Source organism: Myotis daubentonii, chromosome 15, assembly GCF_963259705.1.
Source record: "Myotis daubentonii chromosome 15, mMyoDau2.1, whole genome shotgun sequence".
Taxonomy (NCBI): Eukaryota; Metazoa; Chordata; class Mammalia; order Chiroptera; family Vespertilionidae; genus Myotis; species Myotis daubentonii.
Window position 1 is genome coordinate 19,217,548 of NC_081854.1, and position 71,415 is coordinate 19,288,962.

The 71,415-nt window shown below is 47.1% G+C and overlaps 1 protein-coding gene and 1 non-coding gene across 3 annotated transcripts; both read right to left on the minus strand.

The window, feature by feature from the left end:
* Positions 1-5,727: 5,727 nt before the first annotated feature.
* Positions 5,728-18,569, minus strand: LOC132216847 (cytochrome P450 2S1). 2 transcript variants are annotated; one of them, XM_059666463.1, is made up of 9 exons: positions 18,189-18,564; positions 16,889-17,054; positions 14,915-15,064; positions 14,400-14,560; positions 14,073-14,252; positions 12,242-12,383; positions 9,085-9,272; positions 7,193-7,334; positions 5,728-7,109 (listed from the first exon to the last, which is right to left on the minus strand). In XM_059666463.1, exons 1-9 carry the CDS (start codon positions 18,360-18,362, stop codon positions 6,928-6,930), a joined length of 1,485 nt encoding a protein of 494 aa, XP_059522446.1. In that variant the 5' UTR covers positions 18,363-18,564; the 3' UTR covers positions 5,728-6,927. The 2 variants fall into 2 exon arrangements, with proteins under 2 accessions (XP_059522446.1, XP_059522447.1); XM_059666464.1 differs by lacking the exon at positions 5,728-7,109 and having other exon boundaries at positions 7,195-7,334; positions 9,085-9,348; positions 18,189-18,569.
* An 18,385-nt stretch (positions 18,570-36,954) lies between these two features.
* Positions 36,955-37,084, minus strand: LOC132217683 (small nucleolar RNA SNORA24). Its single transcript, XR_009448959.1, has one exon. It is a non-coding gene; the product is annotated as a small nucleolar RNA SNORA24 (small nucleolar RNA).
* Positions 37,085-71,415: the final 34,331 nt, after the last annotated feature.

Sequence of the window (71,415 nt, forward strand, 5' to 3'; positions counted from 1 at the left end):
GGCTCAAGTAGTGACAGGCAGCATGAACCCATTGATCGTCCGGTTACAGAACTATTTGCTGAGCACTTACCATGTGCTTGCAATTTACTTTCTTTGTTTTTTTGTATGTATTTTTAATCCTCGCCCAGTGGCTATTTTTCCATTGATTTTTAGAGAGAGTGGAATGGAGCGGGGGGTGGGGGGTGGGGGGTAGACATAGAGAGAAAAACATCCATGTAAGAGACATATTGATTGGTTGCCTCCCGCACATGCCCCAACTGGGCCAGGGATGGAGCCTGCAACTGAGGTACATGCCCTTGACTGGAACTGAACCCTCAACTCTCCAGTCTGTGGGCTGACACTCTCCCCACTGAGCCAAACCAGCGAGGGCACAATTTACTTTCAAATGCCTTAAAAAATGTGATGGATAAGAGGATAGAAATGTTTCCTGTGCCAGGGGCTGGGGATTCCACAGTGAGCTCATATCTCAGGAGGAAGAGAAACAACAACCAGATAAGCACTTATCAGGATGCAACACGGGCAGTGAAAAATAGCAGAGGAGGGTGAGGATTAACAACAACAACAAGTTATGCCAGGATTTTCTTTCTTCTTTTTGGTTAATCCTCTGGAGTAGCGGTCGCCAACTGGTGATCCGTGAGTTCCAAAAGGTTGGCGACCACTGCTCTGGAGGATATTTTTTCCATTGGTTTTTACAGAGAGTGGAAGGGAGTGGGAGAGACAGGGAGAGAAACATCAATGTGAGAGTGACACATCGATTGGTTGCCTCCCACCAGTGCCCCGACCAGGGCCGAGGATGGAGCCTGCAACCTAGGTACGTGCCCTTGACCGGAATAGAACCCAGACCCTTCAGTCTACAGGCAGAAACTCTATCCACTGAGCCAAACCAGCCAGGGCTCTATGAGGATTTTTGACTGTGTGTGTGTGGAGGGTGGGGTGGCGGCACACTTAACCCCTGTATTGTTCAAGAGTCAAGTGTATAACACATTTTCTATATCCATTCATAGATCAACGTTTAGGTTGCTCTATGTCTTGGCTATTGTGAATAATGCTGCCATGAATGTGGGGGTCCAGATATCTCTTTGAGATACTGATTTCTTTTCCTTTAGGTATATACCCAGAAGTGGGATTCTGGGTCATATGGTAATTCTATATTTAATTGTTTTGAAGAAATTCTTACTGTTTTTCATAGTGGCTGTACCCATTTAGACCCCCAGCAACAAAGCACCAGGCTTCCCAACTGGTTGGCTCTGAGTAGGGAAGAGACACCTGATTCAATTTTTAAAAAATATATATGTATTTATTGATTTCACAGAGGAAGGGAGAGGGAGCATGTGTTCTGATCGGGAATCGAACCATGACCTTCTGGTTTATATGTCAACGCTCAATCACTGAGCCATGCCAGCTGGGCTTGATTTGGTTTTAAAGGGTCCCTCTGCCAAGGCCAGTAAATGAAAGGTTGACAGAAAACTTTCTACCAGAGAGGTCAGGACCTGGACACACTACAAGGACCATTGCTTAGTGTGATGTCATGCTCCAAGAATGGGTCAGCACCTCCAGTAAGAAGCTCTTGACAGAATGAGCCAGAATCTGACTTAATTCCCAGTTTATAGGGGCCTCCTGGGAATGGAAGGATATCTTGAGTAGCACCACAAAAATGCCATCAGGCAAATCTAGGATATGAAAAGTTGTACAGCCTTGGTCAGTGTGGCTCGGTTGGTTGGAGCATCGTCCTGTGCACCAAAAGGTTGTGGGTTCAACTCCTGGTCAGGGCACATACCCAGGTTGTGGGTTCCTTCCTCGGTCAGGACATGTGTGGGAAGCAACCAACTGATGTTTCATTCTCACATCAATGTTTTTTTTTTCTCTCCCTCTCTTTCCCTCTCCCTCTTTTTTCTTCTTTTTCTAAAATTAAAAATAAATAAATAAATAAAAGGAAAAATTGTAAAGGACACATTTCTTCAAGAAATAAGTGGTGCCTGGCAGGTGTGGCTTACTAAAAGTGGTTGAGCGTTGAGCTGTGAATCAGGGGGTTAGGGTTCGATTCCTGGCTAGGGCACATGCCTGGGTTTTAGGCTCAATTCCCAGTCGAGGGCATGCAGGAGGCAGCTGATCAATGATTCTCTTTCATCATTGATGTTTCTATCTCTCTCTTCCTCTCCCTTCCTCTCTGAAACAAACAAACAAAAAAAGTGGCACACAAAATGTTAGAGAATGGTTGAAGATTTCAAAGATGTAAGATGGTACAAAGGCACTGTATGGTGAGGCTTTGGGTCCTTGTTTGAACAAACCCAGTTATAAATTATGTTTATGAGACTGTCAGGGAAACATGAACACTGACACTGAAGAGCTGCTAATAGTGAGAGGTGTCAAAATAGGTATTGCGGTTGTAACTTTTTCTTTTTTTGTAGAAAAGCAAGTAAGAATTTATTGATGGCAGCAAAATCATACTTAGGGCAGTGTAATGAGGAAGGGCATGGAAGAAGCAACAGGAGAGCCTAGGCTGGGCTGCTTTGGCTGGGAAGTCAGAGAAAAGGGGGCCTTGGAGACAGGGTCAGGGGGTTTTGGGATCCAACTCCAGCAGGTCCAGGGGTCCCCAAAGGTGTGGGTGGAGCTGGCGAAGAAGGAATGACATGGAGGCAGCGTTCAGATGATCAGCATAGCGAGGTTCTCTCTAGCCAGATTCTCCAGCCAGGTTCTAGCCAGGTTCTGTCCAGGTTCTCCAGCCAGGTTCTGTCCAGGATCTTTTGCCATGTTCTCTCACTAGGTTCTGTCTCTAGGTTCTGTGTCCTGTTGTCTTGTTACATCTGTATTTATACCAGTTGATTCCTATAATCTCTATTCCAAAGGTTAGGGCGTTTCTTATCTCCATTCCAGGAAGTAAAGATTATGTAGCTTAAGCGTGATTGTTCGTAGTTAAAGTGATTAACTACCTGCCAGACACTTAGCGAAGGGATTTTATTCCCTCCCTAACTTCAGGGAAAAATCCCTACCTGGGGAAACAACCTTTCTCAGAGAGGTGACCTTGGTTTAAACACATAGCGTCAAGAAGGGGAGCAAACACATCAAGAACAGTATGCCATATACGCCAGGTCCCCCGAGACATATGCTGTGCAGATGTTTCTTCCCTGGAGCAACTGTGTTAAGCAGCAAGGATGGACTGGCTTCCGGCAAGGGGGTTAGCCCTGGAAGAGGTGCTGCTGCCCATTGCTCCCCTGGTGACAAGCCTTACCTCAGTGAGGTCCCTTAGTGGATGGGGATACGTGGCTGTGGGGGAAGGAGAGAGGGAAGAGAATGGCAACCAGGGCATGTGTCCTGAGGGAGAGTGCCTGTGGTTGTAACTTTTGAAAAGCAAATTTTAAAGGGGGGTGGGGGTGGGATATTGTTTTAAAAAGTTAAGCCTCTTTGTTGCAGATGAAATTTTGAATACAGATACATTATAAACGTATATAATGCTACTGAATTGTACACTAATGGTTAAATGATATTGTGATGCATATTTTACCACACACACCCAAACTAAAATCATCATAACACGGGTCACCTTTCACACTGATGCAGTTCAAGGTCCATCCTTCCTTACAGAAAAAAGTTTGCTAGTATCCCCGATCCCATGCTTCCCTGGATGTGAATTTTGAGTGCTAAAGAAAGCAAGTCATCGCTTTAATTTAAAAGGAGGAAACCTTAAACATCATTCATTCCTTTTCACATCACACTGTTGATGTGAGACACGTCCAAACCTGAAAAGAATTTTTATGAGTGTATTTGAGCTAAACTGATGACGATGGCCAGGAATCAAAAATTTCAACGGATTGAGAAAAACTCCAGAGAATGGCAGTTTTGCAGCTTATTTTACACCTTAGAATCAGAGGAGGAGGTGTAGGGTGGGTTACATGAAATCTATTGGTGGTAGATTTAGGGGAGGGGAGAAAGCAAAGGTGGAGGAAGGGGTGGCGGGTGGAGCAGGGGGAATCTCTGAGATTGGATGAAAAGTAAAACGGATACGTACTTCTTTTACAGGATAGTGAGCAATTACAGCACATAGAGATGGTATGTGGAAGAACAGATAACAACAAGGGCTTCTGTGGTCTCAGCTCTGGTTCCTTGGGTGTGCCCTGCGGGGTCTGGGAAAGATTACTCTAACATTTCAAAGGTATGTTACCTTAGACCAGGGGTGGGCAAACTTTTTGACTCGAGGGCCACAATGGGTTCTTAAACTGGACCGGAGGGCCAGAACAAAAGCATGGATGGAGTGTTTGAGTGAACTAAAATAAATTCAAAGTAAACATCATTACATAAAAGGGTACGGTCTTTTTTTTTTTTTTTTTAGTTTTATTCATTTCAAACGGGCCGGATCCGGCCAGCGGGCCGTAGTTTGCCCATGGCTGCCTTAGATGCAAAAAGGCAGGCTCACTTAAGGAAAGGTTGACCTTTATCAAGGAAGCTACAGGCCCAGGATAGGCTACGGGCCATGACCTGCTTTTAGTTAAGAATTGGTCACACTGTCCCATGTGGTTACTTTCAGTCTGCGTTGACAAGGCCGTCATGCAGGCCTCCCCTGAGCTTATCAGGTTTAGTATGTGGTCCCTTTTTTTGCCCACAGCACTGACATATTAAAACACAGTAATAGTACATCCCAGAACTTAGCTTGTATTTTGTTACTATTAAGTCCCAGAATTTTTCACATTTCTTTTTTGAAATTTAGTACATCTCTCAGATGCTACCTCCTCAGTCAGGCTGTGATCAGCTGAAAACTGGCAAAGTTAGGGTGTTCTGGGCTTCCTCTATAGAACGTAAACTAAAAAATAAAGTGATAGCATCAGAGGAGAAAAACCCAAAACACAAAACTTTCGGTAGCTCAATCAGTTAGAGCATTGTCTCAATACACCGAGGTTGCAGGTTTGATGCCAGGTCAGGCCACATACAAGAATTAATCAATGAATGCATGGATAAGTGGGACAACAAATTGATGTCCTCTCTTGCTTTAAAATCAATAAATTTAAAAAAACTTTAATGATACATGCATTGCCAAAGCATTCAGGGGTCAGATAAACTGTCTGCAAGTTACTTTGAAACTCCTAGAAAAATGAGCTGGATGGACAGGTGGAAAGACATGTACTAAAGCCAACTGAAGCCAGGGGCACATGGCAGTTCCCCAATAATTCCCTCAGCTTTACTGGAATTTTGAATCTTGAAAATTGTCATAAAACTAGCAGAAAAGTGGATGAAATAAAAAGCAGGAAGGTGATAGTTGTCAAATGAGATTGGTGATTGTACTAGTCTACTTCTGTGTTTGAAAACTTCCTTACTAAATAACACATAAAACGATGCTTCTGGTTTCTTAAAGAAGGCAGGAGGAAAAGGGTTTAAAAGAGGCGGAAGTAGGGTTAGGGCTTGTGTTTCAGAATCTGCTTTTAGACTGGGAGAGTTCCCAGGGATTGGATGGGCCATTTTCAGGCTTTCCCTGGCTGAGGCCCACCCTGTCCAGGGTCCAGGCCAGCTGTTCGGAGGTTACCTTCTCCCCACCCCGCCTCGGCCTCCCTCCCGGGAAGTAAGCCCAGGACAGGCCCCTCCTCCCCACATCTGGTACTGATGTCAACAGCCAAGGTGGGCGGGGGCCATGTTTTTCAGGTCCCGCCCAGCCTCCAGGGAGGGGTGGACGCCCCCATCCCCACCCCTTACTCACAATGTCAGACACTGTCACACACACACCAGGCTCTGCCACGGGGCTGGACCACAGGCCAGAAACAAACTTTTATTACAAAACAGGGACCTTCCGAGTCACAAGGCCAGCAGATCTGGTCTCCTCCCTGACACGGGGAGTTGGAATCTGGCCTCTACTTGTTCCTCTAGCCCAGTGTTCTCAACCTGTGGGTCGTGACCCCTTTGGGGGTCGAACGACCCTTTCACAGGGGTTGCCTAAGACCATCAGAAAACACATATATAATTACATATTGTTTTTGCGATTAATCATTATGCTTTAATTATGTTCAATTTGTAACAATGAAATTGGGGGTCACCACAACATGAGGAACTGTATAAAAGGCTCGCGGCATTAGGAAGGTTGAGAACCACTGCTCTAGCCCCTTCTCCCGTTTCTACGTGGGACTTTGAGGAGGGACGGTGGGTCAGTGTGTGTTGAGGAAGCAGGAGAGGCTTTCAACATGGTTATATAACATGGTCTGAGGGTCCCGTGTGTCCTAGTTTACTTGGTTCCCAGCTCTGTGTGCATAACTGCACAATGAGGGTATATCTGTAGTTGGGAGAATTTAGGGATCAGGGTGCTTGGAAAAGGTTCTTAAAGGCTGAAGGTGGGAAGGCCAGGGTGAGACTGTCTCAGTAGGAAGATATCTGGGAGTCAGGACGAAGCCAGGTGTGAGCTGGCACTGTGGTTCAGTGGTTGGGAGAGTGTGGCTGGTGAGTCACGTGCCTGGGTAATGGTGTGGTCCCTCGAGGGCTGAGGGTAGTCTCTCTGCGAGGAGACATGGCCCAGGAAGGTGCCTGTTCCCTGCCCCAGGCTCCTGGAGACGGTGGTGCTGTTAAGTGTGATGAGTGAAGAGGGCATGTAGGCTGAGAATACGGTGGAACTCCCACACATGGGTTGTGAGTCCAGGGAACTTACCTTGTATGCAAGTTGGTGGGTTATCTGGGCACGTGGTTATGATTCCAGAAAGACTAAAGTTATGTCTATAGAAAGCTTGTGTGGCTGAGTTGCCTTGTGGTTGTGTATGGGTGTGTGGTTCAGTGAGTGTGGCCCTGCGGACGAGTATCTGTGTGACTGACTCTCAAATACAACTACAGGTGTGCGAATGTGGTTTCCTGTGGTGTAGACATGGCTCTGGACACAGCCATGTCCAGGCCCAAGGTCAAGGCTGCTACCTCCCAATACCCTCTCCTTCATTTGTTCCACACGATGCGGTGGGATGAAGGTCAGCGGGGACGGACTTGCAGCTGGAAGGCTGGGGGGATATTGAAAAGGCCACTGACAGCTGGCTGGAGACTCACAGCACCCACTGGGCACGGGCTCTCCAGAGAGAAGGCCTGCAGGATGGCAGTGACGAGAAGGAACAGCTCCGCTCGTGCCAGGCCCTCCCCGAGGCAGACACGCTTACCTGGAGGGAAGAGAGAGATAGGGCTGTGCTAGCCCTCCTCACACCCCAGCCAGTAGGTGGGCAGGAACTGACCCAGTAGATACCTAAGGAGAAGGGCAGGAATGCCTCCTGCTTCTTGAACCTCCCATCTGCATCCAGAAATCGGCCTGGGTTGAACTCCTCTGGCTGCTTGAAGACTTCGGGGTCATGTAGGACAGAGCCCAAGAGGGGGAAGACCTCAGTGCCCTGAGGGGAAATCATAATAGAACTACAAATATCTTTCACCACCCAGGTTCTGGGCGGCAGAGCGCAGGAATCTGCACTGTCGCGGACACCAGCTCACAAAACGTAATAGCATCGACATGTAACAAGCTTATTATGGGCCAAGCAGTTTATTAAGCATTTTATGTATATTACCTCACATGTAATAGGTACATGTCTTCCACTTACACACACACACAACCACACATGTAAACTCACTATATGTTTTAACAAACCTAGGAAGCAGTTACTAATATGATCCCCATTTTAAAGATGGGAAAACTGAGGCCCAAGGAACTTAAGCAACTTGCCCAAGGCAACATTTGACACAGCAGAGCTTGTTATTTTATTGATTTCAGAGAGGAAGGGAGAGGGAAAGAGAGATAGAAATATCAATGATGAGAGAGAATCATTGATCAGCTGCCTCCTGCACACCCTCTATGGGGGATCGAGCCTGCAACCCAGGCATGTGCCCTGACCGAGAATTGAACCAGGGACCCTTCAGTTCATAGGCTGATGCTCTATCCACTGAGACAAACTGGCTAGGGCCAGAGCTTGTTATTTTTAAAGTAGAGGCCTGGTGCATGAGATTTGTGCACTTGAGAGGGGGGTCCCTCAGCCTGGCCTGCTCCCTCTCGCAGTCCGGGAGCCCTCGGGGGATGTCCAACTGCCAGCTTAAGGCAGCTCCTCCATTGAGCGTCTGCCCCCCCGCCCCTCGCCGCCCTCCCCCCCTCTCCCCGCCCCCCCACCGGTCCAAGTTCAGGGAGAGTGGCAGCCCCTTCAGCTGAGATCAGATTTGCCATGTTCCCAGGACTGTGTTGGAGGGTGAAGGAAGGTAGGGAGTGAGGAGAGCAAGAGCGAGGGACCTCCATTGCTAGGAACTCTGGCTAATGGGCTCTGAGCTGGGGAGGTGAGAGGACTATAGGAAAAGATAGGGTCATGCTATTGCTATTAAAATAAGAGAAAGGCAGATAGCAGTGGTTAAAGCATAGGCTTGGGTTAATATCTTTCCCTGACCACTTGTGGGCTGGGTGACCCTGGCAAGTCTTCTAACCTATCAGGGTCTCAGTTTTCTCACCTGTAAGATGGGCATGTTAGTGGTGTAGGATTGCTCTGAAATCTAAACACCTGGCACAGAGCAGGTCCTCAATCATTATTACTGTTGTCACCATCAGTAGTGGTTGTCATTGCACAGTCACTGTGTTAACAATAGTCCCTGCTGCTGCCTCATGCCCAAGACTGCCACCCCCCAGGTACAGAGAGCCAAGTTGGTGCTTTGCAAGCATTGCCTCATAAGATTCCTTGCAATCCTGGTTAATACTATTATCTTTCCCAATTTAGAAGAGGGGTAGGTGGAGGCTCCGAGGGGTAAGGGATTTGCCCAAGGTCCCAGATAAATGACTGGATTGCAACTGCCAAGGATCGATTCTACTACAACGAAGCTCAAGGAGGAAGTTTATCAGAAGGTGCCTTAGGTTTCTGAGGAGACATCGCCCCCTGGTGGTGCTGGCTCCAAGTTGCTCTCTAGTGAAGGGACAGGAACTGAGACGGGGAGAAGAGGGGGAGGAGGAGGAGGAGGAGGAGGAGAAGGAGGGGGAGGAGGGGGAGGAGAAGAGAGGAGGAAGATACAGAAAGAGAAAGACCAAGATCCAGAAAAAGTCAGAGAGACACAGTTAACAACAGACTCAGGCCTAAGGCAGAGATACTACTGGGCATGGCTGCACTGCAGACCCACCTGGGGCAGGGTGTATCCTCGGAAGCAGGTGGTCTTTGTGAGGGCTCGGGGTATCCCCATGGGCACCAGTGCCAGCAGCCGCTGCGCCTCGTGCAGAACCGCGTCCGTGTATGGGAGGCGAGCTCGGTCCCCCAGGCCTGGCGCCCGGCCAGCACCCAGCTCCCTTGTCAGTTCCTCGTGCACGCGTTCTGCCCCCAAGAAGAGGAGGACTGGAGGTCAGAGGGGTAGGGACCTCTCCCCTGGGAGCCCCATCTTCTTGAGCAGCTGTGGTTAGGGATGAGGCTGGTGGGTAAGAGGAAAAGCCTCCCAGCCCTCCCTGAGCCCAGGTCCCACACATCCTGTGTGCTGGCACTGCTTCTCTCCTATCTTAACTCCCTCAGCTATTCTGTGAGCTAGGTACCAGTATCTACCTACATTTCCCAAACGAGGGAACCGAGGCCCACAGAGCTGAAATCACAGCTGACTCTAATCCACCAAGGCCACCAGACCTCAAGTTCCATCTGTTAGGTCAACGAAGGAGGAACACACGAGGCCAGAGTGGGGAGGGATTGCGAATTTATTCAACCATCCGCACACCAGTGGCTGACCCTGGGTGGCTCCAGCACCCAGTGAGGGGAGTCAGTGGCTTTAAAAGGTCTTTTGGCGGGATTTTTCTGGGCGGAGACTTCTTTATGCATAGCCGGAGGGGAGAGAATGGAATGTGGTCACCACAAGTGAAAAGTGGTCTTTAGCAAAGGGAGTGTCCATAGTGAAATGACCTGAAAAGCCAGTTGGGGGGGGGGGGGGAAAGGGGGGGTATCAACTCAATTGCTCCACAAACCTAACGAGTTGGCTGGTCTGAGTGCAATGTCTTACTTCTTATGCAACCATCCTGGCCCCTGGCTTCACCTGTCCTTTCCTTCCCTTCCTCTTTTCCCTTGGACAACAGCCCATTCTAACATTCCCTCCCACTTTCACTGCAATAAAATCTCAACCATTCATCTGTCGCCCCCTTATTGGCAGTGCCATGGTGACTACCCTCTCAGCTTGGAGTGCAGAACTAGAAAAAGGAACCTCCTACCCTTTAGTCCACCTCTTCCCCTTACAGCTATCAGCCTGTCTCCATGATCAAGGATTTTTCTTCCTCTGTGGAGAAAACACATACATCTGTCTCCCCATCAGCTGGACAGGAACCTGTACTCTTGTCTCTCACCCAATGTAGATGGAGCCCCCAATAATCAGTCTTTACCTGTCCCTGTAACCCATCATATCTGACACAAAAGAGGAGTCCAGATAATCCCTCTCCTCATAACCCTCAGCATCACAGCAGGGGTTGGAACTGCCATCGGGAGCTTAACCACTGCTCTACCTATTTTGAAACGTTGTCTCAGGACCTATAAGAAACATGTGGCCCTGGCTGGTTTGGCTTGGTGGATGGAATGTCGGCCTTTGGACGGAAGGGTCCCGGGTTCCATTCCAGCCAAGGGCATGTACCTGGGTTGCGGGCACATCCCCAGTAGGGGGTGTGCAGGAGGTAGCTGATTGATGTTTCTCTCTCATCGATGTTTCTAACTCTCTACCCCTCTCCCTTCCTCTCTGTAAAAAATCAATAAAATATATTTTAAAAAAGAATTAAATGAGTTAATATTTAAAAAAGAAAAAAAGAAACATGTGGATGCCCATCGAGGGGAAAAACTGGGAAAATAAGAACCTCACCCCCAGGGTAACCATTTCTCCCCTTTCAATCACTAGTGAGGCAACTGAGACCCCTACTCTTTTCCCCCTAAAAATAACATCTAGGTCTCGGTTGTATTTCAGCCCCAGGCCCAGAAAAGCAGCAAAACCAGGCAAGTGATGCTGTGGCAGCCTCAGGACCAGCTTGTACCTCCCAAGTCACTCAACAGGACCGTTTTTTTGAGCCTTGACCACCCAGTCTCTTGGGGAAATCATGCTGCCCCCCTCGTCCAGCCCACTGCTATCAAAGTCTGTTCCATCCCACCTCAGCAGGAAGCAATCACAGAAGATATGACCTTTGTCCCTATTCCATAAACAAAAAGGCTGGAATGTTAGGTTTGTGGAGCAATTGAGTTGATTCCCCTCCCCCCATCCCCAACTGGCTTTTCAGGTCATTTCACTATGGACATTCCCTTTGCTGAAGACCACTTTTCACTTGCGGTGACCACATTCCATTCTCCCCCCCTTCGGCTATGCATAAAGAAGTCTCCGCCCAGGAAAATCCCACCAAAAGACCTTTAAAAGCCAGACCTTTAAAAGCCGCTGACTCCCCTCACTGGGTGCTGGAGCCACCCAGGGTCAGCCACTGGTGTGCGGATGATCGAATAAATTCGTAATCCCTCACCGTAATCCCTCCCCACTCTGGCCTTGTGTGTTCCTCCTTTGGCGACCTAACACCATCTTCCAGGTCAGCCCACCCCACCCCACTAGCTCAACAGCATTTATATGCCCAATGTGAGATGCTGGGGTTCCTTGGGGCTTATTAGCAGCCCTATACTGTTCCTCACCATCCCAGCTTCAGTTCCAGCCTGAGCTCTCAGGACCTCAATTTGTTTTTCATCTTCTGTCCTGACCCTCCTGGATGCCTCTTCACAGGTGGTCCCAGGCCCCTCACACTCAAAGTGTCCCAAACTGGCCTCAGTGTCTTCCCTGAAACAGTCTCTCTTCCTTTCTGTTCCCATCTCGGGGTAGTCCCCCCAGTCCCCCAAGCCCATGGCTAGAGCCCCGGGCCTGCCTCTGAATGTCTCCCTCCCCATCTTTCTCTACCACCTGCCCACTTGGCCCCTTCTTTTCTCCCCACAGCTTGATCCAGCCCTGTCCTCTCCCACCCAGGTCCCTACCCAAGCTTCCCTCCTACTTCATGGAAGCCCAAAGAATTTCTCTAAAATGCTAATTTGACCCCACCTCCCCTGCCCAACATCCTTCCATGGATCTCCATTGCTCAGGATTAAGGGACAAGGCCCCGAGACATCCCCTGCCTCATTTCTCACTATGCCTCATTCGACAACCAACAGTCCCTCTGCCTCTTGCGCCTCAGACACCCCAGATGCCAGGCTCATGGTCACCTCCAGCCCTGGGCTCAGGCTGCCCACTCTCCTGAACATTCTTCCTCTCCAGCTCTCGCTTCTGTTACCAGGGCCTGGCTGGTAGAAAAGGCTCCTACCTTGGACCTGAGGGTATTTCAGCAGGAGCAGGAGGGTGTAGCGGACCGTGGCGCTGACGGTCACCGTCCCCGCGAACAGCAGATAAATGACAGTCATCAACAAGTTCTTGTCAGTGAATTCTGTGTTTGAATCACATTCCTCCTGGAAGAAACCAGGCAGAGGGGCTCAGAGAACACAACCTGCAGGTAGTGGGGGCCGCCCAGCTGGGCTTCGGGTAGCGCAGCAAGTTCAAGCTTTGTCAAGGAGTTTAAATAAATGTTTGGGAGAGTCAGGATGTGGGCTCTTGATATTATTCTGTCTGGTTGGAATGTTTTCAAAAATGAAAGAGAATGGCCATCATAAACATGCAAACAGAAAATGACAAGTGCTGGTTGGGGATGTGGGGAAATTGGAACCAATGTCACCATTGGTGAGAATGTAAAATGGTGCAGCTGCTCTGGAAAATGGTATCACAGTTTCTCAAAAAAATTCAAATAGAATAATGAGACGATCCAGCACTTCCACTTCTGGACTTATCTCCAAAAGAATTGAAAGCAGGGTCTCGAAGAGATTATTTGTACACGCATATTCACAGTGGTGTGAGCCACAATAGCTAAAAGGTGGAAGTAAGCCAGGTGCCTATCAATGGGTGAACGGATACATGAAATGTGGTCTATCCATACAATGGAATAGGATTCAGCCTTAAAAAGAAAGGATAGCCCTTGTCCAGCTAGTGTGGCTCAGTGGTTGAGCATCTACCCATGAACCAGGAGGTCACAGTTCAATTCCTGGTCAGGGCACATGCCCGGGTTGTGGACTTGATCCCCAGTGTGGGGTGTGCAAAAGGCAGCCAATCGATGATTCTCTCTCATTATTGATGTTTCTAATCTCTATCTCCCTCTGCCTTCCTCTCTGAAATCAATAAAAATATACTAAAAAAAAAAAAAAAGAAAGGAAATCCCAACATATGCTACAACATAGAGGAACCCGAGGACATTATGCTAAATGAAATAAAGTAGTTAAAAAGGTCTAATACTGTATGGTTCCACTTATATGGGCACCTAGAGAAGGCAAAGTAATGAAGACAGAAAATGGATTGGTGCTTGCCAGGAGCTCGGCCGGGGGAATGGGGTGGTGCTGAGAGCAGAGCACTCCAGCTTTGCAAGTTGAAAGGAGTGCTGGAGACTGGTTGCACAACAATATAAACACACTTAACACTGTTGAACTGTACACTCAAAAATGGTTAAGATGGTGAATTTCATGTTATGTGTATTTTACTACAGTTATATTTTTAATTAAAAAAAATAAAAAAAGAAAGGGGGCCACATATATAAGAAAAAAATTCTCTCTCCATGGACAAGGTGGCTGCATTTATTCAAAGGATGTGGCCCTGAATAGCTGCCATAATTCCAAAGTTTGCACAATGCAAAACTAGTTATTTCCACAGGAGTCCCCTGAATTCTCATTTTCTCACATAATAATAAATTGTTTTTATATAATTAATAAAGCAGACTTTATTATTATAATTGGCTAATGCAAGGTTTCATAAGGAAATGACTAAGTCTCAGGAAGTATCCTGTGTGGGTAGGGGGCGCAGGGGTGGGGAGTGGGTTGAAGCAATGGTGGCCATTGCTAGTGGCAGGTTACTAGGCATGGGGGTGAGGTTGGATGGAGGAGAGAGGAGAAATGCAAGAGACTTGGATACTCATGAAGTAGGGGTAGGGAGAGGCCGAGAGAACACTGCATTAGAAAGAAGAGATATGCACACACATGCGCAGACACACCTGGGTGGCAGGCAGCCAGGCCACCATCCCCATTCAGGAGCGCCTCCAAACCTCCACCTTCCCCCACCTTTGCCATCTTCAGCAGGAAGGCATCCACAACATCGCGCGCAGGGCCTGAGGGGTCCAGGCTCCCCTGGTGCCGCTGCACCTGCTCAATGGCGAAGGTGGCCAGGGTGCTCACATGGCTGAGGAGCTGGGTTCGGGAGCCTGGAAGGCGCTGCAGGAGCCAGGAGAACATCTCATAGGTCTGTGGGGAGAAGGGCAGCTCTTTCCATGGGGCCTGGCCCTGCACCAAGGCGGAGGGGAAGGTGGATGGGGTGCTCTGGGGGTTGCCTGGAAGAGGAAGGCAGAAACGTTTGGGGAAAGTCGTTGGAGAGGGGGTCTCACCGCTTACCTGGCCCCAAGGGGAGCTGATCCCCAGCAGGATGCCACCAGCAGCCTGGACCACAGCCTGGAACTCCTCATCCTCGTAGGGAAAACGGAGGCCCACGGTGAGGGAGCAGGCAACATTGGAGGTGGCCTGGGCCAGCAGCAGGGAGGGGTCAAATGGCTGTCCTGGTGGGGAGGAGGCAAGGAGGAGTGTTGTGATGGAATCAGAAACAGCCACAAAGAGAAAGGCATCGAGACAGAGACAGACAGACAGGGACAGAGAAACAGACAAGGACAGAGAAAAAGAGACACAGACAAACAGGCAAGGAGAGAGACAGAGAAATTTACAGGAGAGAAAAACAGAACTGGAGAGAGAAAGAGGCAGAAAAGTGATGTGACAATACCAGGGACACAGACTCTGAGGGAGACGGCAGGACAGCGACAGAGGTAAAGAAGGAGCTAGAGGCGGAGGTGACTAGAGCCCCCAGGCACCATGGGAGGGTCCTCCCCACACTCACTCAGGACCCCTGCCCTGCTCACCTGCTGTTCCCTGGAAGGCCTCCACCAGACACCGGGCCTCAGCCTGGATCAGCTCCTCGCCTTCTCGCTTCCCCATGCCCAGGTCCCGCAGAGTGAGCATGGTAAACCTCCTCAGCTGCCGCCACCGCTCCCCATTGGAGAAGAAAACCCCTGCACAGAAGGCCAGACTCAAGGAGCGACTGGCCCCTCTCTCCATTCCCTAGGACTAGCCCTTCCTTCTGAAGTGCCCAGAGGGCGTTCTTCGGGCCCTGTCCTGAGTCCACATCTACCTAGTCCAGAGGTAGGTGCTTAATAAATACCTGCCCTTGAGGCAGAGGGTGACATTTTCCTGAGAAGTTGGTAACTGGGATTATCCAGGCTCCTGTTCTGTGATCAACCAGGTGAGTGAAGATCCCTTCCTTCCTTCCTTCCTTCCTTCCTTCCTTCCTTCCTTCCTTCCTTCCTTCCTTCCTTCCTTCCTTCCATCTTTTTACTCCTCTTTTCACCCACCCATACTTTTATCCTCCCTTCCTCTTCTTCCTTCTTTCCATCCCAGCATTTATGGAGTACTGTGTGGTCCCCTGCTCCACGTTGTCTGGAGGTTGAACAGGGAGGGAAGAGGATGGAGTTGCAGATGTCCTCCCTTATCTCAGAGACCTGCCCTGGATGGACCCTTCCCTGCTCTGAGCTCAGTGCTCCCACTTGTAGAATTCCGGCCTCTAATGGCCTCTTGGATGCCTCCTCTCAGGGTCCCCATCCACCCACCCATCCACTGTGTCCCCAACTGGCCTCAGCATCTCTCCTCCTCCCTGTTCTTAGCCCTGCCACCCCCACTCCTGTTTGGAGTCCTGGATTCCTCTCCAAATCCCCCCTCCACCCCCCCAACCCCGAGGCCCCAGCCATGATCCAGCCCAGTCCCCTACCTGGGCTCCCACACAGCAATCAGGGACCTTTCTAACTCTGTACCCTTTCCCTGCTTAGTATCTATTGCTCCTCCAGAAAGCCCGAAGCCAAACGCGGTGGCAGGACTCAGACCCTGCATGACCTGACACTGCTAACGTCAGCTTTATTACTCATCCCACTACAATGGCACTGTCTTCTCTCACTTCCTCAAAAGTGGCAGGATTCCCCCTCTTTGCCTGTTCCCTCTGCCTGGATCACTCAGCTCTCCATCCTCCCTGAACTAACTCCATTTATCCTTCACGTCTCCACTCAAATGTCATCTCCTCTGAGAAGCCTTCCCAGATTTCTCCCATTCTCCCCCCACACTGTAAGACGGGACACCACATCTATCTCAGTTACCTCTGTATCCCCAGTACTCAGGGCAGGACCAGGCATAATGAAAACTTGTCAGTTGAATGGGTGAATACTTGGCACTTCCATGCATTTGTGCTAGCTGGTCTCCGCCAGGAACACCTTTCCCACTTGTTCTGTGAGTCTCCGCTCAGATACCCCACCTTTCAGGAAGACACCTTGGACACCCCCAGCAAGCAGGCTGGGTCAAGAGCCTCCTCCTATTCCTAGAGTCCCAGGGCTTCCCCCTTCCTGGCCCTGACCCCTCTGCCAGCCCCTTCCTCATTCCTGACCTCTCCAGACTCTCACTATCTGGTGACAGGTCTGGCTCCCCACTGGTGAGGCTCTGTGGGGGAGCCAGACCGGGCTGTTTAGTCACTGCAGCGCGGACCTCTGGCTTTCAGTCTTAGATAATAGTTTCTACATTTTGTGTTTACACATCAGTTAATGCCCAGTGCCTTGAAAGTTTGCTCCTCCCTCCCAGCCCTGGGGGTTTCACCTGGCCCGACATAACCCTACCACACCCTGGTGACTACCAAGTGCTGGTTTTGTGCAAAACCCAGTCCTCATTCAATCCGCACTGCAACCCTATGTACAGGCACTATTATCATTCCATTTTATGGATGAGGAAACAGGCCCAGCGACACTGAGCCTTGCATGAAGGTTACATGCATGTAGAAGCAGGCTCCACTCATGACTCACCATGGCCGTCAAAGGTCGGGTCCAGTGTTGCCAACATCCCCCGCCCGCTGAACTCCTCAGCCTGACCTCCCAGGGCCTCCTGCACAGCCTTGTGCCCAACCAGGACCACCACGCGCCGCCAGGGTCCCAGGTGCACGGTGAACACTGGTCCATACTTCTTACTCAGCTGGGGGCAGGGAGAGAAAAGGGGGTGGGGCCTCGTTCAGTCTCCAAGTCTCCAGCATGGCCCCTGTCGCTGGATGAGCCACCTGCTAGAAACGACCCCTCAGGTCTGCAACTGTCCCCCCAGCCCTGGCTATCCTCTCCTCTCACCTCCTGCGGAGCCTAACTTCTGACTTGGGGACAACCCAGAACCCTCCCCTCCCCTCCCCTCCCCTCCCCTCCCCTCCCCTCCCCTCCCCTCCCCTCCCCTCCCCTCCCCTCCCCTCCCCTCCCCTCCCCTCCCCTCCCCTCCCAATTCAGGCGCGTGGCAGCAAATGGGTAGCTGCAGCTGTGGCTCCCATAACTCCTCAACTCTCCCCACGCCCAACCTAGCCACCTTTTTCTGTCACTGCTAAATCCTCAAATTCTGAAGCACATACTGCTGAGCACCTACCATCCCTCCCCAGGACACCGCCCCGCCCCGCCCCCCCTCCCCCCCGCCGCCATGCCTGGAAGACGCCCAGATTCCTGTGGAATGGGGAACCTCTGGCTTCTTCCACCCACTCCCTACCCCCAAAAGTGGGGACTGCCTCACGTTCTTTCTAGCTCTCCTACCCTTCTCTGTCCCAGGAGCTCCCAGCTCCACCTACCCCTCACCTCCAGCCCTCTATTCTCTGCAGACAGATTCCTGGAACCCTCCAGCCTCTGCCTTCACTTCCCCCAGGGACCCCTTCCTCTTCTCTGCCCGTCCTCAGGAGAGCTCACCTGGATCTCCCCACCTGTTCCGTCCCCGAGGACAAACCCAGCACCATCACACTAGCAGCTTCTCTCCCGGCTCCCAGCTCTGCTCCCCGCGCCCCCACTGCCCCAGGAAGATGAAGGCTCCTCTGCCGGGGACCCCTGCTACTGGACCCCGCTTCCCTGCCCCTCGCCGGCTCCACAGTTCTGCCCCGTCTCTCCCCAGACAACGCCGGTCCTGGATCCCGGCTCCCGCCGCACCCCAGACACCCGCGGCCCTCTGCCGGGGACCCCGTGCTGGCCTCCTCCCTAGGACACCCGAGGACCTCTCCGCCCAGCACTTTCGTGTCTCTCTCGCAGTCCCCTCCCTCTCCTGGCCCTGGACCCCCGCCCCTCGCCAGGGCACCCCGCCGCTCCTCACCCGCAAGAGCCCCAAGTACAGCGCCCCAGGCCGGAGCTGCAGGAGGTTCCCCAGCAGCGGCAGCGGCGCGGGCCCGGGGGGCAGGCGACCTCGGGTCCGGATCGCGGGCAGCGCCAGCGGCAGCAGCAGCAGCACCACCAGCAGCAGCAGCGCCCAGGTGCCGGCCGCCTCCATCTCCGCAGGTTGGCTCCTTCTCCAGCTCCCAGACGCTCCACGCCGGAGGGCAGCGCCCTTCCCAACTAAGTCAGGTAGGGGGAGGCGGGGCAGCGAGCTCCCCGCCCTGGCCTACCGCCAGTGTTCTCTCCCCACCGCCGGATTTCTTTCTCCCAGACCGCCGCCGCCGCCTGGCGTCGGGGACACACCCTTTCAGTCTCTCACTTTCAGGGGAGCCGAGAGAGCGCTTTGGGCCCCGAGTAGGGCGTGGACAAACTGGGGGAACCTGAAAGCCAGAGACTTTGGCAGCCTCTAGGAGGCCACACCCGGAGCCTGGCGGCGATCACCCCGCCCCCTGCGTTCACCCCCAACGCCCTCCCCATTGCTATCCCCAGGTCCACCTCCCTTTTCAGTGTTATCAGGGTCCAGCGCCCAGGCGCTCCAAGCCGTCAGCTCCCTCCGTGTTTGCCTGTACGCGCCTGTACGGTGTCTTTGAGCCAGTTTTCTCCAGCACCTGACATCTGCACCTCGAACTAGGAGGAGGGGCTTGACCTCTAACAATAAAGAGTGTGAGGTTCAGAGAGGTAAGTCCTAGGCCACACAGCTAGCAAGCGGCAGCGCTGGGATTTGAACCCAGGCCAGTCTGCATGATCGGTTGAATCATTCATGTATTGAGCAGTATGCATAGTGGTTAGGGACATCAAGTTGAAGCCAGACTACCTGAGTTCCGTGGACAGAAAGGGGCCACATGCGAACCTGACAAACTCTGGGGCAGTCTTGCAAACTCAGAGACCGACAGTAACCACAAAGGATGGTTGAAATGATAACTTTTAAACTAAAAGCAGTTTATGGCAGGTAGTCATGTCTTAGGCTAGAATCTTTCCTGACACAAGTCAAATTTGGCCTTAACTAAGCCTGTCTATTATCTTTTGCATCCGGGATACCATACCTTTGGAATGTCAGGGTAACTCCCCTTTTCTGGATCCTCAGGGCACAACCAATGCACCAGGGTAGAGACCATAAATCCTTTCATTTATTGTCATGTTCATTGTTGACTGTTAACTCTCTTGTGCCACCTGTGTAAAAGAAGTAGGTGTCCATCATTTTACTTTTTATCCAATCCCAGAGGTTTCCTGCTTTGCTTTCTCCACCTCTTGAATCACAAATGAATTTCCTGTAACCCACTTAAGTCTTCTCTTTTGATTGTAACGAATAAAATAAGATGTGAAACTGCCATTCTCTGGAGCATTATCTCAATCCGTTGAGTTTTTGCTTCCTGGCAAGTGTTGACAGTTTGGCTTAAATAAAGTCACAAAAATTCTCCATAGGTTTGAATGCTTCTTATATTGACAGTTCGAAGCCTAGCTTCTTTGTCCCTCTGTTAACTCTTGTAAAATAGGGACAGTTTTCAAGATTAAATAGGTACATGTGTGTACACAATTTAAAACAAGGCCAGGTGAATATAGCACACGTGTTAAAGGCATGTTAGCTAATATTCTTTCAACTAATTGTTATTGAGGTCTAACTACAAACAAGGCTTTCTTTTAGACCTAGGGATGCAGCTCTGAGTAACAGAGAAATGGTGGCCTACACCAGGACCAGCTGCAATGACTGATGACCTCCTGCCCTAACACTGACCAATCAGTGGAGACCATGACCCTGAAGGAGCATACCTAGAAACTGATGAATATTCCACTGAAACCCTCCCTGAGGCTTCTCATAAGATTCCTGTCTGCAAGAGAGAGATAAAGCCTCAAGACAAAGGACTCCTGCACCAGGTACATGCCCTTGACCAGGAACTGAACCCTCAACCATCCAGTGCCCAGGGCAGAGGGGGTGGGGGTGGGGCGGGGGGGGGAGGGTGTCGCTCTAACCACTGAGCACCACTGGCCTTCCCATTGGAAGTGTTCTGGTGTTATTGAGAATGGTCCCTATGACAGCCAGTTGAACTACAGTAAAACCTCCATATAATGGACTAACTCAGGGGGTGGGGTATCTGTTAAAGCCAAAAGTCTGTTTTATAATAAAGTAGGTTTTCTAAGTGCATATGTTAGAAAATTGACTAATTAGTTAATCTACCTGTTTTTAGTTATTTAGACACATTGTGTAATTAAAATTAAGTATGTATGAAAAGTTTAACTTTACAGAAAAGTTTTCTATATGTATTACTGTAATTTTAAATTTATACTGACTAGGCCTAGTAAATGGCTGCATTCACCATTTTTATGTGGGTAAGTAAATGCACACGGCTGGGGCCTGGCTTAGCACACATTGGGAGATAGGCCAGCATGCCATTAAAACTGCTGCAGACACACTGGCCAGTGAGCTCCGTGGCTAGAGCGACACCCCCTGACCCCCGGGCACTGAAGGGTCGAGGGTTCAGTTCCTGGTCAAGGGCATGTACCTGGGTTGCTGGTTCAATCCCTGGCCCCTGGTCAGGGTGCATGCGGGAGGGAACCAATCAATAAATGTTTCTCTCTCTTTCCTCCTCCACCTCCTTCTCACTCTTCCACTCTGTCTAAAACTCAATGGAAAAAATATCCTCGGGTGAGGATTAACAATGATAACAAAAACTGCTGCAGAAATTCATACAAAGAAGCAATAGAACTGATTACCACACAGGATGCGGTGTGATCACTTGCTAATCATTTGCCAAACATTGTTTATGAGAGATGATTCTTGGATTTAAATATGTTAGATTATAGTTGTAGATATGTCATATTTATTTATATTAGTAAAATTACTGTAGTGTTTTTTCCAACATACGGCCTATTTGCTAAAATTTGTTAAAAATAACAGTGAAATATTAACACAAAATTGTTAGGTTAGGTGGCTCAGGAGGCGGCGCAAGAAATAGAGTCCAGTGAATCAGAAAAGAAAGGAAAGGAAAAGGTTTATTCTGCGTCCCCGGGAGACCCACGTACCCCCAGGACAGGGCACGTGGATTCACGCCAACAGGGAGGGGGGCGCTTTTTTTATACTGCAGTTGGGTGAGGGGCGGGGACATGAGCTGAGGAAGTCTGCACCGTAGGGATCATCATGACACTCAACTGAGAAAGTCTCAGCTGCAGGGGAGTGGGCGGAATATTCAGGACGAAGTTCCTATCTGTGTGGGGGTATGTGAATTCAGGGAGAAGAAGCCGGTATCTGTGTCTGGCATGTTGATCTGTGAGAAATCCCAGGGGAAGTCCATTGTCTCATCACATGTCTCTGATCCTGGGCTCTCTCCGACCTAACATCCCGGCCTTTTGGTGATAAGGGACGGCGACTCTTTCTGACTGCTTCCAGCTGGCCAAGGGCGACGGAGGGGGGGTGTTTAAAGGCCAGGGTCAGGCAGAGGCAGATCGGAGGGGAGCCGAGTGTAGGGATGGAGCAGGAGCTGATTCACAGTCACCCGTGACATCTCCGCGATCCGGGAGCGGATGAACTTGAGGAGGCAGGGGGCTAGGAGAAAAAAGACACAATGAGAATCAGGGGCCCTATCATGGGTAGGACCCAGGTGGCTAAGGGGCTTTGGAACCAGCCGGAAGGAGAGTTGTCCTGGAAGTGTCCTGCATGTAGTTCTTCACTCAGCTTAGTCAGGGTCTGTACGTTTACGTTTTGCTCCACTACTCCGGCTCGATGTAGTAACAGCATTCTTCCTGAAGGAATATACAGGTTCCTCCTTTTTCTGCAGTCAGAAGGTCTGAGGCGAGCTGGTTCTGTAGGGCTACTTGGGCTACTGATGTCACTTGCTGCTGTAGGGAGGCTAAAAGAGGCGGTAGTAGACTCCAGGGCTAACTGGAGCTTGTCATTAAAGTCCTGAGCAGTGACCAGACTGTTCCCGAGGGCCCCCCAGTGAGGCCTACTGAGGCAGTAATACTCACCCCTAACATGACAGGGAGGAAGGCAGCCCGGCGGGTCCAGGGATGGGATGGAGGGAGCAACCAGTGAGCTCCGACTCTCCATACAAGGTTAGTTGGGGAACTACTGTGACCACGAAGCAAGGCCCAGGGTCAGAGGAGTTCATGCAGTTCCTTAAGGTGCCGTTGCACCAAAAGAAGGTACCTGGGCTGGCCTTGGTGAGACTGGCTGCGGTGTGGTTCTGGGTGCAGTTCCACCTGACTTGCCCTCCGGTTACCGGATTACTGGTCTGGTAGCACATCCGTGGGGGCAGGATGGGCTCTGGAGTTTCGGGTTCCCAAAGGGGAATGCCAGCCACGGGAGGCTGACATTCACCTTTCCCTTGGGTTCTTGGAGAAGTCGTGAGTGGGACGGCAGCCAGCAAAGACCTGCCGGGTGACTTGTTTGCCATTCTGGTAGTAGGTTTCACGGACCTTGAACCTCCACACATAAGTGGGTGGGGGTTGGTGTAGGATGCACACGGCAGGGAGGAGAAGGAAGGAGGAGGGGAGGGCGGTTAAGGCGGACCTTAGTGGGGCCCAACCCCTCACATTTATGGAAGTCATGCTGCTCCGGGGTCCTCTTGAGTCTGGAGAGGCGGTGCCAGGACAGGTCGTCAAGCTGGGGTCGCCAAGCAGCTTGGCCGCAGTGGGGGCTGTGAGGATTACAGTGTGAAGTCCCCTCCACCTAGGCTCCAAGGCTTGTGGTTGTAGGTTCTTAAGGAGGACCGAGTCGCCAGGGTGAAGGGCTGGTCTTGGGAGTCCTGGTCGGTCGGCTCTGGCTTGGGCAGAAACCTGTTCTCATGTTCTCGGAGCAATTGCCTGGTTAAAGACAGATCTGGGAGATATGTACCCAGGGGAGGGGGATCAATAAGAAGATGGTGGTTGAGCAAGAAGAGTCAAAAGGGCTCAAGAAAGTGGGGCTCCTTGGTGTAGCCCGGAGTTTGGTCAGGGCCATGGGCAGGAGGTCCGGCCAGGAGCTGCGAATTTCTAGAGAGAGTTTAGTTAGATGGTTCAATAGGTTGGAATTGAGTGGCTATGATGAGGGTGCGAGCCAGTGACAGAAATCCAGCAGGATGTAGAGGAGGAGGGATTGATGTCAGAGAGTAGATGGAAAGTTGTGTTGATGAGGGTGGGCATAGGAGTAGGTACAGGGTTCGTAAATAGAGAGTGACACTAGAGGATTTCCCATCCAGACAGTAGAATTGATGACTCCCTCATCATTCCATGTCCCATTTCACCTGAAAATATGAAAAACCTGAGCAGAATCGGAGGGTCCCTTGCCCGGTAAGAGCCTGTGAGGAATGATGGGTCATCCGGTCCTGGATGGTGTCGCCGAATCTTCTTCGGGGATGGTGGGAGGCACTTGGTGAGCCTGAGAGAGGTAGGTATTGCAGCGAAAGCGGGAGAAAATGTTAGAATGGGCTGTTATCCAAGGGAAAATGGAAGGAGCAGTGGAAGCCAGGGACCTGGAGGCTGGAGAAAAGGCGGGGAGAGGGAGGGAGCAGGTTGCGCAGCCTGTTCCCAGGCCTCTAGCCGCTTGGATTTTAAAACTGTCGCATTTTTCCTTTGGGAAGGGTGAAGGGGGATGGGGCGAGGTCAGAGCAGTTTTCAGTTCAGAGGAGGGGACAGTAGTGGCGGAGAGAAGGAGAAAAGGCGTTCACAGCGAAGATTGAGGTAGGCGACGACTGAGCTAGGCAAAGACTGAGCTAGGCTACTGTGGTCTGGGACAACAGGGCCCCATGATGGGATGCATGGCAGTGGGGGATCTGCGTCCCTGTAAAGGGAGGGGGCCAGGAGTGGAAGGCGCAGGGAAGCTGAAGGGCTCAGAGTGAGCTGCAGAGAGGCCACTAGGATGGTGAGGATGTCTCGTCCTAACAGGGGCATGGGGCATGCTATCATCAAGGAGGCAGGGAAGGGGTCCGGTGGCCAGAGGGCAGGTGGATTTGCGGTCAATACCCATGTCCGAGATCTTGGAAGGATAAAGGGGCCCTAAAAAGGAGAGCAGGACAGAGAAGGCAGACCCCGTGTCAACCGGGAAGGTGACCTGTGGCCTTCAGTGCAGCCCTGAGCATGGCGAGGATGACGGGGTCATCAAGGCTGGGCGTCTTCAGTCTTCAGCCAGTCCCAGCATGGCCAGTGGCGGTGCGTCATGGCCTCCTGGAAGGGTGGTCCTTCTACGCTGAGACGTAAAGGGCCCACCACTTTTCCAGGGGCAGTCACTCTTCCAGTGACCATTTTGACCGCATGCCGGGCAGGGCTTGGTCGGAGCTCGGGGCCAGGGGCACTGCATTGCCCAGTGGCCTTCATTTCCGCATTTGAAGCATTCTCCGGTGGCGTTCCTTTCGTTGCATCCCCACCGCTCACAGCCCCCTTAGGGCCATGGCGGCTGCCGTCAACCTCAGGGCCACAAACAACTAAGGCGTGTCTGCAGGTCTACCTCCTGTGGAAGGCAGGCCTCCCATTCTGACTGTGCCTGCTCCTCCAGGGCATTAGGAACCTTCAAGGCCATTTTTCACTCGATCTGGGACCTGGGTTTGAGGACTAATAAAGACCTTAAAGGTCGGGTTAGAGAGTGGGGGGCATAGATTCAGACTATGCCCTCAGTTCCTGATGGGACTATGGCAGGGGTAGAATGGGTGCAGACATGGAAGAGGCTGTTTTGGAGCTGACGTTCTTAGGATTTGGGCACTAGGGGAGAAGGAAACTTCTCGTTAAGAGGTTCTGAAGAGAGCACAGCTACAACCTCTCACAAAGGGAACTGGCCGGCCACCTGTGAACTAAAGTGCTGGCAGTCATGGTGGCGGAGTTTCGGCGGAGCGCACAGAGGAAGGCAGGCTGTTAGACCTTACAGAGGGCACTGCGTGGGGTACAGGTTACTAAGGCAGGCCTGTAAGGGAAGGGGAGAGAGCGGGAGAGGTGGCCTGGGTGGGCTTGGGAGAGGTATTGGCAGTTGAGTTTAAAAGCCGCAACCTCCCAGGGGCAGAACGGAGGAGGAAGGACAGAAGGAAGGTAGAGCCTATGGACGCGTGTGTGTACCGACTGGGAAAGCAGGCAGGGGCAGGGGCGGCAGGGGACTTGAGTTTCCAGGTCCCGCGGCGGCTAAGGCGTTAGCGGCTGCGGTGGTCCGCGGACAGACAGACTGCGCGGCGGCGGAGACGTGCTGGGACTGGGGTTGTAAAAGGCGGTTTGAGTTTCGGCCGCAGTGGGGTGGGGGGAAGAAGGGAGGCAGGATCAGGAGGCGGTGGAGAAGGCGTGGCTGGAGGAGAGTCCGGCAGGGAGGAGGAGGAGAGAGGGTGTTGATGGACGGGGGCACGAGGCCGGTGGGAGAGCGGCGCCTTACACCGGGGGAGTTTGTGGTGGCCTCTGGTGAAGGGGGGGGTGGGAGAGCACGGAGACAATGATGATGATTATGGCGCTCCGCCACCCACACACAGCACATGAACCCACCCCCACATGCACCACACACACCGCGGGCTCGGCGGTGCCGGAGTGGCACGGCGCAGGGACAGCCCGGAGGGAGGAGGAAGGGTGGAGCGAGGAGAGATGGCGGAAGGAACTGTGGGGGAGGGACGGGGACGCAGCAGAGAGATGGAGAGAGGCTGAGAGAGAGACTGAGAGAGACTTGGGCAACTTTCCCAGTTCACTGGCAGAAATTACTGAGGTCGGTGTGACGGTAAAGTCAGGGTCCCAATTTCATACTGAGGCCATGGACGCAGGTCCGGGACAGGCCCCGTGTTTAGCCAGATCGGTGAGCCGGCACCCTAGAGGTGTGCTCAGGTCAGGTTTGGAATTTGGAATCCCCCTGTGCTTGATCCCCGTGGCCTGTAGCGGGGCTAAAGGCTGGCGTCCCAGCGGTTTCACCCACGCTACGGACGGACGGAGGAACCATGGGCGGGGTAGAGGCGTCCCTGCTACCCCCCCAGGTCCGGAGGAGCCTTCCTGGAAGGGTCCGGAGAGGCAATCTCTGACGTGGCCACGTTTTACGGACAGAGATGCCGGCGGGCGGGTGGCCACATGGGACCGGCACGGGGCGGGGCGGGACTCACCGCTGATGCTGCCGAACTGGGAAAAGTTGCTGAGCTGAAGAGATGAGGTCCTGGTGGGTCCAGAGCCACGAGGAGGGAGAGGCGGGCACCCAGAGCCGTGGAGGGACGGCCAAATGGAGTGCTCGCGCCACCCGGGTTTCAAGGCACCAAATGTTAGGTTAGGTGGCTCAGGAGGCGGCGCAAGAAATAGAGTCCAGTGAATCAGAAAAGAAAGGAAAGGAAAAGGTTTATTCTGCGTCCCCGGGAGACCCACGTACCCCCAGGACAGGGCACGTGGATTCACGCCAACAGGGAGGGGGGCGCTTTTTTTATACTGCAGTTGGGTGAGGGGCGGGGACATGAGCTGAGGAAGTCTGCACCGTAGGGATCATCATGACACTCAACTGAGAAAGTCTCAGCTGCAGGGGAGTGGGCGGAATATTCAGGACGAAGTTCCTATCTGTGTGGGGGTATGTGAATTCAGGGAGAAGAAGCCGGTATCTGTGTCTGGCATGTTGATCTGTGAGAAATCCCAGGGGAAGTCCATTGTCTCATCACATGTCTCTGATCCTGGGCTCTCTCCGACCTAACAAAAATAACCTGTTAATTTAATTATAAGCAAATCTTGGTTAAAAACATTTTTAAATTAGCAAGGTTTTTTGTTGTTGTTTTTTGGGTTTTTAAAAAAATATATTTTATTGATTTTTCACAGAGAGGAAGGGAGAGAGATAGAGAGTTAGAAACATCGATGAGAGAGAAACATCGATCAGCTGCCTCCTGCACATCTCCCACTGGGGATGTGCCTGCAACCCAGGAACATGCCCTTGACCAGAATCGAACCTGGGACCCCTCAGTCCGCAGGCCGACGCTCTATCCACTGAGCCAAACCGGTTTCGGCAATTAACAAGGTTTTAATTTTCACATATGACATATGAAATTTTGTCTGTTAAACCCTAAGTCCATTAAATCGAGGTCCGCAAAATTGAGGGTTTACTGCCTGGGTTTTAAGATACAAAGTAGAAGATCACATTTTCTATCCAAAAATTTCCAAAATCCAAGGGAACCATATGAGTCCATAAATGTCTAGCCTGGGCTTCTGCATCCAGGATAGTTGGCCATTGTTTCATAGCTACTTCTGATCCTATTTGCCTTAGCTAGACAATAAGCCCTGTTGAATTAGGGAACAGGCATGTTCCCATTGTTGAGTTTGTGCATGAGTTTTTGTAGTCTGTTGAATCTGTTCTACCCATTGAGCGAAGGCCTTATTGTCTTCCCATGCTGCTTCCTACCCTTTTCCTTCTTCTAGAAACATCATTCCCTCTAGATGACCTATTTTAGATGAAGTCTTTTTCTAATCAGAATGTTTTTAATTAGCCCTGGCTGGTTTGGCTCAGTGGATAGAGCATTGGCCTGTGGACTGAAGGGTCCTGGGTTCGATTCCAGTCAAGGGCACATGCCTGGGTTGCGGGCTTGATCCCCAGTGGGGGGCATGCAGGAGGCAGCCAATCAATGATTCTCTCTCATCATTGATGTTGCTCTCTTTTTTTTCATCATTGATGTTTCTATCTCTCTCTCTCTCCCTTCCTCTCTAAAATCAATAAAAATATATTTAAATAATAAAAAATAATGTTTTTAATTAACTACCAGTCCAGCTTGTCCCAGAATATCAAGGCCTGCCCCTACTCCTCCAAGTATTCCTCTTTTATTTCTTTTAGAGAGCCAATATTGTTGGACCTACCAGGAATGTTGTTACCATTGGGTAGCTATGGCTTGGGAGCAGTTGAGGTATACGGAATGCACCCCAAAATGTTGAGTTTCTCATGCTATATTTAAATGGGTAGAGGTGCCGGAGCCAGTTTGGCTCAGTGGATGGAGCGTCGGCTTGCGGACTGAAAGGTCCCAGGTTCGATTCTGGTCAAGGGCATGTACCTGGGTTTCAGGCACATCCCCAGTAGGAGATGTGCAGGAGGCAGCTGATCGATGTTTCTCTCTCATCGATGTTTCTGACTCTCTCTCTCTCTCTCCCTTCTTCTCTGTAAAAAATCAATAAAATATATTAAAAAATAAATAAATAAATGGGTAGAGGTAACGCCAAAATGAGCTAGAGTTTGAGTATTCCATAGGGCTTCCCACAAGTGCCCAGGATGCAAGAAGGGTGGGGTAGTTACAGACATATCTACCCACCAAGTAATACTGATAATTTCTAAAATGAAGGCCCATTGATTTTTTTTTCTGATTTCAGAAAAAGAGCATGGCTGGTGAGTCTAAGGACAAGATATACTATGACAGATAAGGACAGGTTGCTGCAAGCCTTTTCCCATCATATCCAGGTATTTTTCTTAGCTTTTCATCATCCTTTCCTGTAGCTATACAATACTCATCGAGATAAGAGCCATATATAATTATATCAGGGGAATTATTAGGGAGATGTTCTTGGAGGTATTTGTTCAAAGTGGGTCCTATTAATAGATATTTCCAGAAAAAAAAAGTACTAAAGCTTATATTAATAGTAGGAGAAGACCAATGCGTGGCCAACAAAGCATTAACTTCATTATCACAACTGATAATCAGAATATCATTGTCTAGTAGGTGGGAAAGACTAGCAGGTACACAAATTAAAATTTTCATATCTAATAAGGGAGAGGGCATGGGGAGACAGATATTGTTTACATTAGGAAACCATAAGGAGGATAATAACAAAATAAAAATCATTTTATGTTTACTTAATAACAATTAGATTATATAAGAACAAGGCATGAGTAGCATTAATTTGTGAGCATAGAGGCCTGGTTGGTGTCTCAGGATAGCTGTCTGCTTTCCATGTTAGTGGCTTCTCATCCTTGAAAAGTTTTTGATCTCCACTGTAGACAGAGGTGAGTGTCAGAGACAAGAGTGGATGTCCATTCATAGTTAGGTGCCTTTTTCAAATGAGAAATGTGAATCCATGAGTTAACTCCTTTGAGTTTGGCTGCACATGGGTTACTTATTAATACCTGGCAAGGTCCCTTCCAACAAGGTTGAAGAGAGTCTTTTACTTGATGTCTTTAAAAAAATATATTTTTTTATTGATTTCAGAGAGGAAGGGAGAGGGAGAGATAGAAACATCAATGATGAGAGAGAATCACTAATCAGCTGCCTCCTGCATGCCCCCCTCCCCCCGCAGAAAGAGCCTGAAACTCAGGCATGTGACCCAACCAGGAATCGAACCGTGACCTCCTGGTTCATAGGTCGATGCTCAACCACTCAGCCATGCCCGCCGGGCTGATGTCTTTTATAATAGACCAAATTTCTTGGTTGTAAGCCATGATCCTTAAAATCTTTATCTCCTAGGAGCGCACTGTGAAATGAATCAGTTACTAATCTATTAATTTATTTAAGCTGGTTAATAGACCATCAACAATAATGTAGAATGTCTCCTTTTTTTAAAAAAATTGATTTTTGAGAGAGAGGTAGGGAGAGGGAGAGATAAAGAGAAATGTGGATGTGAGAGAGAAACATCAATTGGTTGCTACCTGTTGCATGACTGGGGACTGAACCCAAAACCTGGGCATGTGCCCTGACCAGGAATTGAACCTGTGACCTGTCAGTGCATGGAACAATGCTCAACCAACTGAGCCAAGCTGGCCATGGCTAAAATGTCTTCTTTTAGCAAAATTGGTTCATATGCCCTTTCATCCAGATGCATAGGGCTGTTAATGGCTATTTCATAAGGTGACAATTTATGTTTTCCAAAAGGAGTAGATCTCATATTGAGGAGCACTGTAAGGAGAGCTCTTGTCCAGGGGAGATTAAAGGCGTCTGAAATGTTGGCCAGTTGAATTTTGATTGTACCATTGATATGTTCCACCAATCCAGAGAACTGGGGGTGACGGGCACAATGAAAACGCTGTAGAGTAGGCCACATGTTACTGACAGATTTTATTATTTGCCCAGTGAAATGAATCCCTCGGCCACTATGTAACTCAGAGGGAATTCCCTAACTGGGAATTATTTATTCTAAGAACAATTTACCAACCATTAAGGTTGTTGCTCTCTTGCAAGGGAATACCTCAGCCCAGTTAGAAAAATGTACAAATCATGACTAACATGCATTTGTATTCTTGAACTGGTGGCATTTGGACAAAATTCAATTACTACCTTAAATGGACCTAAAGGAAATGGGAGATGTCCTTGGGATCAACGGAGTGGTTTTCCTGGGTTATATTTTTGACAGATAAAGCATCTGCTGCTCAGCTGGCATGACTCAGTGGTTGGGCATTGACCTGAGAACTAGGAGGTCACTGTTCGATTCCCGGTTAGGGCACACTCCTGGGTCATGGTAGGATTCCCAGTCAGGGCTCAGCCCCAGTGTGGGGCATGGAGGAGGCAGCCGCTCAATGATTGTCTCTCATCATTGATGTTTCTGTCTCTCTCTCTCTCCTTCTGCTTTCCCCTCTGAAATCAATTAAAAAAAATAAAAACAATAAAAAAATCTGCTGTGCACTTTATGAGCTATAGTAGGGGAAGGTTTCCAGTAATATTGTTTATTCCATGAAATCATCTTTTTAGGGCCCCAATGTGTTAGCTCATGTACATGTTGAAGTACAAGGAGTTGAGCCCCTATAGGTACAATAGGTTTCTGATTGGGTCCAAGATATATCTATCTGCCTGTCTGAGTCAAAGGTTCTCCTTTTTTGTTGCCATGCTTTTTTTTCCCTTTGGTAGCTGTCTGTTGAAATTATAAAAGATAATATTTTATTGATTTAATAGAAAGCAAAGAACATTCTGAGGTCTGGATAATGTGACTGTTCAATGCTGCCTGCCTAACATTGGTAAAATGATTTCCTTTACAATGGCCTGGAATTTTGATAATTGCCAATTGTTTTGGTTGCTATATGGCATCTAATAATTCCATAACCAGTTTTCCACTTTTTGTGGGCTGCCCTGAGGAAGTTAAGAAGCCTTGCTGCTTCTAAAACATTCCAAAGTCATAAGTTACACCAAATGCATAGTGACTATCAGTGTAAATATTGGCTACTTGATCTTTGCCCAGTTCACAAGCCCAAGTTAGAGCAATTAGTTCAGCTTGCTGGGCAGATTTTATTTCAGGTAAATAAGAACTTTTGATTATGTCCACCATGGAAGTTATTACATATCCAGCCCAGTAATGTCCCTATTCATCTCTCAAATAATATCCACTTGTAAACCAAGTTAAGTCACCATTATTAACTAGAGGCCCGGTGCATGAAATTCGTGCACTGGGGGTTGGGGGGAGTGTCCCTCAGCCCAACCTGCACCCTTTTCAATCATCGGGCCTAAGCTGGCAGTTGAACATCCCTCTCACAATCCGGGACTGCTGGCTCCCAACCGCTCGCCTGTCTGCCTGCCTGATTGCCCCTAACTGCTTCTGCCTGCCAGCCTGATCACCCCCTAATCACTCCCCAGCCAGCCTGATCGACACCTAACTGCTCCCCTGCTGGCCCGATCAACCCCAACTGACCTCCCCTGCTGGCCTGATTGCCCCCAACTGCCCTCCTCTACCAGCCTGTTTGCCCACAACTGCCCTCTCCTGCCGGCCTGGTCACCCCCAACTGCCCTCCCCTGCTGGCCATCTTGTTGCAGCCATCTTGTGATGACATGGAGCAGCCATCTTGTGACCACATGGGGGCAGCCACCTTGTGCGAGGGCATGATGGTCAATTCACATATTACCTCTTTATTATATAGGATAGGAGTTTCCTGTAAACAATTCCTAGGAACAAGAAGGTGGTCAGTAAGCAAAACACAATTGTGGGTGTCTTTATGCTGTAAAGAGGGAAACAAAGTTGCAGGATTAAAATGATTACACCAAGCCCTGACAGGTTTGGCTCAGTGGATGGAGCGTCGGCCTGCGGACTGAAGGGTTCCGGGTTCGATTCTGGCCAGGGGCATGTGCCTTGGTTGTGGGCATGTCCCCAGTGGGAGGTGTGCAGGAGGCCGCTGATCGATGTTTCTCTCTCATTGATGTTTCTGGCTCTCTATCCCTCTCTCTTCCGCTCTGTGAAAAATCAATAAAATATATTAAAAAAAAAGAGATGATTACACCAAATTTAAGTAATATTAGGTGCAAAGAGCAGGAGTACTTCCTAAGAAGCCAGTCAACTGACAGAGAAGTGTTGAGTGTGATGAGAGTTCAGTAAATATTCAACAGAATGAGGAACGTGAATAGTTAAAGAAGAGCCCATAATCCTCTCTTCTATTTGTTTATATAACATGGCGATTGCAGAGATGGCCCTCATACAGGGAGGGAGCCCTTTTGCTACTGAGTCTAGCCGCTGATTATAATACCCTATAGGTCTATCATGATGTCCATGTTTCTGAGTTAGCACTCCTAAAGCACTTCCTTTATTTTCATGTGTGAAAAAAGAAGAAGGGAAGTTTATAATTAGGATGTCCCAGAGCAGGTGCTTGAGGTGATACTTCCTAGAGCCTCTATAGCTTGTTTCCCTTCAGGGTTCCATTGAATTGGATCAGTTTTTAAAAAAATATATTTTATTGATTTCAGAGAGGAAGGAGAGGGAGAGAGAGACAGAAACATCAATGAATCAATGATGAGAGAGAATCATTGACTGGCCACCTCCCACACGCAACCCGGGCATGTGCCCTTGACTGGAATTGAACCCGGGACCCTTTAGTCCGCAGGCCGACACTCTATCCGCTGAGCCAGGGAGAATTGGATCAGTTTTATCTGACTTTATATGTGTGTGTGTGTTTGAAATTTTATTGTTGAGAGTATTAACAGATATCCCTCCTTCCCCCCGATTGTCCCCCTTCACCTGGTTCCCACCCCACTGCAGTCCTTTACCACCCTTTGTCTGTGTCCATGGACAATGCATATATGCCTATCAGTTGTTTGGTTCATCCCTTCCCTCTTCCTTGCCCCCTTCCCTTGGAGATTCAGCAGTCTGTTCCATGTTTCCATGCCTCTAGTTCTATTTTATTCATCAGTTTATTTTGTTCATTAGATTACATATATAAGTGAGATCATGTGATACTTGTCTTTCTCTGACTGGCTTATTTCGCTTAGCATAGTAATCTCCAGGTCCCTCCATGCTGTCTCAAAGGATAAGAGGTCCTTCTTTTTTACTGCATAGTATTCCATTGTGTAAATGTACCACAGCTTTTTAATCCACTTGTCTACTGATGGGCACTTGGGCTGTTTCCAGATCTTAGCTATTGTAAATTGTGCTGCTATGAACACAGGGCTGCATACTTTCTTTTTGATTGGTGTTTTGGATTTCTTAGGATATATTCCGAGAAGTGGGATCACTGGATCAAATGGCAGTTCCATTAAATTTTTTAAGTTAATTAATTAATTGTTTTTTTATTTATTTCCGAGAGGAAGGGAGAGGGAGAGAGAGAAACATCAATGATAAGAGAGAATCATTGATCGGCTGTCTCCTGCACACCTCATACTGGGGATTGAGCTTGCAACCTGGGCATGTGCCCTGACAAGGAATTGAACCGTGATCTCTTGATTCATAGGTTGATGCTCAACCACTGAGCCATGCCAGCCAGGAGGCAGTCCATTTTTTAATTTTTTGAGGAAACTCCATACTGTTTTCCATAGTGACTGCACCAGTCTGTATTCCCACCAGCAGTGTACTAGGGTTCCCTTTTTTCCACATCCTCACCAGCACCAGCTCCAGCACTGGTTGTTTGTTGATTTATTGATGGTAGTCATTTTGGCAGGTGTGAGCTGGTACCTCACTGTCATTTCAGTTTATATCTCTCTGGTGATTAGTGATGTTGAGCATTTTTTCATATCTCTCTTGGCCATTTGTATGTCCTCTTTGGAGAAGTGTCTATTCAGGCCCTCTGCCAATGTTTTAATTGGATTGTTGGTCTTCCTTTTGTTGACTTGTATGAGTACTTTATGTATTTTGGAAATTCACCCCTTATCAGATGTATCAGTGGCAAATATGTTTTCTCATATAGTTGGTTCCATGTTCATTTTGATGTTGGTTTCTTTTGCTGTGCAGAAACTTTTTAGTTTGATGTAGTTCCATTTATTTATTTTTTCCTTTGTTTCTCTTGCCCTAGGTCAGTGATGGCGAACCTATGACACGCGTGTCAGAGGTGACACGCGAACTCATTTTTTTGGTTGATGTTTCTTTGTTAAATGACATTTAAATATATACAATAAATATCAAAAATATAAGTCTTTGTTTTACTATGGTTGCAAATATCAAAAAATTTCTATATGTGACACGGCACCAGAGTTAAGTTAGGGTTTTTCAAAATGCTGACATGCTGAGCTCAAAAGGTTCGCCATCACTGCCCCAGTGAAAATTCTGCTATGTCAGATATCTGAGATTTTTCTGTCTATGGTTTCTTTTAGGATTTTTATGGTTTTCTGACTTACATTAAAGTCTTTTACCCATTTTGAGTTTATTCTTGTGTACGGTGTAAGTTGGTGGTCTAGTTTCACTTTTCTGCATGTATCTGTCCAATTTTCCCAACACCATTTATTGAAGAGACCATCTTTATGCCACTGTATGCTCTTGCCTCCTTTGTCAAATATTAATTGAGCATAGGTTTATCTGACTTTTATAAGGAATATTGAGACTGGGCTATTAATGAAAATTTGGAACCTAATTTTAACAATATCAGGTTAAACCCCAGAATCCTCTAAGGTGCTTTCTTTTTCTTTTAGGGGAGAGGGAAAGATAGGATTCCTCTGAGTCTTTCAAAGTTAATCAGCAACCCATCTTTAGATGTGATATGGCCTATGGCCAAAGTATTTTAGTTGAGATAAGCAAATTTGAAGCTTATCCTTTGAGAACTTATATCCTCTTAAAGCTAGCTGTTGTAATAGCTATATTGTGTCCTTTTGGGAGTCTAGAAATGATCTAGAGCATACAAGTAAATCATCTACATATTGGATTAGAGTGGAATATCTAGGAAATTTAACATCATTTAAATCAGCTTTTAATATCTGGTAGAAATAGGTGGGACTTCCTGTATATCCCTGGGGCATTATTGTCCAAGTAAACTTATAATCTTCCCAGGTGAAGGCAAAGAGATACTGACTGTCTTTTTCTACTGGAATGCTGAAAAAAGGCATTACACAAATCTATTACTAAAAAATAGTGGCAGTCCAGAGGAATGGCTGATAATAAGGGACATATGTGGATTTGGAACTATAGGATGTCTGGGAATAGCCATCTTATTTATAGCTCTGAGATCTCCACCATTCCCATTTGCTTTATTTACTGGAGGGATAGGAGAATTTCAGGGTCTTGTACATAAAATTATAAGCTCATCAGGTCTTAAAAGATACTGATGATATTAGGTAGAGGCAAATATTATCAATAGTCGTGTTTTTTAAAAATATGTTTTTATTGAGTTTTTAGAAAGAGAGAACGGGAGAAAGATAGAAACACTGATTGGCTGCCTCTGCATGCCCTCCTTGGGATCAAGCCCACAACCAGGGCATGTGCCTTGACTGGGAATTGAACCAGTGACTCCTTGGTGCATGGATTGATACTCAAACATTGAGCCACACTTGCCGGGCTCAAGAGTTATTTTAACAGGAGTGGCTGACTTGATCTTACCAATATCAAGTTGCTGGGCCCAAAGTTGCATTGGAATGTCCTGCAACAAATGTTCAATTTCAATATTTTTTTCCTCTTGTGGAAGTTCCTTTAAAACCATTATTTCCCAATTGGTATACAGGCTTTGGTGATATCTGAGGATAGCTGTGTCCATCTGATATTAGCAGCTTCTCATCCTCGAGGAATTTCGCAACATGGATGGCCCTTAAGAACATTATGCTAAGTGAAGTAAGTCAGTCAGAAAAAGCTAAGAACCATATGCTTTCACTCATATGTGGGATATAAAACTGAAACTCATGAACACAAACAGCAGTGTGGTGGTTGCCAGAGGGAAGAGGGTGAGAGGAGAAGGGGGTCCTAATATATGGTGACAGGAGAAGATTTGACTTTGGGTGGTGGGCACATGGTGCAAATACAGATCTTGTAACAGAGAAACCCACACCTGAAACCTGTATGTTCATGTTGACCAATGTCACTCCAATAAATTTAATTTTAAAAGATCTACAGGCGTATGCCACCAAACCTTACTCAGCTCTTCTGTTTCATTGCTCTCAGAAACCAGAAGGTGTATTAAATGGAACAGGTCAAAATAGCTGGGGTCATATGTTCTAACAGTTAAATCAGATTCCTTTGCAAACCCATTGGGGTCAGGGAAACCTTTAGTGAAATTTCTTACTCCTGCTTTAGTCTAAGGAACATATACAATAGCTGGTTGCCCTTTGCCTGAGACAGGCTTTTCCCTGAAGAGAGCTGCTAGAATTGCTGGATTATCCTTGTCTTTTTTTCTTTCCCAGATGACCCAAGCATTTTATTGAATTATAACAAGCCCTCACTTATTTGCTACTTAAAAAAACATTCAGGCCTATACTGAAAATACTTCCTCTCTGGTTTCCAGAACATTATTTTGTTTCCATCACATCATTTTCCACTCAATCCTGGAGCAGTTGACTGGAAATCGCATTTGCACTGTGCACTACAGGAAACTACAGGAGACTTCACTACGTCACTGGATTTCTTCATCCCTTATATTTTCTGTCACCCACTGCAACAATTAGTTCAACTTTGCAGAAACATTTGAAAAACAGATCTTTGCTCAATAACCCAGCACCCTCCAGGATTTTAAAAGTGAAGAGTATTACTTTTGCAAATCAGAATCTGATACCAATTAAGTGGTGACAGCTTTGCCAATACACAAGAAAATGCTCTTCCATGGCTAGGAAGGGAGACTGCCACAGTGACAGGTCCCAAAGACACATGGAGATTTCCTTGTCTCACTTTCCATTCTTATTTCCCCTGGGCCAATAGGGAATGCTAATGGAGGAGATACAGAGATAGAAGGGGAAGGAAGAAGGTAGGGGCAGAGCAACTCCAGACAAGAAAGCTCAGAGAGAGAGAGAAAAACCAAGATGGCGGCATAGGTAAACACCGGAGATTGCTGCCTCCCACAACAACTTCAAAAATACAACAAAAAGACAAAACGGACATCATCCAGAACCACAGAAAGGCTGGCTGAGTGGAAATTCTACAACTAGAAGGAAAGAGAAAAGCATACCGAGACTCAGAGAAGGTGTGGTGTGCAAGTTAAGTACAGAGGTACAGAGGCGCACATGGAGAGGGCTGGCGGCTGAGGACACGGTTGTCTTTTTCAATCGGTAGGGAGTCTCAAGCTCTGTGCTCCAGTTCCAGGAGAGTCTCTGGGGACCCAGACTCATACAGGAGAAACTGGACTGTCTGGCATCAGTCGGAACTCGAGGGCAGCTTTCTCTCTGAGGTGCTTGCAGCGATTGCTGGGACACTGAGAAGCAGGGCTCTGAGGGCAGCCATAGCTGCTTGCTCCGCCCTGTTGATCCCCTGGGACCCTGGCCCCGCCCAAGCTGTGTGCTGGCTTTTGCATATGAAAGGCCTGGCCCTTTGCAATCTGAAAATCACCTAACGAACTGCAGCTGGCCCAAGGCCCCAGGGCAACTCGCATTGCTTCACAGCTGAGCTCCTGCTGGGTAGCCTCAGGAAGAGGCTAGATTAGCACCTCCTTAGAGATCCAGGAGCCAGTGTGCCTGGTGGTCAGAGTGGGACCATCCACATTGCAGCTCCTCAGATCCATAAAGGACACACTCAGGGGGCAAACTCAGTGAGCACCAAAGCCCCATTAAAGCAAGTTTTGCCCCGGAGGGGTGTCTCCAGCACAGAAGTTCTCCCACCATAGACACAGCTGATTCTCACAGCCAATTGGCCTGGAGGTCAATTCCTCCCAGTGATGCCTACAACAATCAAGGCTTAACTACAACAAGACTGTGCACAAAGCCCACAAGGGGGTGCACCAAGAGTGTCTACCACAGGTAATTGGGGAGGCTGAGCCACTAGGCCCTAGGACACCTAGCACAGAAAGCTACTCTATCAACACAGGGAAGCATAAAAAATGCAGAGACAAAGAAACAGGACACAAATGACAGAAACGGAGGAAAGCAAATGACTGGATATAGAGTTCAAAACCACACTTTTCAGAAACTGCCGATAAATTTAGTAAGACCCTCAAAAAGTCTGGTGAGACCGCTGATAAATGTAGTGAGACCCTCAAGAAATCGAGTGAGGCCCTCGAGGTTATGAAAAAGGACCAACTAGCAATTAAGCATACACTGACTGAAATAACGGATATCATGCAGAGTTCCAACAACAGACCAGAGGATCACAATAATCAAGTCAAAGATTTGAAACACGAAGAAGCAAAAAACACCCAACCGGAAAAGCAAAATGAAGAAAGAATCCAAAAATATGAAGATAGTGTAAGGAGCCTCTGGGACAGCTTCAAGCGTACCAACATCTGAATTATAGGGGTGCTAGAAGAAGAGAGAGAGCAAGATATTGAAAACCTATTTGAAGAAATAATGACAGAGAACTTCCCCTACATGGTGGAAGAAATAGACTTACAAGTCCAGGAAGCTCAGAGAACCCCAAACAAAAGGAATCCAAAGAGGACCACACTAAGATACATCATAATTAAAATGCCAAGAGCAAAAGACAAGAGAATCTTAAAAGCAGCAAGAGAAAGACAGTCAGTTACCTACAAGGGAGTACCCATATGACTGTCAGCTGATTTCTCAACAGAAACTTTGCAGGCCAGAAGGGACTGGCAAGAAATATCCACAGTGATGAATGCCAAGAACCTACAACCAAGATTACTTTATCCAGCAAAGCTATCATTCAGAATTGAAGGTCAGATAAAGAGCTTCACAGATAAAGAAAAGCTAAAGGAGTTCATCACCACCAAACCAGTATTATATGAAATGCTGAAAGGTATCCTTCAAGAAGAGGAGGAAGAAGAAAAAGGTAAGATACAAGTTATGAACAACAAATACACATCTGTCAACTAGTGAAACTAAAAATCAAGTGAATAAATAATCTGATGAACAGAATAAACTGGTGATTATAATAGAATCAGGGGCATAGAAAGGGAGTGGACTGACTATTCTTGGAGGGGAAAGGGGTGTGGGGGATGCGGGAAGAGACTGGACCAAAATCATGCACCTATGGATGAGGACAGTGGTGGGGGAGGTGAGGGCGGAGGGTGGGGTGGGAACCAGATGGAGGGGAGCTATGGGGGGAAAAAAGAGGAACAACTGTAATAATCTGAACAATAAAGATTTAATTAAAAAAAAAGAAAAAGAAAGTTCAGAGAGCAAATATAGTGGAAGAGCTATAAAAGGGGAAGGAATGGCGTGTTGGCATTTATTAGCTTCAGAAGCCTTTTTTAGTTCAGAGATAGTCTCTAAAATATCTTATTAACTTAAAAAAGAATTTATCTGTGCTCCTCCTAGAAGCCTCTAATTTCCAAATCAATATATGCTTCCCATTCATCCAGTTTAATTTTAGAGCCAGAATTTTTTAATTTTTTTTTATTGCTTAAAGTATTACAAAGGGTATTACATATGTGTCCATTTTTCCCTCCCGCCCTAGACAGTCCCCTAGCCTCCCCTATCCCCCAGTGTCTTATGTTCATTGGTTATGCTTATATGCATGCATACAAGTCCTTTAGTTGATCTCTTACCCCCCTACCTCCTGCCCCCCAACCCTCCCCGGCCTTCCCGCTGCAGTTTGACAATCTGTTTGAGGCAGCTCTGCCTCTGTATCTATTATTGTTCAAAAGTTTATAATGGTCTCTATTATCCATGAATGAGTGAGATCATGTGGTATTTTTCCTTCATTGACTGGCTTATTTCACTTAGCATAATGCTCTCCAGTTCCATCCATGACGTTGCAAATGGTAAGAGTTCCTTCCTTTTTAGAGCAGCATAGTATTCCATCGTGTAGATGTACCACAGTTTTCTAATCCATTCATCTACTGATGGGCACTTAGGCTGTTTCCAGATCTTAGCTATAGTGAATTGTGAAGCTATGAACATAGGGGTGCATATATCCTTTCTGATTGGTGTTTCTGGTTTCTTGGGATATATTCCTAGAAGTGGGATCACAGGGTCAAATGGGAGTTCCATTTTCAGTTTTTTGAGGAAACTCCATACTGTCTTCCATAGTGGTTGCACCAGTCTGCATTCCCACCAGCAGTGCACAAGTGTTCCTTTTTCTCCACATCCACTCCAGCACTTGTCGTTTGTTGATTTGTTGATGATAGCCAGTCTGACAGGTGTGAGATGGTACCTCATTGTTGTTTTGATTTGCATCTCTCGGATAATTAGTGACTTTGAGCATGTTTTCATATGTCTCTTGGCTTTCTGGATGTCCTCTTTTGAAAGGTGTCTATTTAGGTCCTTTGGCCATTTTTTGATTGGATTGTTTATCTTCCTTTTGTTAAGTTGTATGAGTTCCCTATAAATTTTGGAAATTAGGCCCTTAACAGATATGACATTGGCAAATATGTTTTCCCACACAGTGGGTTTTCTCGTTGTTTTGTTGATGGTTTCTTTTGCTGTGCAGAAGCTTTTTATTTTGATGTAGTCCCATTTGTTCATTTTTTCTTTAGTTTCAAGTGCCCTAGGAGCTGTATCAGTGAAGAAATTGCTTCGGCATATGTCTGAGATTTTGTTGCCTTTGGATTCTTCTAGAATTTTTATGGTTTCCTATCGTACATTTAAGTCCTTTATCCATTTTAAGTTTATTTTTGTGTATGGTGTAAGCAGAATTTTCTAATTTTTGCATGCAAAAATTAATTTAAGCGCTCAAAGAAAACTGTACTTTGGCCATTTTCAGTCGATATAATTTTTAGTCAAATCTTCCCATTTCTGTAAAGTACTTACAAGGAAAAGCTTCCTACTTATTGCATATCTCTAGGAGTATTAATGGGGGAGTAGGGCTTGGGGGCGGGAAGTTTTGGCCTTGGAGGCAAAAAACCTTTTGCTGAATAAATGAGAGCCTGAAATTGTTTGGCTCTGAAGATAAGGGACAAATCTTGGGTATTCTTAGGTGACTAGGAATCTTTGTGGAGGTGTGAGGGGGCATCCCCTCTCATGTGCAGGAGCCCTATAGGGAATTCCAATTCAACTGTATTTAACAATTGACTCATCCAGGGATGTGCATATAAAGGTTGGTCACCTAGTACTGTGAGTCCTCATGGCTGTATTAGACTAACAGGGTGAAAACCTGAAACACGTAAGAGGGTTGGTTGATGCTACTCAGGAAGTGAGAGCCCTGTGGAGCTCAACCCATAAGCAGCACACTTTGACCCACTACACAATATCCCTAGAAATTTGTTCAGACTCTACAGATCTCAAAATAAAATTAAAATTAAAATGGGAAATCCTGCCTTCAAGGCCTGAAACTCCCACTCCCCAGCCTCTATTAGTACTCCTGGAGATACACAATAAGTAGGAAACTTTTACTTGCACGTACTTTACAGTAATGGGAAGATTTAACTAAAAATGATATCAACCTTGCACCGGCCAGTGTGACTCAGTGGTTGAGTATCAACTCATGAACCAAGAGGTCATTTGTTTGATTCCTGATCAGGGCACATGCCTGGGTTGCAGGTTCAATCCCCAGCCCCAGTTGGGGTATGTGCAGGAGGCAACCAATTGATGTCTCTCTCTTACATCTGTCTTACATCTATGTTTCTCTTTCTTTTTTTTTTTTTTTAAATATATTTTATTGATTTTTTACAGAGAGGAAGGGAGAGAGATAGAGAGTTAGAAACATCGATGAGAGAGAAACATCGATCAGCTGCCTCCTGCACATCTCCTACTGGGGATGTGCCCGCAACCCAGGTACATGCCCTTGACCGGAATCGAACCTGGGACCCCTCAGTCCGCAAGCCGACGCTCTATCCACTGAGCCAAACCGGTTTCGGCACATCTATGTTTCTCTTTCTTTCTTGTTCTCATTCCCTCCCTCTTTTCCACTCTCACTAAAAAAAAAAAAAAAAAAATTAATGGAAAAAATATCCTCTGGAGGATATATATATAAAATAAATAATTTAAATTGAATTAATCCATTACAGGTCACCAAATGATTGTTTTAACCTTTCTTATATACAGTACATGTCTCATGTACTCTTTAATCTATAAAAAACACAAAGGACATGAAATATAAATGAAAATTTAACAAAAAGGAAAGGAAATATACAGTAAAAGCAATCCTATATAATAAGAAGGTAATATGCAAATTGACCATCACTCTGTCACACCACCAGAAGAAGGCTGTGCTCACAGCGGAGGCAGGGTTCCTGTAACACAGGATGGCTGCGCCCACAGTGGAGGCAAGGTTCCCATTATGAGCCGTAACGAGCCATAACCAGTGATCAGCAGGGACCTGAGGCTGCACCCCCCTCCCGGTGGGGCTTGATGGGGACCTCAGGCCACGTCCCCTGCCTTGGCACTGGGCCAGGGGATCTCAGGCCACGCTCCTGCCCCATGGGGCTTGATGGGGGCCCTGAGGCTGTGCCACCCCACCCGGTGGGGCTTGACGGGGGTTGGGCTGGCCAGGTCTGGATCTTGCCTAGTGGGGGTGGGGCTGGCCGGGCCTGGGTCTCGCATGATTTTGAGGTACACGCGGGTGGATGGGCACTTGACTCTGGGTCCCACAGCGTGCCCCAGTCTCTGACAGGAGGAAGATTTTCATACACTTTACTAATTTTCATACACTTTACTAATTTTCTTTCATCTCTGACACTTCTATTATAGAGAAATAGCATTATTAAAATATTTCCTCTAATTAATTTCCTTTTAATGTGCAAAAATTTCATGCACCGGTCCACTAGTTTAATAATAATAAGAGGCAGCAAAAGCAAAACACATGAAGTGTTAACAATGTGAGGTTTAGTGGAAAACTGACTCATAGTCACGTATTCTCTCTTTTGTCGCCTGAGAGAGACATGACTGATTTGATAGGGATCAGCATGAAAGGGTTGTTGGGTTGAGAAGAGAACTGTTTGAGAGGAGACATCTGAGAATTGAGATTTGGCTGTAGAATTCCTAGGAGGAGCACAGATAAATTCCTTTAAAAAAAAAGTAAGTTAAGTTTTAGAGACTATCTCTAAACTTTTTTTAAAAAAGGCTCCTGAACCTAATGAGTGCCAACTCCTCACCCCTCCCCCTTCTACAGATCTTCCACTATATTTTCTCTCTGAACTTTCTCGTCTGTGCTTATTCTCCCCCTCCCTTTTTGCTTCCTCTTCTATCACCTCTATGTCTCCTCCACTACCATACCCTCGTGACCGAGGGAAAAATGAGAATAGGAATTCAGACAAGGATAATCCAGGAATTCTAGTAGCTCCCTTTAGAGAAAAACTGGTGTCAGGCAGAGGAAAACCAGCAATGCATAGACTAGAACAGAATTAAGTAAACTACCTAAAGGTTTTCCTGATTTTTTTTTTTTCTGGGACCTTAATCGGTTTGCAGATGAGTTTAATGAAACTGTTAGATCATGCAACTATAGCAATTCTTACCTATTCCAATTAACATACCTATTGATTTCTGGAAGCAAAAGCAACAGAATTACTAAACAGGGTTTCTGGGAAACTCTTGGAGAGGAGTCTGTTTTTATGTTAGAAAGCTAGGTCATCTTAAGAAAATTATAGGAAACTGAAATGGGACTTAGAAAGAAAAGAAAGAGAAGCAAGCATAGGGCTGCTCCAAGCACTATGAGAAGGCATTTCCTCTTCTCTTTAGTTTATGAGAAAGTAAAATTATATAAAGGGGAAAATTACTAAAGCTCTTGAAATACTGAGGCTACTTTATCTGTTCTCAATCACACATAACTAAGTTGGAGTAAAGCTTCTGTGCAAATGGTAGGGATATCTAATCTACTTTTTAAAAGTTAAAAAAATATGTTTTTATTGATTTTAGAGAGAGAGGAAGGAAGAGGGAGAGAGATAGAAACATTGATGAGAAACATCAATCGGCTGCCTCCTGCAAGCCCCCTACTGGGGGACAAGCCCACAACCCAGGCATGTGCCGTGACCAGGAATTGAACTAAGGGCCTCTTGGTATGTGGGCCAGTGTTCAACCACTGAGCCACATCAGCTGGGCTTTTTTTACATTTTTTAAAAATATGTTTTTATTGATTTTTAGAGAGAGAGGAAGGGAGAAGGAGAGAGAGAGATGGAAACATTGATGTGAGAGAGAAACATCAGTCAGCTGCCTCATGCACACCTCCTACTGGGGATTGAGCCAGCAACCTGGTCATGTGCCCTGACCGGGAATTGAATCAGTGACCTCTTGGTGCGTGGGACGATGCTCTGCCAACCAAGCCACAACAGCCAGGGCACCAATATCTCTTTTATTTTATTTTATTTTATTTTATTTATTTATTTATTTGTTTTATAGATTTTATTGATTTTTTTACAGAGAGGAAGGGAGAGAGATAGAGAGTTAGAAACATCGATGAGAGAGAAACATCGATCAGCTGCCTCCTGCACATCTCCTACTGGGGATGTGCCCGCAACCCAGGTACATGCCCTTGACCGGAATCGAACCTGGGACCCTTCAGTCCGCAGGCCGACGCTCTATCCACTGAGCCAAACCGGTTTCGGCTATTTTCATTTATTTTAAATATATTTTTATTGACCTCAGAGAGACAGGGAGAGGGAGAGAGAGAGACGGAAACATCAATGATGAGAGAGAATCACTGATCAGCTGCCTCCTGCACAGCTCCCATGGGGCACGGAGCCCCTGACCAGAATCGAACCTGGTTCCCTTCAGTCCGCAGGCTGACACTCTGTCCACTGAGCCAAACCAGCTAGGGCACCAATATCTCTTTTAAAACAGGTCTCCTTCCAACTAGGGAATATTGTGGGGATATATATATATTCTGCCTCAATTCATCTGGTAGGGTGAGATTTTCTTGAAACCAATCATGCCCACATACTCTTTTTCCAGAAGGGTGAAATGCATTTAGAAGTAAATAAATCAAATACTGAACCAATTGAGAAAATAATGATTTTAAAGAAACCTCCCTCAACAAGAGGAACTGAACATTTGTTATAGGATGTGTCAATGCAACTTCAAGCCTTTTCCAGCCACAGATATCCTTCATGTGTGAACTGGAATTAAGCCCAATATACAAGATTACTGAAACAGAAAAAATCCTCACCTGAGGCTATTTTTCCATTGATTTTTTAGAGACAGTGTAAGAGTAGGGGAGAGACACATTGATTGGTTGCCTCCCCTATGCCCCCAACCAGGGCCAGGAGCCTGCAACCAAGGCATGGGCACTTGATAAGAATCAAACCCAGGACTTTTCAGTCCACACGCTGACACCCTATCCATTGAGCCAAATCGGCTGGGGCTACAAGATTACTTTTAAAAGGGGGCTTATAATTCCAGTTACGAGTCTCTGTAATTTTATCCTTCCAGTAAAGAAACTCAGTGGAAAAGGATGGAGATTTGTTCAGAATCTCATAGCTACAGATAAAATACTCATTTTCAAACATCCTGTGGTTTCAAATCCACATAACCTATTACCAGGTAGTCCTGTGAACTGCAAATATTTTTCAGTAAATGTATTACTGAATTTATGTAGTGTCTTTTCCAGCATCCTATAGAAGGAAGAGGTAATATGCAAATTGACCATCACTCCATCATGCTGTCACAAGATGGCTGTGCCCACAGTGGAGGCGGGGTTCCTGTAATGAGCCGTAATGAACAATCAGCAGGGGCCTGAGGCAGCATGGTGCTGGGCCAGGGCGGGGGACATGAGGCTGTGCCCCTCGCCCAGCAGGGCTTGATGGGGGACCTCAGGCTGCACCCTCTGGTTGGCGCTGGGCCGGGGGACCTGAGGCCTCACCTCCTGCCCGAGTGCTGGGCTGGGGGACCCCAGGCCATGCCCCCAGCCCTGGCACTGGGCCAGGGGACCTGAGGCTGTGCCCCCCACACTGCGGGGCTTGACAAGGGTGGGGCTGGCCGGGTCTGGATCTTGCCCAATGGGGGTGGGGCTGGCTGGGTCTGGGTCTCATGCAATTTTGAGGCTCTGCAGGTGGGTGAGGACTTGACTCTGGGTCCTCTGGCATGACCCAGGCTCTGACAGGAGGAAGATTTTCATATACATTTTACTAATTTTCTTTCATCTCTGACACTTCTATTATAAAGGGCAAATAGCAATATTAAAATATTTCCTTTACTTAATCCCCTTTTAATGTGCATGAATATTGTGCACCAGGCCATTAGTCTAATCTAGTAAAAGAGAAACATGCAAATTGACTACACCTCCACTATACCCCAAGCCACGCCCACCAGCCAATCAGAGAGACTATATGCAAATTAACCCAACCAAGATGGTGGCCGGCAGCCATGGAGCTGGAGAAAGCAGGAGGCTTGGTTGTCCCGGTGATGGAGAAGCCAAGCTTTCTGCCTGCCCTGGCCAGCTGTGGAACTCCACTCAAGGCAACAAAGTTTCAATTATAGATGATAAATAAATCCCAGATACTTGCTTCCAGCCAGCCTCCACTGGGAGCTTGGCCAGCCTACAAACAGCCATCAGCCCCTCACTCAGACCAGCCAGGCACCCCAGTGGGGACACCCATACTGAAGGGGCTGTGGCCAGCCTGCAAACAGCCATCAGCCCCTCACTGAGGCTGGCCAGGCACCCCAGTGGGACCCCCCTCCCTGAAGGGGGTGTGGCCAGTCTGAAAATGGCCCTCAGCCCCTCACCCAGGCTGGCCAGGCACCCCAGCGGGACCCCCACCCTGATTCAGGATACTCTTCAGGGCAAACCAGCCATCACCCACCCATGCACCAGGCCTCTTTTCTATATAATAAAAGGGTAATATGCAAATTGACCCTAACAACAGAACTACTGGGAATGACTGGTCATTATGACACACACTGACCACCAGGGGGCAGATGCTCAATGCAGGAGCTGCCCCCTGGTGCTCAGTGCGTTCCCACAGGGGGAGCTCTGCTCAGCTACAAGCCAGGCTGATGGCTGCCAGTACAGTGGTGGTGGTGGGAGGCTCTCCTGCCTCCTCAGCAGTGCTAAGGGTGTCCGACTGCAGCTTAGGCCTGCTCCCTGCTGGCAAGTGGGCATCCCCCGAGGGCTCCTGGGCTGCCAGAGGGATGTCTGACTGCCAACTTAGGCCCAATCCCTCAGGGACTGGGCCTAAGCCAGCAGGTGGTCATTCCCTGAGGGGTCCCAGACTACAGTAGGACACAGTCCGGGCTGAGGGACCCCCCTGAGTGCACAAATTTTTGTGCACTGGGCCTCTAGTCTATATATATAAAAGGCTAATATGAAAAATGTTCCCTCAGGAGTTCGACTGGGAGAATGGGAGTTTGATCACTCATTATGATGTGTTCTGACCACCAGGGGGCAGTGTGGAACATGGCAGGTGACCAGCAGCGGTGGCGGGGGCACTGAGGGAGTGAGGGTAGGAGGAGGCGAGGAAGCGGGGAGGTGGGGAGGTGGGGAACCTGATTGGCCCTGATTGCCAGCCAGGCCTAGGGACCCTACCCGTGCATGAATTTTGTGCCCTGGGCCTCTAGTATTAATCATAATAATTACACTTGTTCTTTCAGCTTTTCAAAGCTTGTGTATATAGCCCAACTGTTAATGATTGCTGAAGGTGTATAAGATAACTTTTGTATTATCAGTAATACTCTTTTTATGGTTTCTCTTTTGAAATTTAGACGAAATGCTATTGCAAAAGGAAGAAAAGGGCTGTGTGTATTTTTAAGAGAAGTTAAAAGGAAGTAGTAGTTGGTCCTAATAACTTGGTTATTTCTGAATGAGTAAAAAGAAACAAGCAAGGGAAGTTATAGAAAGTTAGTGGAAAAGGAATATTAAGAAAGGAATTTTATGTATAAATACTAGAACCCAATTATGGAATGTGCTTATCACTAACCCAACAAGGACACTAACTAATTCAAATAGAAGCTAAAATGGCTAAAGTTAATGGTCTTCTATAACTACTGCTAAGGCACATGAAACTTTGCTTATGAAACTCTTACTGCCCTCCTGGCCTCTGGAATTCTTTTAGATGGTAATTATAATATACAGTATTATGTTCTTACAACTTTTGGCCCCAATTAAACCTTAAGGTTACATCTTCCAATTGCATAATTAGTGGAAATCAGATTAATAACAGCACCTGAGTGTTGCCAATGGGAAGTAGATGGGCCATAGTAAAAAGAAACCCAGCTCATGGTCAGATTATGAAAACTGAAGAGGTATGTAGTGTAAGTAAATGTCATACTGATGCCACTGTAATAACCTGGTTATTATTTAACAGGAAAGGAGGAAAGGGAGGGCTAAGGAATATAGGCATGCCACTTACACAGCTTTGCCAAAAAGCTGCGTTTCACGCTCTCCAAGTCTGTTCCCCACTGATCGCTGGGGGAAGGGACTGGACAAAGGCAGTATAGACGCATGCCCTGTAAGGGCTGAGTGACGTGGGAAGGTGCTTGTCCTTCCATCACACCTGGAAGCAGGTCAGTGGCCAGAACGGGTGTGGCCACGACAATCTCGAAACCTGAACATTTAAACTTCCAAAGGAGCCGCACTCTCTTGGTTTTTACCCTTTCTCTGGCGTCCTGGCCTCCTGGGACTCCTGCTGCAATGGGCTGCGCCGCCTGTGCTCAGGCCATGTGGGACACCCACAGTGACCTGATGGACTCTAATTAGCTCGGATGCGGACCGATTCCTGGCTGCCACATGGCACGGGAGCTCAGGATGCTGGTCCTGCTTTGGCCCTGCTGGAACCCCAGCCGCACCTCTTTCAGGACTGGCTTACGGGGCAGGGTCTTTGTCACTTCACGCAAATAAAGCCTTTTCCACACCGCATTCTCCTGTGCAAATCTTAGAAAATGCTTTTTCTGAAGATATTGCAAGAACCTCAACCCCACTCCCACGAATGAGGGAGGAATTCTATTCACTGGTAGCTAGATGCAAAATATAGAGAAGTGAGACAGGCAGAAAAACCTGGATCATAACAGCTTATAGGTTAGAAATGATCCAATGTTTTTCTCTTTTTAAATCCTCATCTGAGGACACGTTTTTATTGATTTTTAGAGAGAGAGGAAGGGAGGGAGAAGGAAAAAGAGAAAATCATCAATGTGAGAGAGAAGCATTGATCAGCTGCCTCCTGTATGCACTCTGACCAGATCAAACCTGCAAATTGGGCATGTGCCCTGACCAGGACTTGACCCCGCAACTCTTCAGTGCATAGCTCCAACCAGCTGAGTCACACTGGCCAGGGCCAGAGTGTTTTTCTTAATAAAGGCCCATAAGACCTGGCGGCCTCCCATTTATCTGCCTTTCTATTTGGAGAAAAATTCAGCTTTGACTTTCATGCAAGGTTATGGTCTTGCCATCCCCAATAGTCCATTGCTCAGCAAGACAAACACTGACACCAAGACTTCTTAGGCATGAGCCTTCCTAGCACTGTGGGACCACATTATCCAACAAAAGGGTTGGTCATCAATGCATACTTCCAGATTGATTTATAACCAAAAGGGGGATGTGGAAATGAAAAAGGGCTACATGCTAAACCTGACAAACTCAGGGGAGGCCTGTGTAGTGGCCTTACAAACTCAGAGATCTAAAGTAACCACATAGGATAGTCTGAAATTAAAACTTAAAAAAATTTTGTTTTAATTTATTGATTAAGGTATTACATGTGTGTCCTCATTGCCTTATTGCCCCCCTTCCCCCCCGCCCCCCGCACCACTCATGCCTCTCACCCCCCTGGTTGGTGTCTGTGTCCATTGGTTAGGCTTATATGCATGCATACAAGTCCTTTGGTTGATCTCTCCCCTTTACCCGCACCTTCCCCTACCTTCCCTCTGAGGTTTGATGCTGCTCTATCTCTGGATCTGTTTTTGTTCATCAGTTTATGTTGTGCATTATATTACATAAATGAGTGAGATCACGTGATATTTATCTTTCTCTGACTGGCTTATTTCGCTTAGCATAATGCTCTCCAGTTCCATCCATGCTGTTGCAAATGGTAAGAATTCCTTCTTTTAACTAAAAGCAGTTCATGGTGGGTAGTCATGTCATAGGGCAATATTTTTCTCCAACAAAGGCCAATCTTCACCTTACTTGAGCCTGTCTGTTGTCTTTCTCATCTAGGATAACCACCTGATAAACAAATCTTTGGAATAACAAAGTAATTCCTAACCCCTGCCCTCCAAAGCACAACCACAGCACCAGAGCAGAGACCACCAATGCCCTCATTGTTATTGTTACCAGGTTAATTGTTGACTGTTAACTATCCTGTACCCACTTATGTAAAAGAAAGTGTCTATTCATTTTACCTTTTATACAATACCCAAGGTTTTCTTCTTTGCTTTCTCCTGCCTCCCTATTCTATCACCAGTGGATTTCACGTAACCCCCTTATGTCTTCTCCTTTGATTGTAATGTATAAAATAAGGTGAATAATTGCCATTCTCTGAAGCATTTTCTTAACCCGTTGAGGTTTTGCTTCCTGGCAATTATACTCAGTTTGGCTCAAAAAAATTCATAAAAATTCTTACAGGTTTGAATATTTCTTACGTCGACATGGCAAGTGGAAAGATGGTGCCTTTTACAGAGGTGAGGCGGAGATGAGGGGAAGGGATGAGGACCAGCTGTGGTGGGAAGCTGGTGGAGAAGGTTTTGCAGGAAGGAGGGGAATCCGGATTTAGTGTTTGGCTCCATGTGAGGTACCTTTAGATGTCCCAGGAGTTTAGATTAGAGCTTGGCTTTAGGACCTCCTAGGACCTCCAGAACCAGAAAAAGGAAGAACTGGCACCTACTTCATGACAACAAAGTGCAGGCCAGCCTCCTGCCTGATCTCCGGGCGTGCCCCTGCCATGGCAGAGGCTAGAGTCAAGACCAGAAGAGACTTCAGGGGACATTCAGGACATACTCTGAGGAACAGAACTCTGGCCTAGAGAGCAGAATTGAGCAAATTATCTGACAAGATTGTAAAGACTCGAAGAGTCTAATGATTTGAGATGACCACGGCTGCAGGATCCTATAGATAAGAAAATGTAAACATTCTTAAGATCCTAAAGATTCCAAGACAAGACTTCCTACTGCCCTGGAAATAAAATTCAAGTTCCTCATGGCAGCCTACCATGAGAGCCTTCAGGGCCTGTCCAGTGGCTGCTGAATTTACATCATCTGGTTCCACTCTAATGTCTGCTCACAATGCTCCGCTCATGGTGACATTTCGTTTCTCAGACACCCAGTCAGTCTCACGGCCTTTGCATAGCCCTCTGCCCGAAAGGCTTGGCCTGGAGGTTGAGGCTGGCTCATTTTCTGTTCCTAGCTCAAAGGCCTGCCCCCTCCAGAAGGAAGTAACCCAGACCACATGAACTGAATTGACACTTCTCCCCATCCCAGACCCTGCTTTTATTTATTAAATAAGGTACTATATAAGTACTAAACTAATTAATATTTTACACTAGTGCCTGGCATGTAGTAAGTTTTGAATGTTTGTTAAATACATAAAACATTTTCTTCATAGCCTTTTACCACCACCTGAAAGCATCTTATATATTGATCTACATTTTAATTCTGCCTTTCCCACCAGAATGTTCTCTCCATGGGGGCAGGGACTTCTGGCTCACTGATGTATCTCCACTGTCTAACACATAGTAGGTGCTCAATAAATATTTTGTTAAGTAAATTATTTGAATACAATTTGCTAATCTCTCAAATTTATCTAAAGCGTAGTCAAGGTTTCCAAATTTTCAAGTCTAAAGAGCAGAGATTCAGAGGTTCTCAATATAGATTTAGTAAAGTTAAAATAACCAAAATTCAACTGAGTAAATATGAAGATCTAATTGGTTTTAATTAAAAGATTCATGAAACAGGCCCCGTCCATTCTAGCAACTAGAAAGGTGCAGCAAGAGGCTGTACAAATGGCAGGTTTTTATAGGAAGGGTGGGACAAGGGTGCTATGGACAGGAGAAAGGGTTATTGGGGCCAGAGACATCTTTTCTTGGGGGGAAGAGGCTGAGGGTTTTGCCTCTTCTTTCTTTGGTGCATGGAGAGGCCCCCTGTGACCTCACTGGCACTGGACCAGAACATGCCAGACTGGCTGATTAAGATTCTGTTTCTGGCAGAGGTTAAAACTGCAATTAGATTAGGTATTAAATCTAGGTTCAGTATCATGGGTTTTTAGCACGAATGATGCCATTTGGGGCCTGTGGTTTTCTCTTTAACAGCAGGAGCTGAGACACTGCTAGTGGACCCTGGCCTCTCCTCACCCCTCACCTGGAGATGCCCACACGTCTGGTCCAGCGGCTGACAGCTGACCTACTCGGTCCCCGACCTGCTACTTTCCACCAGACATCTTCTGACCTGGGGTGAGTGGGGCCAGAGTGACACTCTTTAAGTTTAAGCTCCCATCATGGATTTTTCTTAGTCTACTTTGGAGGCTGCCAACCCAGCAGGCTGAGTGGTGTGTTCTGGAAATTGCTGAGGGGGTTATTTTGTTTGGGATTGCCCCAGCATTATGGTTCTAGCACCTGACTTGCAGTCTGGGTATGAGTCATGGTGGTCTGCTCTCTGGCCCTCGCCACCCTTCCCCCACTTTTTCCTCCCAGCTTTGCTTGTCTTAGTCTCCCTCTCTTCCATCCTTCAAAGCCACCTGACCCAGCACCTAGAACTGGGCAGAGGGGAAGTCTTGCTTCCTTCCTGCTGTCCCTGGCCTAGGTTTTTCCCGAGTGTACAGAGCAGCCCTGGCTGTGAGTAAGGTTATGTCACAGACTGCAGAGCAGCAATGTTCTTTGGTCTGCTAGTGCTGTCACCTTATCCCTTCCCCGCCTCCCATCCTTACCCATCCCTTCGTCCATCCTGTCACCCGCCTCTTTACTCCATCCTCTCTTTCTGACACTATTTACCATATGCTATAGCTGGGTAAGTGTGTGTGTGTGTGTGTGTGTGTGTGTGTGTGTGTGTGTGTGTGTGGAATAGGAAGGCAGTCAAGGGAAAATAAAATTGCATGTCTTCCCTGTGATGACTCTTTCTCCCTCTGCTCCATCTCTATCTGTATCTGATTATCATCTGGTTCCACAACCCCCTTTCTTTTGCTTTAAAAAATAATTATTTTGCCCTAACTGGTTTGGCTCAGTAGATAGAATATGGGCCTGCAGGATGAAGGGTGCTGGGCTCAATTTGGTCAAGGGTACATGCCAGGTTGTGAGCTTTGGTCTCCAGTGGGGGACGTGCAGGAGGCAGCTGATTGATGGTTCTCTCTCATCATTGATGTTTCTCTCTCTCTCTCTCTCTCTGAATTCAATACAAATATTTAAAAAATTATTATTTCAGCCCTGCTGGCATGGCTCAGTGGTTGAACATTGACCTATGAACCAGGAGGTCATGGATTGATTCTGGGTCAGGGCACATGCCCTGGTTGTGGGCTTGATCCCCAGTGGGGGCGTGCAGGAGGCAGCCGATCAATGATTCTTTCTCATCATTGATGTTTCTATCTTTCTCTCCCTCTCTCTGAAAAATCAATAAAAATAGATTAAAAATAATTATTTCAAATACAGAGTCAAGACAGGTTTAGAGGAATTGTCATGTTTAGTCATATATGCACAGCTATTTTTGTTATATCTTAACATTTTGTATCTTTAGAGAAATAAAATATTCCTGACTTATTTGGGACCTCCTGTGTCCCCTCCCAGATGTCATATAGTTAATATTCTGAGGCATTTAAAAATTATTTTCCTACATATTTGTGTATCTGTTACCAGAAAGGGGACTGGGCCCGAGCGAGTCTACCTCGGACTGGTGGGTAGTGTGTGGCTTCTTGACTTCATGCAGCAAAGATTTCACAATACAAGTCCAAGTGATTTTGAGAAAATGTTTATTAAAGCTGGGGACAGTGAAACAAAGACGGGCCTAGGGTAGAAGAAGCAACAGGAGCGCCCACTCGGGGCTGCTTTGACTCACTGGAAAGTCAGCGAAAAGGGGGCCTTGGGGACAGGGTCAAGGGGTTTGCCTGGGATGAGCTGCCTGCTCCTTGCTCCCTTGGTTATAAGTTTTGTGGGGTCCCTTAGAGTTTAGGGCAGTGGTTCTCAACCTTCTGGCCCTTTAAATACAGTTCCTCATGTCGTGACCCAACCATAAAATTATTTTTGTTGCTACTTCATTAACTGTCATGTTGCTACTGTTATGAATCGTCATGTAAATATCTGATATGCAGGATGGTCTTAGGCGACCCCTGTGAAAGGGTCGTTCGACCACCAAAGGGGTCGCGACCCACAGGTTGAGAACCGCTGCTGTGGGGGCAGATGAGAGGAAAGGGAAAGGCATGAGTGTGCTCCCAGGAGGGAGTGCACTGGCTGGGTCCTTTGTCTTGAGGGTTTTAAAGGCGGGGAGTTTAGGAGAGGATCTCAATAGAACAGTCATCAGTTTTCTAGCTGTGCCCTTCCAGGGTTGTGGTCTCCAGTGATTGGTCAGCGCCAGGACAGGAGGTCATTAGTTACTGCAGCTGGTCCTGGCATTGCCTGCCTGGTTTTGCTACTTTTCTGGCCCTCGAGCTGAAATACAACTGAGGCCTAGATGTTGTATTTAGGGAGGAAATGTCGGGGGTCTAAACTGCATGCCCAGCGATGTGCCAGGGGAGGAAACGTCACCCTGGGATGGAGGTCCAGCACCAGGCTTGCCTGTTGCTAGGCAACTGGGGCTTTCTGCCCTGGTGACTGATAGATCCTCCCTTCCCCCAACTGGTGGGCGGAGTATGACGTAACCTGCAGCCCAGAAATACCTGAGTGACTAACCATGTACCTTATGTGGACTATACATTGGACCACCCATCCACACCTGCCAAATACCCTAAGCCCTTGTCCTATATGGACAATGCAGTAAGCCACCAATCAGTGTGCGCCGAGTACACTAAACCCCCACCCCTTCCCATTCCGCCCCTCAAAAGGTGTGCTCACCCCTGCACGTGCTGCTGTCCTCCCCTTGCGAGGCAGCCCGGCAGGTGCTTCTCCTCTAATAAAGCCTGTAGTCCTGGTTTTCGGCCTCTGATTTTTCAGTGACCTTCTGTATCTGGCTGTAAAATTGATTGGCCATTTTGTTCAACTGTCTCGGGTTCCCCATTCCACTCGCCAAGGAATTTTCCTGGCTTCTTATTAACCTGCCTCATATCCACACATGATATTTGGGAAAATGTTCTTTTGTAGGTTTAAAAACTTTATATGTAGGGCAGCACACAGCATAAGCATGTCTTTCTGCAATAGCCCTTTTCTTCAGTTTTTGAGATTGTTCGTATCCATATCTGTGTGTGTGTGGGGTTCATTTATTGGTCATGGAATGGCTTTACTGTGTCTCCATCTGTTATAGGTGGAAGTGGGGTGACCTCTTCCCCACTGAGTGCTTGAGATGGGGTCCTTACGATATCTCAAGAAAAATAATTTTTTGAAACTCGTGTGGGAGGATGGTGATTTTTATTTGCATGGAATTTCACATCCGGGTTTCTAAAGTCCCATTTCCCTTAATCCAGTCCTGGAGGAAGTGGGGCTGGGGAGTCAACAGAGCTAAAAGCAAAGCCAGTGCCCAGTTTCCATTCCGCGCTGGCATTGGGTCGGCGTTAGCATGAGGCTCGTTGCAGTCCACTAGCCCCTTGTGTGGGGCCCCCGTGGCTGTGGGCCCTGTGGGTGAATGCACGGGGGCCAAGAGAGCAGGCCCTGCAACAGGAGTCCCCAGAGTGCCAGGAGAGGAGCGCAAGAGAGAGCGAACTTCTTTGTTTAGGACAGTAAATATTTCAAATCTTTCTCTTCCAGTGGCCACACCTACTCTGGCCAATGACCTGTTCCCAGGTGTGATGGACAGACAGGCACCTTCCCTGTTTCACCCAGACTTTACTGGGCAGGCATCCGTTCTCCACCCTGTTTAGCCCTTTCCCCAGCAATCTGTGGGGAATGGACTGGTAGCTTCTGTTAAATTGCAGCTTCCTGGCGAAGCTGCACAAATGGCGTGTCTATAATATTTGGCCTTCTCTTCGCTCCTTTCCTGTTATTTATAACAAAGTTAATAACAACAGTTTCACATCCACTTCCCCTATGGACGTAGGTCATTTCATTTTTTTTTCCTCTTAGCGACAACACTGTGTTTTTCTCTGGTTGAGAATTTCCTCATTTTAAACGCTTGAGTCATGGGGCTTCTGGCTTTAAGGCTCCCTTCTGCTCTCTGCTGGGCTCCAGCCCAGTCTCCCCCAGGAGCTCCTGGCCTCCCTGGGGGTCCCCTCCTCCCCCATCACTCTCCCTCACAGCCAGGGGGATCTTTCAACTGCAGGTCTATGATCCTTTGCCTGACACTGGTTGCACCTCCAAGCCCACAACTGGATGCCAGTCTTCCTCACCCCTAATTCCCCATGCCCCACACTGCATCTGGCCAACATGACACAGACATTAATTGGAATGAAAATGTCCCCATCTCAAAAGCTGGCTTCGGAACTCTCACAGGGCAAGTGTCTTGTCTGATGAAACTATGTGGCTTAGCTGGTTGGTGGCGTGGAAGAGGGGTGGAGGACAGCATCTTGGGAAATGTTTGGCAGGGCAGCTTAATGGTTCTGCATCCAAATGGAACAGAAAAAGTTTGGGAGATGGGATGGGGAGGTGTGAGAGGTTCAGGTTTGAGCTTTGAGGTTGCTGCCTTGGGCTGGGAAACAGTGATGGCCTACATCCAGCTCTGCCCTGCCACTGCATCTCCTAGAGTGACTTCAGCTGTTAGCCAGCCTCTCAGTTTTCCCATCTGGAAACGGAGCTCACAACTACCTGCCTCTCAGAGCGCAGAACAACTAAATGCGGGATGCGGCTTATTCCAGCTCCTCATCATAAGGTGGGATGGCACATTAGCACCCCCCTCACAGGGTTAATGTGCATCGCATGGTTAATGGACGATATCGGCAGATAACTGATGTGAGCCAGCCACAGCTTGCTGCAGGCGTGGCACCCGCGCCTCACACAGCCCAAAGCTAGTGTTATTATCTCCATAATGCCTTTCCATAGAGATTCAGTTAAACAAGGAGTACATGATTATGAGCTCACTAACAATTTCGAAGTCTACAGAAAAGGAATCACTTTCTTCCTTCTATGCCTTACTCCCTGGTCCTGCCAGTGTTGGCCCTCACCCCCAGCCCTCCATCCGGAGGAGCTAAGGTTGCTAATGTTCTCAGTTTTGCTGGCAGAACCAGCCTGGTTCTGTTATTTTCTTGTCAATTTTTTTTTATTGATTAAGTTATTACATCCTTATCCCAGTTACCCTCTATCCCCCTCACTCATGCCCTCACCCCCCTGTTGTCTGTGTCCACTGGTTAGGCCTATATGCTTGCATATAAGTCCTTTGGTTGATCTCTCCCCCTGTTATTTTCTGTATTTCTACAAAGTGAGCCCCGCTTTTAGAGAGCTGACAAAAAGCCCCACCCAAGTCCAAGAGGTCACTGGCTGTGTGACTTCGAAGTCACATTCCCCTTTATGCACTGTTATCTCTAAGTCTGAAGTAAATTCTTCTTGCATTTAATTCCATGTTTACATCAACATGCTCCAACTTCCAGAACAAGGAGTGGTTGCCTGGGGGATCTAGAGGACAAGGATGCAGAGGGGCCCATCTGTTCCAAGTGCTAGTGGTCCCAGGGCATCTGGGCCTCAGCTTCTCCCATCCAGTGTTGATGCCAGTGAGCTGTGTGGCCAGGCCTGGCAGAACGATGAGTGCCGGAGTCTATTTATTGTCTTCACTAGCTGAGTATAGACAGAGGCCCCCAAAAGTTAGTAACCTTGAAGCCCTAGCAAAGGTCAGGGCTGTGTACCACCCAGTTAATCTAGATAATGGTAACTGAAGCCACCTCCCTACCTTTAATCATGTAAATAGCTGAAGCCACCTCCCTACCTTTAATCATGTAAATAGCTGAAGCCACCTCCCTACCTTTAATCATGTAAATCCTTATTGATAAGATAGTCTGCCTATTACTGGAAATTGCCTGTGGGTGAGCTAATCTGTGTGTCATTGAAACCTCCTTACCCTAGGGCTACCCCAGAGCATCGGTGGAAGTCCCTCTTCTTGAGTTGGACTCGCCCGCCTGGTCCCCCATTATTTTAAAATTATCTCGTGTCATTTTTCTCTCATTTGTGTGCGGCTCCTCTTTCAGATACGGAACCCTACTCCACGTGGGACGTGGAAGGAAACACTCGACAAATGAGGTTACAGTGAAGACCGAGACAGCTCAACTCACAACCCAGTGGGGTAAACAGATTAGTCACCACTGACTGCCCAGCATGGTCTGGACCGGGCTGGGGAGGTACAGGGAACTGTGGAACCCAGAGTAAGTGTCTGCCCCAGCCTGGGAGTGGTAGATGCAGGGAAGAGGACTTCCTGTGAGTCTGAAGAATGAGTAGAGGAAGATCATAGGTAAGAGCGTTCCCTGCCAAGAAAACATTCTGTCTGTTGGGAGGTCAGAGGGTAGCATGGAGTGTTTGGAGGAACTCAGGGTTGATAATGATTCCATCACAAAGTGCTGGGCTGGGGGTGGGGGGGTGGGGGGGGGTGTTGGTTTCTCATTCAAGGAGGGCCGGGGCTTGGGATGAAAGAGGGAAGCAAACATTCTAGGTGGGAGACAGCTTGTCCTGAGGCTTGAGCAATAGAGACCCAGCAAGGATCTTATAGCTGGAGTGGGATGGGGGCCAGATGACACCGATCTGGACAGCGGACCTAGGTTTGGGGGTCCTTAGCTGGCAGACTGTGACATTTGAAGTCCTGAGCATGTCTGGACTCACCCGAGAGGGCGAAGGGTGGACCTGGGTCCTAGCTCCTAGGAATCTCAGCATTGGAGGGGAGGGTAGATGAGGGGCAATCAGAGAGCCAGAGGATGAGGGGCTCTGAAGAGAGGAAGCCCACCATCCCCAGGTGGAGCAGAGGTTCTCAGCCAACTCCTTACCAGAATTTGTATTTTACAATACTTTTCAAAAATAATGTGCAGCTAATAACGATTTTGTATTAAAATTGATCTTTTTAGAATTTCGTGCCAGTTATGAAGATCTCTGGAGGTGCTTTCATTTTTGTTACCACAAAGGGGACCTGGCGCCCTAGCTGGTTTGACTGTGGACTGAAGGGTCTGGGTTCGATTCTGGTCACATGCTCAGATTGCGGGCTCAGTCCCCAGTTGGGAGTGTGCAGGAGGCAATCGATCAATGATGTTTCTCTCTCTCTCTCTCTTTTTCTCTCTCTCCCTTCCTCTCTGAAATCAATAAAAAATCCTATATAATAAAAGAGAAACATACAAATTAACCATCCCTCCACTATGCTCACCAGCCAATCAGAGTGAGTATGCAAATTAACCTCATCGCCTCCATGGAGACTGATAGCAGGTAGGAGGCAGCTCCCAGCATGCCCTGCTTGGCAGTCACTGTGGTGTGGAGCAGGCAGGCCCTGCAGAGAGCAGAGAACCACTGGGAGCGGGCCTAAACCGTCAGTAGGACATCCCCTGAGGACTCTCAGATTGGAGAGGGTGCAGGTCAGGTTGAGGCCCCCCCCCCCCCCCCCGCACGAATTTTGTGCACCGGGCCCCTAGTGTATATATAAAAGAAAGGGGACCTGGCCCTGAGCAGGTCTGCCTAGGGCCATTTGGTGGTGTGTGGGTTCTTGAATTCGTGCAGTAAAGGTTTCACAATACAAGTGCAGGTGATTTTGAGAGCATGTTTATTAAAGCCGGGACAATGAAACAAGAAAGGGCTGGGGAAAGGAGCCTAGGCTGGGCTGCTTTAGCTCACGAAGACGCCAGACTCTGTGGCTCTTCCACAAAATACCACATGCGGGCGCGCATGTACAGTGCGATTGAAACTTCGTGGCCTGTGCGCAGATGTCGGTATTTTGTGGAAGAGCCACACTCAAGGGGCCAAAGAGCCGCATTGGCTTGCGAGCTGTGGTTTGCCGAGATGCAGTTTGCCGACCACTGTGCCAGAGAAAAGGGGGCCTTGGGGTCAGGTTCAGGGCTTAGCCCAGAATAAGCTTCCACTGCCCATTGCTTTCCTGGTTGCATGTCTGGTGGGGTCCCTTAGAGTTTAGAAGGTGCAGGTGCGTGCCTGTGGGGGAAAACGGGGGGAAGGGAAGTGCTCCTGGGAGGGAGAGCACACGCTAGGACCTTTGTTTTGAGGGGTTTTAAAGGCTGGGTGTGTTAAGGTAAAAGCATTCAAACCTGTAAAGAATTTTTGTGAGTTTATTTGAGCCAAACTATCAACAATTGCTGGGAAGCAGAATCTCAACGGATTGGAATAATGCTCCAGAGAATGGCAGTTTTTCACCTTGTTTTATACATTACAATCAAAGGAGATGTAAGTGGGTTACGTGAAATCCATTGGTGATAGATTAGAGAGGCGGGAGAAAGCAAAGAGCAGGAGGACCTCTGGGGTTGGATAAAAAGTAAAATGATACACATACTTAGGTGGGTGCAGGAGAGTTAACAGCCAACAATTAACATGATAACAATAACAATAAAGGAATTTGTGGTATCTGTCCTTGCACCCAGGGCATTTGGTTGTGCCCTAGGGGGTCTGGAAAAAAGGGAAGTTACAAGTTACCCTGACATTTCAAGAATATGTCATCATAGACAACAGGCTCAGTTAAGGCAAAAAGACAATAGACTCAGTTAAGGTAAAGATTGACCTTGTCCGGGAAGATACCGGCCTAGGACTTGACTACCCACCATAACTGCTTTTAGTTAAAGTTTTAATTTCAGACCATCCTTGTGGTTACTTTAGGTCTTTTAATTTGCAAGACTACCATGCAGACCTTCCCTGAGTATGTCAGGTTAGCATGTGGCCCCTTTTTGTCCACAGGTGTTTAGGGGAGGCTTTAGGGGGGAATCTCAATAGAATATTCATCAGTTTTATGTTGATGTGCTAAAATGAGATTTATCCCCTTAACTTCATCTGGCACTTCATTGGCAAATGGCACTAATTGGATTTCTGCTATCTGTCTCCCTGAGTAGGTGATTTAAGCTACTTACCCGCTGGTTGTGGAGGAGAACTGCAAACCATTTGCTCTTAAGTGTCCTTGGTTTAGGGAAGGTGGGATTTCCTAGATGGCTTCTTTAACTATTTATTTCTGTTTTCCTATTCTACTTGTCTTGGCTTGCTACCCTGTTTCACTTTCACTCACTATTTTCTGGGCAGTTTTCACTAATATTGTAAATTTCATAAACAGAGTTGAATATTTTAAAAAATCATAGCTTTGAATTTGGGGCCACAATTTGACTGAGTTCCTTTACAGTTGCCTGAAGAGCAGGTAGTCTTGATTCTTTTGCTTATGTAGCACATAAAATCTTTTTGAACAATTTTGTCTCTCCATACATTTTTAAGTTGATGGCAAACTTTTTTTCTGGAGTTTAAATTGTTGCCGAAACCGGTTTGGCTCAGTGGATAGAGCGTCGGCCTGCGGACTGAGGGGTCCTGGGTTCGATTCCGGTCAGGGGCATGTACCTGGGTTGCGGGCGCGTCCCCAGTGGGGGATGTGCAGGAGGCGGCTGATCGATGTTTCTCTCTCATCGATGTTTCTAACTCTCTGTCTCTCTCCCTTCCTCTCTGTAAAAAATCAATAAAATATATTTAAAAAAAATAAAAAAATAAATTGTTGCAATTTCTGGTGTATTGTAAATATCGACATTTAAAAATAAAAGGTGTTCCACTGTTTTAAATATATCCAGTGTCATTGTTGAAACCTGAGATCCACTATTAACCATTAAAAAAAGACATAAGCACCTTTTTAACTTCACATTTTCTTTTTCCTCTTTCAATTTGTACTTCATTCCACCTCCACTGCAGAATTTTATCCAACATATTTTTATACTTAAATAATTTTTAGTAATCATCCTATCATATTTCTGCTCAACAAATATATGTGACCATATGTAAATAAATAGAAATTAAACAAAAATTTGTTTCTTGGGACCACTAAGAAATTAACATTATTCTTCTTGAATTGGATTTTTAATATAACTTTTATTTGTACACAAGTGATGAAAACATAAATCATTACATCATTTTATAGGCAATCATTAAACACTAGAGCAGTGATGGTGAACCTTTTGAGCTTGGCGTGTCAGCATTTTGACAAACCCTAACTTAACTCTGGTGCCGTGTCACATATAGAAATTTTTTGATATTTGCAACCATAGTAAAACAAAGATTTATATTTTTGATATTTATTTTATATATTTAAATGCCATTTAACAAAGACAAATCAACCAAAAAAAATGAGTTCATGTTCACCTCTGACACGCGTGTCATAGGTTCGCCATCACTGTGCTAGAGGCTCAGTGCAGGAAATTTGTGCATGGGTGCAGTTCCCTAGGCCTGGCCAGCAATCGAAGTGTGAGCATCTGGTGTGGGAGGGCAGGTCCCAGCTGAGCTCTGGGCCCTGGGCGGCGCCTGGGCCCCCACTCGTACCTGCTTTGGCTTGGCGCCACCCGCTCACCTGCTCCACCATCCTGCCATGGTCCCGCTCTCATTGGGGCCTATTGGGGCTGGCAGTGCCTCCACTGCCACCCACTGTCAGTGCTGCATCACCAACACCCACCATGTTCCGTGCCGCCCCCTGGTGGTCAGCACGCATCATAGCAAACAGTTGAACTCCCAGGCTCCCAGTCGAACCGAAGGGACAATTTGCATATTAGGCTTTTATTATCCTACTAGAGGCCCAGTGCACAAAAATTTGTGCACTCAGGGGGGGGGGGTCCCTCAGTCTGGCCTGTGCCCTCTCTCAGTCTGGGACCCCTCAGGGGATGACCACCTGCTGGCTTAGGCCCGCTCCCCAGGGAATTGGGCCTATGATGGCAATCAGACATCCCTCTGGCAGCCCGGCAGCCCTCAGGGGATGTCCACTTGCCAGTGGAGAGCAGGCCTAAACTGCAGTCGGACATCCTTAGCACTGCTGAGGAGGCAGGAGAGCCTCCCACCACCACCGCTGTACTGGCAGCCATCAGCTTGGCTTGTGGCTTAGCAGAGCTCCTCCCATGTGAGAGCGCCCTGACCACCAGAGGGCAGCTCCTGCATTGAGCATCTGCCCCCTGGTGGTCAGTGTGTGTCATAGTGACCAGTCATTCCCAGTTGTTCTGCTGTTAGGGTCAGTTTACATATTACCCGTTTACTATATAGGATAGAGGCCTGGTGCATGGGTGGGTGATGGCTGGTTTGCCCTGAAGGGTGTCCCGGATCAAGGTGGGGGTCCCGCTTGGGTGCCTGGTCAGCCTGGGTGAGGGGATGATGGCTGTTTTCAGGCTGGTGGGCGACTGAAGCTCCCAGCCTCTCCTTTTTTCTTTTTCTTTTTTTATTCTGGGATTTATTTACCTTCTATAGCTGTCACTGGAGCTGAGAGCCGGCTCCAGCTCTGAGGCCATTGCCAGCTAAAAGCAAATATCTGGGTTTGTTTAGATTCTATAATTGAAACTCTGTTGCCATCACTGGCCCCTCTAAGCTCTGAGGCCGCGCTGGCTGAAAGCAGGTACCTGGGGTTTGTTTAGGTTCTATAATTGCAACATTGTTGCATCCGGAGCTCAGAGCTGGGCTGCGGCAGGTGGGGAACCTTGCTTCCTCCATCACTGGAGCAAGGAAGCCTCCTGTTCACTTCAGCTGCCTGGTTGCTGGCCACCATCTTGGCTGGAAGTTAATTTGCATATCTTGCTGATTAGCCAATGGGAAGGGTAGCGAAGTTACGGTAAATTACCATGTTTCTCTATTATTAGATAGGATATAATAAAAGGCTAATATGCAAGTAGACTGAACAGCAGAACAACCAAACAACCTGTCACTATGACGTGCACTGACCACCAGGGGGCGTGTGTGGAACATGGCAGGCATCAGCCCTGGGTGGGATGGTAGAGCAGGTGAGTGGGGGCACCAGACCAATGTGGGGAACTGGTTGCTGCCATTGGGGCGAGCCTCTGGTAGTTACTGAAAATTCTTTGCTCCCTTGCGCCGTGGTCCCACCCAGTGCTTGCACCTGCTGCTGGCCCCGGTCCCGCTCACACCTGCTGCCAGTGCTGGAGCTGCCACTCGCACCCACTGCCAGCGCCTGGTGCTGGCCCCAGTTGCTCAGTGCCATCAGTGGGTGTGAGCAGCGGCTGCTGGCCCTGATTGCCCCTGAGGACTTCTCCACCTCCCCCTGCTCCTGAGGGGCGATCAAGGCAGCAGCTGCACTTGTAGCTGCAGATGGTGCCAGCCCCCGCTCACACCTGCTGCTAGTGCTGGCCCTAATTGTTCCGCGCCTTCAGTGGGCGCAAGTGGGGCAGGCGCTGTCAGCACCTGGGCATGGCAGCGGCGGGAGCGGGGATGCCGGCAGACAGGGAACCAGGGGCCGTGGCCGGAGGGGCCAGGTGGGGGCGCGGAGGATGGGCCGAGACCCACCCTTGTGCCTACTGTAGCCTTGCGGCCCACAGTTCCTTTCAAGGTGCATGAATTTGTTCACTGGGCCCCTAGTATAGGATAAAGAGCAAAATTATATTTGACACTTATTTCTTCAGGGAATGAATGTGCTTTTTTTTTTTTTTCAAATTAGTTTTTATATTTGTGAATAAACAGGACTCATTATACCAATAGAATTTTGCTCAATATATATGATGCCACGAAAAACATTTAAACTACACATCTCTTGATATATTTTTATGCACTTCTGTTGAATATACACCCAGGAGAAAACAGTGGGTCATTGGATGTAAATTTATTTTATCTTATTTTACTATAGTTACTACCAAATTTCAAAAGTGATCATACTAATTAACATTTGGACTGGCAGCTTATGAGATCTTCTGTTCCACATCTTTGTAAACTATGTTCCAGACTTTTTAATTTCAGCTAATCTGTGAGTGTGCAGTTGTGTTGTGTTGTGGTTTTAGTTTGCCTTCTCTAATGCGTAATAGGCTGAGCATCTTTCAATATATTTACTGGACATTTAAAGTTCCTCTTTTGTAAATGCCTATTGTAAATTTTGTCCATTTTTCTTTTGGGTGGTCTGTCTTTTTATGACTGATTTCTAGGAATTTTTTTTATGTTTACTGGCTATGAGCTCATTGCTGGTTATTGTGAATATGTTTTCCACTCAGTGGCTTGCCTTTTTACTTTTTTCCTGGTGTCTTCCAATGAACTATCATTGAATGTAGTCCCGTTTATCAATATTTTTCACTATAGTGAGTGCTTTTTTTGGTATCATATTTAGGAATACTTTTCCTCTCTTGATATGCTCCTATATTATCTTCTAAACTTTTATTGTTTTGCCTTTTAAAAAATATATATTTCTTTATTGATTTCAGGGAGGAAGGGAAAGGGAGAGAGAGAGAGAAACATCAGTGATGAGAGAGAATCATTGATTGGCTGCTTTCTGCACACCCCCTACTGGGGATCGAGCCTGCAACCGGGGCATGTGCCCTTGGCCAGAATCAAACCCGGGACCTTTCAGTCCGCAGGCCAACACTGTATTCCACTGAGCCAAATCAGCTTAGGGCAATTGTTTTGCTTGTTATTTTTTAAAATATTTTTTACTGATTTCAGAGAGGAAGGGAGAGAGAGAGAAACGTCAATGATGAGAGAGAATCATTGATTGGCTGCCTCCTGCACGCCCCCTACTGATGATTGAGTCTGCAGTACAGGCATATGCCCAGACCAGGAATCTAACTATGACCTCCTGGTTCATAGGTCAGTCAATCACGGAGCCACGCTGGCTGGGCTGTTTTGCCTTTTAAATTTAGAAAATTAAATTGAATGTAACATTGGTTAATAACATTATTTAAGTTTTAGGTGTACAATTCTGTGATGTGTGCTCATCTCCAAAAGTCTAGTCTCCTTCCACCACCAGATATTTGACCCCCTTTACCCTCTTTAACCTACCCTCACCCTCTTCCTCCTGGGGCCACTATATTGTTGTCTGGGTCTATGAGTTTGGTTGTTTGCTTTGTTTGTTTGTTGCTTTCTGTTTTATATCCAACACATTAGTGAAATCATACAGTTCTTGTCCTTTTCTATTTGACCTATTTCACTTAGCATGATATTCTCAAGATACATCCAGGTTGTTGCAATATTTTATCGTTTTTAATGACTGAGTAGTATTCCATCGTATATATGGAAATCAGAAGTGTTAGAGAGGATGCAGAGAAAAGGGAACCCTTGTGCACTGCTGGTGGAATTGGTAAATTGGTATAGCTACTATGGAAAACAGTATGGAGGTTCCTAAAAAAGTTAAGACTAGAGCAATTCCACTCTGGGTATCTACCCGAAAAATGTGAAAACACTTACTCATAAAGATATACTAGGATGTGCCTCTATGTTCATTGCAGCATTATTCTGTGTCAGGCACTTAAGAAGCATTTCCTGGGATAAACTTAACTAAAGAGGTAAAAGACCTCTACTCAGAAAACTACAGGACGTTGAAAAAAGACATAGAGGAAGACATAAACAGATGGAAGAACATACCATGTTCATGGATTGGTAGAATCAACATCATTAAAATGTCCATACTACCCAAAGCAATCTATAAATTCAACGCACTTCCCATTAAAGTACCAACAGCATACTTCAGAGATCTAGAACGAACTTTCCAAAAATTCATCTGGAATAAAAAAAGACCCCGAATAGCTGCAGCAATCCTGAAAAAGAACAAAGTAGGTGGGATCTCAATACCAGATATCAAGTTGTATTACAAAGCCACTGTTCTCAAAACTGCCTGGTACTGGCACAAGAATAGGCATATAGATCAATGGAATAGAATAGAGAGCCCAGAAATCGGCCCGAACCAATATGCTCAATTAATATTTGACAAAGGAGGCAAGAACATACAATGGAGCCAAGATAGTCTCTTCAATAAATGGTGTTGGGAAAATTGGACAGATATATGCAAGAAAATGAAACTAGACCACCAACTTACACCATACACAAAAATAAACTCAAAATGGATAAAGGACTTAAATGTACGACAGGATACCATAAAAATTCTGGAAGAATCCAAAGGCAAGAAAATCTCAGACATATGCCGAAGCAATTTCTTCACTGATACAGCTCCTAGGGCACTTGAAACTAAAGAAAAAATGAACAAATGGGACTACATCAAAATAAAAAGCTTCTGCACAGCAAAAGAAACCATCAACAAAACAACGAGAAAACCCACTGTGTGGGAAAACATATTTGCCAATGACATATCTGATAAGGGAGGGCCTAATCTCCAAAATTTATAGGGAACTCATACAACTTAACAAAAGGAAGATAAACAATCCAATCAAAAAATGGGCAAAGGACCTAAATAGACACCTTTCAAAAGAGGACATTCAGAAAGCCAAGAGACATATGAAAACATGCTCAAAGTCACTAATCATCCGAGAGATGCAAATCAAAACAGCAATGAGGTACCATCTCACACCTGTCAGACTGGCTATCATCAACAAATCAACAAACGACAAGTGCTGGAGAGGATGTGGAGAAAAAGGAACACTTGTGCACTGCTGGTGGGAATGCAGACTGGTGCAGCCACTATGGAAGACAGTATGGAGTTTCCTTAAAAAACTGAAAATGGAACTCCCATTTGACCCTGTGATCCCACTTCTAGGAATATATCCCAAGAAACCAGAAACACCAATCAGAAAGGATATATGCACCCCTATGTTCATAGCAGCACAATTCACCATAGCTAAGATCTGGAAACAGCCTAAGTGCCCATCTGTAGATGAATGGATTAGAAAACTGTGGTACATCTACACGATGGAATACTATGCTGCTGTAAAAAGGAAGGAACTCTTACCATTTGCAACGTCATGGATGGAACTGGAGAGCATTATGCTAAGTGAAATAAGCCAGTCAATAAAGGAAAAATACCACATGATCTCACTCATTCATGGACAATAGAGACCATTATAAACTTTTGAACAATAATAGATACAGAGGCAGAGCTGCCTCAAACAGATTGTCAAACTGCAGCGGGAAGGCCGGGGAGGGTTGGGGGGCAGGAGGTAGGGGGGTAAGAGATCAACTAAAGGACTTGTATGCATGCATATAAGCATAACCAATGGACATAAGACACTGGGGGATAGGAGAGGCTAGGGGACTGTCTAGGGCGGGGGGATAAAATGGATACATATGTAATACCCTTTGTAATACTTTAAGCAATAAAAAAAAAAATGATGTAAAAAAAAAAAAAAAGAAGCATTTCCTTATTTAATTCCCATTTTGTGGACGAGGAAACTGAGGCTCAGTTACTTTCCCAGGACCACCCGACCAACAACTGGCAGACCTAGGGCTTGAACTCAGGTGGTCTGAATCCAAAGCATGTGCTGTCAAGGATTAGGCTCTCAGAACTGTAGGACTTTAATCATAGTCACCCTCCCTCCCCACCACCACCCTAGTAGAGACTTCTTATCCAACCCCTTTGTTTTACAAAGGAGGGCCTGGGGCAGAACCGAGGAGTGGCTTGCACAAGGTCATCCACCCAGGCAAATAGGTGCAAGGTGTGAGGCAGGGAAGCCAGAGGCATGGATGGGAATCTCTTCCTGTTGACATTCTGATACCAAGGACTTTGGTTTTTTTTTTGTTTTTTTTTTAAGATAACACATGTAGGGTCAGCTTTAGCTCAAGCGGTTACTTCGGATTCTGCTTGTTGCAGACACATAAGATAACACATGTAGCAATAGCTTTAATTTTGTTTTTAAGATTTCTTTTTTTATTGATTTCAGAGAGGAAGGGAGAGGGAGAGAGAGATAGAAACATCAATGATGAGAATAATGGATCGGCTGCCTCCTGCATGCCCCCCACTGGGGATCGAGCCCACAACCTGGGCATGTGCCTTGACCGGGAATTGAATCATGACCTCCTGGTTCATAGGTCGACGTTCAACCACTGAGCTATGCCTGCAGGGCAATAGCCTTAATATTTTGAGAAATTTCTCCAAGAGGTAGGGCAGAGATGACTTCAGGGGAAGCCCAAACCAGATGCTACAGCAGCTTGGATTCTCCTCAAGGGTCCAAATGGGCAGGGGTTGGACAATCTCACATAATTAGTGGACATTTCAGGAATGTACAAATCAGCAGAGTCCTGACCCCAGGTACCCACTGATTGCTGATTCAGGCCTCAGAATGAACCTGAACCCTGGATCTACACTGAAACCTAAATCCAACCATGGAGGAAAACCCAGGGATGGGGAAAGCCTGGACAAAGACCAGGAGGTGAGACATATGTGGTTTGACTGGGGGGGACTGGGCTGTTTAAGCCAGAGGGATTCCCATCAAAGAGGGACTCTTTGTTGCCACAAAATCCACTGCTGATGTGTGGAAGGGAGGAGGTTGAGGCCAGGGCTCATTCAGGGACGAGTATCCCTTTCCTCCATTTCACAGAGACTTGATACTTGGCTGTATAAGTTTTCTATTGCTGCTTTGAAAGAGCAAATCCAACCGATTAAATTTGAAGATCTAATTGGCTTTATTGAGCAATTCGTGAACTGCGCCGCATTCCATCTAGCAGCTAGAAAGACACTCCAAAGGGTTGTGAAAAAATGGAAGGTTTTCTCATTGGCAATCAGGGAAATGCAAATCAAAACTACAATGCAATCCCACCTCACACCTGTTAGAGTGGCCATTATCAACAAGACAAGCAATAAAAAGTGTGAGAGAGGTTGTGGAAAGAAGGGAACCCTCATTCACTGCTGGTGGGAATGTAGACTGGTACAACCACTGTGGAAAGCAGTCTGGTGTTTCCTCAAAAAATTGAGAATAGAGCTATCATACAACCCAGCAATCCTTCTCCTGTCTTGGGTATATGCCTGAAAAACTCGAAATCATGTATTTGCAAAGATATATGCACCCTGTGTTCATTGAAGCATTATTCACAGTGGCCAAGACATGGAAACAACCAAAGTGTCCTGGGATAGAGGACTGGATAAAGAAGATGTGGTACATGTACACAACGGAATACTACTCAGCCATAAGAAAGGATGAAATAGCGCCATTTGCAATAACATGGATGGACCTTGAGAACATTATGCTAAGTGAAATAAGTCAGTTAGAAAAAGCTAAGAACCATATGATTTCACTCATATGTGGGATATAAAACTGAAACTCATGAACACAAACAGCAGTGTGGTGGTTGCCAGAAGGAAGGGGGTGAGAGGAGAAGGGGGTCCTAATATATGGTGACAGGAGAAGATTTGACTTTGGTGGTGGACACATGGTGCAATATACAGGATTTGTAACATAGAAACCCACACCTGAAACCTATATGATCATGTTGACCAATGTCATCCCAATCAATTTAATAAAGAAATAAATAAATGAAATAAAAATAAAAATGGAAGATTTTTATAGGAAGAAGGGTAGGGTAAGGGGGCTATGAACAAAAACAAAATAAGAGCCCTAGCTGGTTTGGCTCAGTGGATAGAGCGTCGGCCTGTGAACTGAGGGTCCCGGGTTCGATTCCCGGTCAAGGGCACATGCCTGGTTTGCGGGCTCGATCTGCAGTAGGGAGTATGCAGGAGGCAGCCAATCAATGATTTTCTCTCATCATTGATGTTTCTATCTCTCTCCCCCTCTCCCATCCTCTCTGAAATCAATATATATATATATATATATATATATATATATATATATATATATATATATTAAAAAAGAAAGGATTATTTTTAGACCAAGACATCTTTTAGGAGGAAGGAAATGGTGAGGATTTTTATCATGGGGGCTTGTGACCATATACCCTTTTCTTAACCAGACAAATATAGTTCTGTCAAAGTCAGTGAACCTGAATCATGGGAAGCCTCTTGGTAGGTAATTTCTAGAACAGTTATGGGCACAGTTAGGTCATCTAAGAGGCATTGCCCAGCTGTGCATCAGCAGTCTATGCATCCTGTCTAACCCCTACAGACAGGAATATTTCCTGTGGGGCACATTTGTCCACTCAAAGCAAGGAGTAGTTAGGTTTTCTCCTAGCCTGAAATAAAAAGTTGCTCTAAATTCCAGAGGTTACCACCCTTAGCAATGGTGTGGGAGCTATAGATGATGGCATTATCTTTGCAGGCCAATGCCAGAGTAAAGGAAAGAAAGGAAAGAAAGGGTTCATGTTTAGCTAAAGTAGAAAGCCTTGATCCAGTGTTGTAGGTGGAGTAGTTGACATCGATGTCAGCTACTTCTCTTCATAAGTAATTTGACTTTAAGATCTCCAGTGTTTGTGCAGGACCAGCTGTCAGGTGGGGTCTTCTTCA

What these genes read in the sequence shown, in the direction of transcription:
- LOC132216847 (XM_059666463.1), bottom strand. Translation starts at nt 18,362, where the DNA reads ATGGAGGCGGCCGGCACCTGGGCGCTGCTGCTGCTGGTGGTGCTGCTG. An exon ending in GAGGATACACCCTGCCCCAG is followed by an intron (nt 7,335 to 9,084) that starts GTGGGTCTGCAG and finishes ATTTCCCCTCAG; the next exon opens with GGCACTGAGGTCTTCCCCCT. An exon ending in ATTCCTGCCCTTCTCCTTAG is followed by an intron (nt 7,110 to 7,192) that starts GTATCTACTGGG and finishes TCTTCCCTCCAG; the next exon opens with GTAAGCGTGTCTGCCTCGGG.